Raw genomic sequence first — 59,889 nt, 5'->3', positions numbered from 1 at the left:
CTCTTGGGACCAAAATTTTCGTCTAAAAAAGTAAACATTTTGGCACGAAATTGTTTTTATCCCTAAAAGTGCTTTTATAAGTGACATTTTCAAAATTTTGTTAATTATATATATACCTCCATAGTTAGACCTGCAAAGTTCACCACTTCCGCAAGAAATCTCAGTGAATACTATTACTACTCCTTGAATTGAAATTAATGCATTAGTTGCTACAATAAGAAGACATTTTGTTTTGGACATTTTGTGTGATTGTAATCAAATACAAAATGAAGTTAAAATGTATTTGTTGTTGCTGCCCCCAAAGACTGCAGCAGCATATTTTTGAGTTGGTTTGCATAGTTTTTGTACTGATAAAGATTGACAATTTGGAATATATTTCTTGAAACAAATTGGTAAAACTGTCAATTAAATTTTTAATAAGCCACTGGGTGAGGTGATTAATAAATTATTGGAACGTAACACCAGATCACACAGCTCAAATCTAGGAAAGTTGATAACTTAGAAATCCTATGCATACATTCAGTTTGAGTATAAGACCAGTTAATAAAAACCACTAAACAAATGAAATGACACCCCATATATACACTGCTCTATACCCACCCACCAAAATTGACTATTGCTTGTGCTTGAAGAATCAATAGGCAAAGATCAAGGATTGGTTTAGCGTATGAGGCGCTTTCTTACCAAACATGACACTTCGATACGAGTCTTACCGTTGTGCTATGCAAATTTCCCGGTTCCTCTTCTCTATATCCTCCTAAATAAATTTTAAAATTAAAAATTAAAAAAAAAAAAACGCAAGTGGAGAAAAAACTAGCCTTTCTTCGTGAGTAAGTAGTTGAAGGGGAATTCCTTACTAGAAGAAATTGCTAGTATAGAATATGATGCAGAAATCATAAATGACTCCAAATCATCCCAACCTCTTGATACCACAATATATATATATATATATATATATAAAGAGACTACACGGGTGTAGTAAGGACTTTTTCACCCTTCCAATTAATGAAAGTTAAAATTATCGCACTTGTTAAAATGTGTTTTTTTTTTCTTTCTTTTTTTTCTTTTCTATGCAATTCTGGATTTTAAAATTGCATTATATAGAGCTTCATTTTGTGTTCACATAAAAATGAGATGTTCGCTTAGGTGGTATTTGATAAAATTGAAAATTGAAAACTGAAAATTTAGTGTTAAGAACTTAATACTGAATTTTTTAAACTAAAAAGTTATTTGATAATGAAAACTAAATGTTGATTTTTTTAAGCTGAAAAACTATTTGATAAAAATTTAAGTGCTAAACTAAAACAAATTGTTTGATATATATAATATTAAATTAAAATTTTATTATTTTTAAAATATATTTTATTATTTTATATTGTGATAGTGAGTTGGTGGTGGTGGTGGTGGAGGTGGAGGTGGAGCAACAATGGTGCCTATAATGCCAATGACAATGGTGGTGGAGGTTAGAGAGTGGTTGTGGTAATGGTGGAGGGATAATGTATTTAAGATAAAAAGGGAGTGCTGCTGGTGGTGTAATGATGGTGGTTATTGTGGTGATGGAATAATAATGGTGGTTATTGTAGTGGCAGAAGGGTTGTAGTAGCTGTAGTGGTAGTGGTGATAACAATAGCAACTGTGGTCATTGTAGTGAAATGATGTGGTGCTTAGAGTATCTCCAGTAAACATAGCTAAAATAGCTATCCAAAATTTCACTTTACTAATTTAGCTAGTCACTTTTTAAACATACACTGCAACAACGCTCTACTTTAACTATATTCTTTTAAAATATTCTTATTCTTTAACCCGGTCGTCCACCAGGACATCCCCAGGACGTCCTCCCGGTCGTTTGCTAAGACATCCCCAAATTGTGGTCATCTCCCAAGAGGACCAACTTGTATAATACTCTGTTGAAATGTTTTTTTTCATTGTGGTCATCCTCTAGGATGACCACCTTGTGTAATACTTTGGTGAAATGTTTTGGACATCCTCCTAGTCGTCCGCCAGGACATCCCTCGATCATCCAATTATCATAATTCTAATCTCTCGGTTTTATTTAGAATTATTTGATGCCTTAAAAGTACAGAAAGCATGCAAAGAAGTAGGCAACGAAAGCAAAGCAGCAAACAGGACAATAAAACCAAGGCTGGGCAACAAAGCAAGAAAAAAGCTTTGGGTGGTCGATCGGATTGACACCTGGAAGTTTTGCTCACTTTAGCGCCAATCTGATAACTGTAACTAGTTCAATTTACCGTATTTTTTCAAAAAAAAAAAAAAATTGGACGACAAAAAAAATAAACTATACATTTTTTCCTATGATAAACGCAATAAATTAAACTAGTTACAATTATTGGATCGAACTATTTTTTATTTTATTTTTTTGTGTAGATGAAATACACGAAGTACTCGACAAAATGAATGGTTTGAATTATCAAAACAGGACTCATGGGCTAGAACAACGCCTCAAATTTTAGACTGGAGGGGATCCTCCACGTATGCAAAAGAAATTAATATAAAGAAAAAGGAAAATAAAATGCATTATCAAAGTTAGTAAATAAACTTAGGGTTTAAAATGAAATAAAATATGGACTGGAGGGGATCCTCCACCTTTTAATATACAAAAGAAATTAATACACAGAAAAAGGAAAATAAAACGTTTTACCAAAGTTAGTAAATAAACTTAGGGTTTAACATGAAATAAAACTCAAGCGCTAGGAATATTTCTACGTTATGAAATAACACACAAATACCTATTTGCAATTAATAAAGGCTAGAAAAATATACTGTTCCATTGGACCTAATTGCAAAGTTTAGCAAAATTGGAAGATAAAATAGAATTAACTAGAAACTTAGAATTTAAAGTACAATGACTAAAACTTAGGGTCCCTACATGTTTCCACCAAAGAAAAAAAAAAAAAAAGGGAACACCCTTGAGAACAAAAAAGTAATAACAACATAGTTAGTAGGTGCGTTCAAAAAAAAAAATTAGTTAGTATAGGTTTCACCATTTAAACCATCCACAAAAATTTTGTATATTTCTTTGACAAATAATGCTATATGTATCAATTGGTGTACTAACTACTGTACCAATTGATGATGTGGCGTAATTTAAGAGGTTTTTGAAATTTGTAATGTGATTAATGGGTGTGGTCAATAATAATGTCATAAGTAATGTTGGTACACAGTTAGTACACTAATTGATGTATATAACACCACATTTCTTTCACAAAACACTGAGAAAAATAGAAAAAAAAAATTTCCAAGCTGAACAACAAAAGGAAGATAGCATTTAAAGTCACAACCGCAAGTTTGTAATAGAGTTAGGAAGTTGTCCACTCTAGAATAAAAATAAAAATAAAAATAAAAATTATAATTTCAATTGAGAAAATGAAACCATTCATTAGTTCCCATCTTGGAAATTTTGAACGGAAAATGAATATCACGTACTAATACAAATTACTAAAATAATTAATTTGTAGCTGTTAGAAACATTATGATGAAGCCAATCCATGATATGCCAACATTTCAAATGTTGATGTAACTAATTGATTTTAACAAAATAAATTACATCAGTCTTTGTGGTAACGATGAGATGGAGATCACACAACATATACTAACCCATAAAACAAAAAACTAGAAATGATTAAAATGTACTGTTTTCAACCATCCATAAAAGGAAGTCATTATTACCAAATACAAAGAGGAGGCTGAGACTACCATCGGCAATTTGGCACCTAAGAATAATGCAGATTCAATAGCAAATGAGAATGAAATTAATCCATTCAGTAGAGGTATATAGAATTATAGATAGAAGAGAAAAAGGAAATATTTGAAAGGAAAAGAAAACAGAATGACCTTAAAAACAGTGATGTGTATTGATACAGGTGGAAAATAGAAGCTGGAAATCTGAAGAAATGGACAATTTAGTTTGTTATGACAGTTAGGGTTAGTTAGCAAAGTAGTTAGTTTGTAATAGAAAGAGAGTATAAAGCTTCTTTTTGTTGGGATTGTATCAGAGGGATCAATGATTGTAATGAAGGGTTTTTTTTTTTTTTTAATTTTTATTCACAATCTCTCTGTTCTGCTTTTCTCTTTTCTCCTCTTTGAATTATTCTTCTTGTCTGCTGAACGTAGTTTACCTATTTTTTGTCTCTGTTTCGTACTGGAATATTTTTGGGCTTCATCATGTGTTTAATTTAATCGCTGTACTTGGAACCCTTAGTTGTGTTAACGATCCAAAAAGAAGAAGAAAAAAAAGTAAACCCTCAGTTGTGATAAAAATGTGAGACGATGTTGGTACTGAGATAATAAATAATAAAAATGGTGCAACGGAATGTGTTATTATTCGTTTTGTTTTTCTTTTTCTTTTTAACAAAAAAAAAAAAAAAAAAGGTTTGGTGGGGATATCATAACTTATGCAGGCCATGTAATCGATTGACGGCCAGGTTTAACTTAATCTAGATTTAACCCAACTCTCTCCACGTGTCTTAAGACTTTGCGAGTATATTGCAGTCTTTCGAAAAAAAAAATTACATTCCCAGTATGGAACCTAAACATCTTGCATGGAAGAAAAGCAAAGAACCGCTCGACCACCACCCCGGTGGTTTTATTTGTTTGTTTGTGTCTTGCAGTTTGCTGCTTATGTAGGGGATCGTGGATTTTGCCCAGGACCTTCCAGAAATTATACCAAGCAGAAAAACACACCCACACTCAAAGAGACACCATATTTAACGTGGTTCGGCCTCAATGCCTACATCCACGGGAGAGTAGCCGGTTATCACTATAATAATAGAGAGATTACAAAAAGATTACAATAGAGGAGGAGCTCACACTCTCCTCACTCACCCACTCATCCGTCTCCCTCGCTCACACCGAGAGAGACGGTCTCTCCACCTCACATCTCTCACTCTCTTTGGTTTGCTCTATCTCTCTCAATTAAACTCTCCCCTCAGCCTCCATTTATACACTAACAGAATGGTGGAGAGCTTGGTTGCCCTTGCATATGTCTAGCTCTTTCCCCTTTACAAAAGTGGTGATCCACCTTTGTGACTTGTCGGTTGGCAAGCTGTCTTATGTGTTGGCTTCACATGGAGCACATGGAAAAGAGATCACCCTCACATAGGATGATAGATATCCAACAAATCACCCCCTCAACCCATGTGAGGTGATCCACTGCACACACTGTTGCTAATCTTGTCATGCCTAAATTTCAGCATAGTCTGTTTCTCCTCACTGAGACGTTTGCACCCCCTGAAACTAGAGATAATACACCAGAGATACAAGAGGAGGAGGGAATCCTATATCCTCAACTCAACTCACACCACTCTCTAATTTGGGGAGAGAGCCTCTGCTCCTATCTCTCACAGATCTCTTCCACGCTTCCTGTCTTGGATGCCTTCACTTGCTATGTTTGAACTTGCGTAACCAAGATATCCGATACCCCCCTGATTGGATGTCCTGCACCCCCTGATTGAGATGCCCAGCACCCCCTGCCTGGGATGCCTTGCACTCCTTTGAGTGCTCTGTGACACTACAGGTTTTCCCTGAAATGCCACTATCCTGCCATGTATGTCTTTGCACGGCCAAAACTGGAGCAACAGAAACTCTTCATTTGTCTGGTCAACGTTCCTGGTTTTCTTTGCTTGGAGTTTCCTCTAAACCATCCTAAACTTATCAGCATTTGCCCTTTGCACTCCTGAACAACTTCCCAACATTTCCACACACTTGTTGTTCATGCCTTTTGCAATCCCTGATCTCCAGTTCAGCGATACGCGTTACCTGCGCATCTTTCATTTGTACTACCAGATTGACGGTTGAGAGTAGCTTTCTCTGCCAAAGCAACTTCAATAGATTTGTACAAGTAACCAACTATGCCACACTTAGCATAGTACCTGCACCCATACTCCTTGAGTGCTCATTATGGCTCTATCTCTCCTCTTGCGCTCGAGCTCGCCTGAGAGATCTACAACTACTCTATTTCATCAAGAGGTGCGTTCGCCGCCACTAGGGCTGCAAACGAACCAAGCCGTTCATGAACAAGCTCGAGTTTGGCTCGTTAAGGCTCGTTCGAACTCGGCTTGATTAATAAACGAGCCGAGCTCGAGCTTAAATTTTAAACTCGTTTAACAAACGAGCCGAGCCCAAGCTTAATAATACTCGGTTCGATAGGCTCACGAGCTCAAACATATATATATATATATATATATTATACAACATGTATATATTTATATAATATATAAATAAATATAAATATAATTAATAAAATATTAAACTTACAATTTTTTTTCTATTATATATGTGTCCATTTTTCCTATTATATAAGTGTCCATACATATATATATTGTAACTTCAACTTTGGAATCATTTGCTTCAGCTTTAGTTGACTAGAGAAGCAATGGGCAACCACGTGAGACTTTTATAAGCATTCACCTTTGAGCATACTTTTGTCATGGACCGATGTGGGACTCTTTTGGGCAATTCCTCACAGCAACAAAACGGCATCATTTTGCTGTATCATGTTTCAAACAATCTGTCCCACATCGTTTACACAATGTTGTTCAAGGCAAAGTGATATCTATTTATGTTATGTGTAGTAGTAGGCTGGCTTGAAGTCTTGTTTCAAGTGTTCCATGAATTTCACTTGGCTAACGAGCCATAACGAGCCGAGCTCAAGTTAGAAAAATTTTATGCGAGCCAAGCTCGAACATCTTGAAAATAAATCGAGCCGAGCTCGAACAATGATAAACTCGACTAGGCTCGGCTCGATTACACCCCTAGCCGCCATGGAATTAAAAATCGATACCACAACCTAGGTATCCAACCATTCAGTCAAAACTGAATGCCATCTGCTATACAAAACACAAGCGCTTTTCCAAAAAACACAGTAGATTTTATTGCTCAAAATCACATTGAGCCAATGTAAAGAACATGCAGAACCGATCGAGCTAGCTCTTCGATTTTCTGCAACTCAAGCTCCACCATAGTGCCAAGTTCCGATTTCCATAGGCGCTAAACAAGTTGTCCTTGACAACTCCAAATAAAACATGGCGAGCAACCCGCTTGAACCAATGTTGAGGAGACTAAACAAGAGAGACTTCAAATTCTCCGTCAAAGCAACTTCAAAAGCGGTACCAAAAAACATCATGTCTGATCAACCATCAAACACAATGCTGCTCTCTTCAAGCTCGAATTAATCAAGAGAGCCAAACAAATTCTCCAAGAATTGAGTCAAGTTCTCCACCAAACAAAACTGGACTGTGGACGCAGTTAGGCTCTAACCAGTTCAGAAGTATTGGAACAAACTTCAAATGAACTTACAAAGTACCAAGAGCCAAAAAAAAGTTCTGAAGTGTCGAGCAAACTCCAAATTCCTTCAACTGTAATTCCAACCGACAAACACAAGATGATGCACCATCTTCACAACTACCAAAAAATAGCCAAAAAAAGGCGTGTGCATCGTAAATGCACAACTCCAATAGTCCCCGCTGACTTCACCGTGTATGCAAATGATCTATCCCCTCCAAATCCAACGGCAGATTAAGAGATGGATCTCAACACTGAACGGCGCGTGGCGGCGCGTGTTGAGACTAGGACTCACACGCAGTCTTCAGGGGGCGCGTGATGGCGTGCCCAGGGTCCTCTCGGGCTCTGCTTTGCATTTCTGGACTCCTCTCGTCGAGACCTTGCTCCTGGTATGCTCAAAAGCTAATTTGGAGCAATTTGATTTCTGGACAGTTTCGAAAAACACACTGTTTTTGTTCTGAAAACGATTGACGAGGCTTTGATACCACTTGTAGGGGATCATGGATCCCGCCCAAGACCTTCCAGAAATTATACCAAACAGAAAAACAAACCCACACTCAAGAAGACACCATATTTAACGTGGTTCAGCCTCAATGCCTACGTCCACGGGAGAGTAGTCGGTTATCACTATAACAATGGAGAGATTACAGAAAGATTACAATAGAGGAGGAGCTCACACTCTCCTCACTCACCTACTCATTCGTATCCCTTGCTCACACCGAGAGAGATGGTCTCTCCGCCTCACATCTCTCACTCTCTTTGGTTTGCTCTATCTCTCTTAATTAAACTCTTCCCTCAGCCTCCATTTATACACTAACAGAATGGTGGAGAGCTTGGCTGTCCTTGCACATGGCCAGCTCCTTCTCCTTTACAAAAGTGGTCGTCCACCTTTGTGGCTTGTCAGTTGGCAAGCTGTCTTGTGCGTTGGCTTCACATGGAGCACATGGAGAAGAGATCACCCTTACATGGGGTGATAGATATCCAACAGCTTATACTAGTCGGCGGTGACCATCCATAGATACTCACTCTCTAGGCAGGAATTCGATGATGGGCCAATATTGGCCTTTCCCCAGCCCATTTCTCTGAATATTCCTACAATTTTATTTTCGCAATAAGGTGAATTTTTATTTTATACCCAATATAGAATAAAATGAATTTTGAATTGAAAATTTACCTATAAATCTTATTTTGAGAAATGGTGATAATTTAATCTCAAGGATTTTCTTATAGACCAATTAGTCCCAGTGATTTTGGAAACGTAGATTGAATATATTATTTAAAAATTAAATTTGCGGTTATACCCTTATTTCTGTTATGTTTTTTTCTCTTTTTTTCTTTTATACTAGAAAGGTAAGGTACATAATATGTGAGAATTAAATTTGGGTAAATTTTTGTATGAGAATCTTTTTTATTTAGAAAACATTTTAAAAGGAGTACAACAATGAATTAAAATATGGGATTCTTCAAACATTCTAAAAGGATATGGGATTCTTTAAACGTTTCAAAAGGAGTACAAAAACTCTTTAATAAGCTTTGGACAAATGTATAATTCAAACTGTAACACTCTAATGTAACACTCAAACGTAATACTCCAATGTAACACTTACAAAAAAAAAAAAATTCCTTAGCGTATTTTTTCAAATATAACACTCTCATATAATACTTCAAAAAAAAAAAAAAAAAAAAAACTCCTTAGTGTAACACTCTAATGTAACACACAAAAAAACTCCTTATTGTACTTTTTTCAAATGTAACACTCACTCTAAAAAAACTCTTTAGTGTAATACTTTAGTGTAACACATAAAAAAGCTCCTTAGTATACTTTTGTCAAACGTAACACTCTAATTTAACACTCCAAAAAAAGCAAATCATTTCAAAAGAAGTACAAAAATTCCTTAATAAGTTTTGGACAAATTAATAATTTCAAATTGTGAGGGTTACGTTTAGAAAAAGTACACTAATGAGTTTTTAGTATTTTGTGCTTGTTACATTGAAGTATGTTACATTGGAATGTTACGTTTGGGATTACATTGATTGGAGCGTTACGCCAGGGAAAAGTACACTAAGGAGTGTTTTTTTTTTTTTTTTTGGTGTTACATTAGAGTGTTATGTTTAGGAAAAATACACTAAAGAATTTCTTTTTTTAGTTTACATTGTAACGTTTAGAAAAAGTACATTAAGAAGTTTTTTAATGTGTTACATTAGAGTGTTACGTTTTTGTTCGCAATGTGAGATTTGTTCAAGAAAGAAGGTAAATCCAAAACTTCTATGTTGCGAATTGCCCAAATGTGTAATTTTATATTTAGAGAAACCCACTTTTATCCCTGAAAAATTAAATCCAAACATGTAAGTGACTACCCTTTTGTGTAATTTCTATTTTAATGGGACTAAACAGTTCACAAAATCACATTTTGGGATTTATTGATGCTTCACCTATTTTGAAAACACATTTTTTCAATTTTAAAATTGATTAGAATAGTATTAAAAATATGTCATAAAAAGTGTGTTTTCAAAACATATTTTTGATTAAGACTCTATTTGTTTTGATGTAAAATATTTTTGTCAAAATTATTTTACTCATTTTTTGTAATTTGGTTGAACAAAAAACAAGTAAAACATTTTTTAAGAAAAATATTTTTGTATTATTTTCTCAAAAATGACTTACCATTAAAAATTTCGTAAAATAATTTTTACAAAGTTGACTCTCACTCACTACGTTTTCAACACACTTAGCCTTTTTAAATAAATATATTAGCTCACTAAAAAGTCATAAATGACATTTTATTGATCAAAATTTATCTTTTCGACAATAAAGTATTTTTGTTTCAAGTGTCAACCAAAGGTTGAAAAACAAAAACAAAAGCATTTTTTTTGTGTAAAATATTTCAAATTGATATGGAGCCTAAGTCATGTTAAAAATTTTAATTAATCAAAAGTGGATTTTGTAAACACGATTTTACGAAAATTATAAATAACACTAAAAATATGTTTTTGTTTTTTATTTTCTAGCTAAAATATTTGTATGTGTAAAGCGGGTTTTGTAAACATGTTTTTACATTTAAATATTTTTTCTTTTCTTTTTATAATAAAAAAACTAACTTGAAAACATTAGTCATTTTCTAATATTTCAACAGAAGTGTATGGATTTAAAAAAAAGAAAAAAGACTGAAGTGCACTATTTAGCCGTTATTGTCAACCATTTTAAATGTCATTATTAGTCCCATTTGATAATGTTTGGCTTTTTTGTTTTAACTAATAAAAGGTCACATGCAGTGCACATGAATATTAATCTGGTATATATATTTTATAGGGCAAATTATAGAAATGGTTCCTATAGTTTACTCATGTTTTCACTTTGGTCCATGTACTTCTAATTGCATCAATTTTGCCCCTGTAGTTTGGTTTTTGGTTTGAAATAGTCCAATAATTAACGGTGGTTAGACATTTGGACGGAAAAGCGGCCAATATTGACTTTCTTGACTTTCTTGAGTATTTTTGGATCAATTCAATTTGTTCTCTAATATCATCACTCAAATTTAACTCATTTAATGATGTTTTATTTAATTTCATTATTTAATTATTATTATTTTTTAAAATAAATTTATTTAAAATTTTAATTAAAAAAATAACATATATTTTTATTGATATTTTATTTATTTAATTTTTAAAAATAAATTTATTTAATTGTGTAAAAAATAAAATAAAATAAAATTTTATTTAATCTAGCTAAAAATAATTAAAATATTAAAGACATGTTTAATATTGCTATTACTTAGTAAACAATTGAAAAATGGTAAAATAGTCTTTTGTACATTTATCTTTATCCAGTTCGTCCAACCAAAAATTAGATTTACTAAAAATAGACATTTCACATATTAGTTCTATTGGATACCAATCCCATGGAAATAATCTTCCCCTAGGATTGTTTAGTCCATCATATGAGGGATATGGAGTCCCTCATATAAATTATAAATTATAATTATAATTTTAATTCTAATATAATATAATATAATTTAATTATATTTTTAAATTAAATTAAATTTAAAATTTAATTTAATTATAATTAAATTATAATATATTTTTTAAATTAATTTAAATTTAATTTTATTTAAATTATATTTTTAATTTAATATAATTTAAAAAATATATTTTTTATTAATATATAAATTAAATTAAATAAAAAATAGAAAATAGAAATTATAAATTTAATTTAATTTAATTAAAAATAATAAATTAAACATTATGGCCTTATAAATTATAATTTATAATTTATAATTTATATGAGGGACTCCATATCCCTCACATGAGGGACTAAACAATCCTACGGGGGTGAGATTATTTCCATGGGATTGGTATATCATGGGATTAATGTGTGAAATGTCTATTTTTAGTGAATCTAATATTTGGTTGAACGAACTGGATAAAGATAAATGTGCAAAAGACTATTTTACCATTTTTCAATTATTTACTAAGTAATAGTAATATTAAACATATCTTTAATACTTTAATTATTTTTAGCTGATTAAATAAAAATTTGTTTTATTTATTTTTTACAAAATTAAATAAATTTATTTTTAAAAATTAAATAAATAAAATATCAATAAAATATATGTTATTTTTTAATTAAAATTTTAAATAAATTTATTTTAAAAAATAATAATAATTAAATAATGAAATTAAATAAAACATCTATTAAATGAGTTAAATTTGAGTGATGCTATTGGAGAACAAATTGAATTAATCCAAAAACACTCAAGAAAGTCAAAATTGTTCAAGAAAGTCAAAATTGGCCTGCTTTTCCGTCCAAATGTCTAACCACCGTTAACAATTGAACCGTTTCGAGCCAAAAACCAAACTGCATGGGCAAAATTAACGTAATTAGAAGTACAGGGACCAAAATGAAAACACGGGTAAACTATAGGGACCATTTCTGTAATTTGCCTATTTTATATTTCTCGTTGAAGATAAATACATTTCAATGCATATGATTCTCACTTTGTCTCGCAATATAAACAAGATGGTTGCAGATATAATCATAATAACAAGATTACAAACTCAAATTTTTTTGTCCATCATTTTTTCATAAATAGAAATCAATAATTCAAATTCATTTCACTCATGAATTGCACATTTCATCAATTTAATTTTGTACCACACAAACTCATTCTTGATAAATTATGGTTTCTAAGTATGGTTCCTAGCATTTTTGTAGTCACAATTGTTGCTACAATCTCCATCATGTTTTCTTTACATAAACATCTCATTACAAGTTGTGTTTTTTTTTTCCTTTTTTTAATTTTTAATTTTTTACCCAAGCCTTAGAACTTGTAGTTGTAGATGTGTTGTTCAAGCATCTAAACCTGAAATTTAGTTCATATAAATTATCTTTAAAAAATAAATAAAAAGGCTTTATAGTTGTAGTAGATAGTAGATTGCTTTTTTTTTTATAAAATTGGTATAAAAAACAAAGTGGGTTTCAATCCCACTAAAAAAGAAAAAAGAAACAAGAAAAAAAAAAAAGAAAAAAAAGAGAAGGAAATAAGTGGTAATTGTTAAGAATGCTTTCAATAGTGGGTTTCAATCCCACTAAGCAATTATGTGTTTTAGTAACTAGAGTTTTATTTGTGGTAGGATTTTTAAAGTATTGGTGGTAATATGCTTTTGATTTAATTTTGTTTGACAAAAAAATGTTTTTATTTTTAATTTTGGTTAGGTTAATCATGTCATACGATTGCAATGAATATTGTGCAGTTTGTTGTCACATTTTGTTGTCATGGGTAATTCTTTTGCCACATTATTTGCTCTTAGTACATATCATTTATTTATTTTTTGTTTTACTCATTTCACACACCAAAGGAGGAATGATTGATCAAATGAGATTTATCATCAATAGGCACTCCGCAAAGAGGAGGCAAAGAAGGAATCCAAATGAATGGATTGAAACTTGCAAATGCTAATAAGGCTCAGGGCCGGCTTTGACTTTTTAGGGGTGTAAGACGAACTTAGAAAATGAGATCTCGATTCTCATACAATTTTTAAAATATATATACATTGGTAAAATAGTTACAATCTTAAATTTATTTTTATTTTTTGCTTGTACCTTTTATAAATTTGTTGCATATAGTACACATAATTATTGACGTAAATCATAATTATTGAGATAAATTTTGAATATTTTCGATTGTTAACACTATTAATTTATTCACACTTTTTCCTAACGTAGTAAATTAAATTGTAAAATTTGATTAACTTTAACTTAAAAAAAAATTATTTCTCCAGAAACAATCATAATTTGTATAGTCAAATAATATTCTATAAATAATTCATACATTTGGCTAATAACCATCCATTATTTTTAGATAATTCACCTATTCAATTGTTTGTTTAAAATTTCATTTTTAAACTAGAGCAAATTGTGACAATAGTCCCTGTATTTTGGTCCTTACGTCATTTTGGTCTTTGTAATTTCAATTGACTTGATTTTAATATTGAATTTATGATTTGCTCTTAGCATTTTTTTTTATGAAAAATATGCATATAAGTGACATGTGTCATATTTTTTAGAGTAAAATTATAAATTTACTAACCTCAGTGATTTAACCTTAACTAATTCAGTGATTATTTTCAGTCAAAAACACTAACGATATTATCAATTGGACCAAATTGACACAAAATTTAAAACTAAGAGTCAAAATTATACCAATTGAAAGTGTAGGGACCAAAATAACGCAAAGGGTAAATGTAACACCCTCAAAATATTATAATTGAACCCAACATTTATGACATCAATAGACATAAGAGAATAAAATATATTTCATTTATTAGAGTATTCATTACAAAAGTATTACATGTTGACAACAAAAGTAAATGCCCCACGGGCTTACAACTTTCCAAGTCAACACTTGGGTTCAACAAAAGAAGAGTTCTAACTCTTTATACAAAATAAGTCTTTGGCTTGATTTACATGTAATACAGAAAAGATAACACAAAAAGATCTTTCAGTCTCTAAGCCTCCCAAGCTACGTCCTTGGAGGTGACATACCATCTGTACCTAAAAATGATGTCCCATAAAGGGTGAGTCAAAGCCCAGTAGAGATATACTAAACCAAATATGAGAAATAACTAAAACATTAGCATTCGATAAACGGCTAACACTTGTAAACCAACTCACAACATATTCCGGTTCCATGGCAAATACATCCATGTTTCATTCCTCTTTCCTTTACTTATCAAATTCAAATTCATAAACATGGCTCATTATCTAGCCAAATAGTTAAATGAGACTACAACTCATATCAAAACACTTCCATTACCCACAATTCAAATGAGACTACAACTCATATCAAAACACTTCCAATACTTCAATTATCTACGTTATGCAAACGTAATTAGAATTTCGAGACTTTCACTCTGGACACTTGTAACAACCCTCGTCACTGTTTACCGAATAACCACTGATTACCGTTAAACTGAAACTGATTATGACTGATAAGTGAACTGAATAAACTGAGACTAATTGTGATTGATAACTGAAGTAATTGAACTGATTGAAATACTGAACTGACTGACTGAAATCTGAAACTGATTGATTGACTGTATCTGTTTAAATGCACTATCTATCTGTTTGACTGTCCGATTATCTGTTCATGGTTTTATGGTTAAATTGCAAATTGAGGGCCTTATCGGCGGCCAAACCGGAAACCGATTAGTGTTTTATGATCATCGTGATTTATGTGATTTTATGGTGTAATTACCTGAAAACTTATTAGGTATGATTAAATTAGATTAAAATGAAGTTAAATTGCACAACTTAGATTTAATTACAACCTTGCCCTATTAGTGGCCACTACCTTACACACTTTGAGACTTGTATACACATTGAATCAACACAATTCATCAGCCTTTCTCCTTGTTATTGCCGACCATAGAGAGAGAGAAACTAGAAGAGTTGATTTCAACTTGTTTCATTGTGAATTGGCTTGAATCTTGGTAGAATTGAAGGTTGATAGCAACATTGACCCATAATCCAAGACCTAAGGCAGATCATTGACCTTCTTCATTGTGTAATTGAACTTATTCTTGCATAATTCTTGGGTCTTTAGTGATTTAAGGCATGAATTGGTTCAATAGTGTTGAATTGAAGCTTAATCTTTGCATGCATGGCATACTCTTGCATTTTTGAAGTTGTTCTTCATGGATTTTTACATGCATGTCCATGTTAATGCTTAGGACCATGTTTTCATCTTGTTTTTGGAACAATTGGCTCCTTAGAGCATCAAATTGAAGCTTTGAAATGGTTTTAATTCATGCATGTTTGCATGTTCTCCATATTCATGAAAATTGGTTTGAATTGGATTTATTTGAACCACCCTTGGGCTTTGATTTTACAATTGAGCTTTAGAATCATGTTAAAGAATGAGTTTTGATGTGTTTTCCAGAAAATTGGCCCAAGAGGATCGAAATTTATGGTTTTAAAACTTGGATTTGAGCTTGAGGTTCAAATCTGAAATTTCCAGAATTTGGACTACGCTCGAGCGGGGTGACTGGCGCTCGAGCGTGGAAATCGTCCTCCCAGCATTTTGTTCTGTTTTGAAGTCCGCTCGAGCGGAATAATTGACGCTCGAGCGGGACATTGTGTCTCATGCTCGAGCGGGTGTCGAGCGCCCAATCGAGCGTGATTTTCACCTATCCAGCACTTTTGACTGTTTTGCAGAACGCTCGAGCGGGTAAGTCTACGCTCGAGCGGAAACCTTTGTCTGCATGTCCGCTCGAGCGGAGTAACCTACGCTCGAGCGTGACCCCTATTTTCTGAAAATTCTAAAAATGCTTTTAAAGTGCATCTTTGCATCCTCATCTCATCCTAGGCATTATTAGGCCTAGTTTAAGGCATCTTAATGAGGATACAGATGTAGAACCACACCGAGGCAAATTAGGGATTAAGTTGTTATCTTTCTCGACTGTGTAGCTTAGTGTGTGTTCAATCTGTAAACTGTGTAGAGTTGGCGACTGGGGACGCGCTCTAGCTTTACTGTAGCCCAGAACTCTGTGAGTAACAACTGTGTAAAGATATGTTCAAAATGATTATCTTCTGAACAATTGAACTGTACTTCTTTCTGAACTGATACTGTTAATTGAATGAATGTATGTCCTATATTCTGAACTGTATTGTGGCATCCTTAGCAACTACTGTTTACTGTTACTGTTATAGAGATCTCTGTCGGTTCCCTTGTTGGAACCACTACTGTTTACTGATTGATATGGCCATCGTTTATTGTCCGGTCTTTTAAGACCTACTGTTTACTGTACTGTTATGCTAATGGATGTACCACATATGACTGTATCGACTGAACGACTGAAATACTGATTTAATGAACTGTTTTCATTACTGTAAGGACATTCATTCTTAACCCCTTTACGCATTGTGTTATTCACTGGGCTTTAGCTCACTGCTCATATATATATGTAGGTGTACAGGCACCAGACCGTGGCTAGAAGCGTCGGGGTTAAACTCCAGTTTTGTCAAGCCAACCTATGTGCCTCAATGCGAGGTTCCGAGCCTGTCAAGCTTTGGCTTAGGGGTGTTTTTTATTTCCCCCTTCGGTCTCTGTAACTGTTTTGTTTACTGTACGGTACTGTTTAATAGGGATTCGGTCCCTAAACTGAACGATTGTATATATGTACATACTGTTTTGTCTGACTGTATATATTTGAATGAAAAGTCTTTTTGCATACAGATTGTCACAGCTCATTAGACAATGTTTAATTACTGTATTGGCTTCCGCCAGCCCCTGTACTCTGTATTACTGTATTACGGTTAAGCATGCCTTCGGTAATCTCGGATTACTGGCCGGTTACGGTGCTAAACCCATAGGGGCGGGTTTGGGTAGTGACAACACTCCGGCCAACTTAGTTATCAATGGAGTTCATCCCCTATCTCCTCCCAAATAGGTTTGGGAGTACATCCCATATCTCCTCTCAAACCATGGAGTACATCCCCTATCTCCTTCCAAACAATATGCATATACAATGTATTTAAACACTTATCATATACAATGATCAATCAATACACATATTTGATGTATTATTCCAACCGTCATATTCAATAACATATTCCAAGTGATTAGTTTCAGTTTTCCCTAATCAACATACAGTGTCTACAACAATCAAGACTATCCTCTACTGACAGCCCAAAACGGTTATCTCCAAACAGATATTAAATTTATCAAACAGATAAAATCTCAACATTTTCATGGGTGAGTGATTCATTTATCCAACTACACCATTCAATTCCATAATTTTCCAATTTCATGATTTTCAACTCAATTTCATAATTCCATATTTTCCCCCATAGTAATTATGCAAATTAATTTATCATATTAATTATGACATTTTCCCCTTTTCTCAAACATTGATCCTAAGACCAAATTCCACTAATTTGACTCACAAACTCATATTCCCAAGGCCTTATATGCACATGGAGCTTTAAAACACAAAACCCCTCTTTATATAATTTCAATATAAACCCTAACTTTCCCAAATTAACCATAACCCACCATTTTATACAAAATGACTAAAATCTATGTTAAAGCTCATAAGAATGAGTAGGGTATCCCTACCTCAAATGAAGAGATCAAATGGAGAAGATGGAGAAAACTCAAGATGCTCCAAACCCAAAGATTTTCGAATCAAAATGTAGCCCACACCAAGTTCTACCTTTTATACAAAGAGGCTAGGGTAGGGGACCACTAGAACTAGATGGATTTATAGAGAGAAGGTATGTAGAGAGAGAAGAGCAGCCAGATCTAGGGTTTGTGTAAAAGAAATGGTGAAAAAGTGAAGAAGAAGATGCTGCTGCAAACTGATATATTCGAGGCTCGCTCGAGTGAAGGAATGGTCGCTTGAGCGACCAGATACAAAGAAACCTCGCTCGAGCGTAGAAAGCCTCGCTCGAGCCAACAATACAAAGCTTCAGGTCTGCAACCCAGAAGCACGCTCGAGCAAAATAATGCTCGCTTGAGCGAAGAAACCCAAAACATAGTCCTCGCTCACTCGAGCGAAGGAAAGCTCGCTCGAGCCAAGAAATGCAACCTTCAGGTCCAAAACTAGACGCAGACGCAAGCTCGAGCGCAAGACTTCTCGCTCGAGCCACCAGACATACCACTCAACTCTCGCTCGAGCGAAGGAACCCTGGCTCGAGCGAAGGAACTAAAACACAAAGCTCGCTCGAGCGATAAAAGCCTCGCTCGAGCGAAGACATCAAAATCTAGGCAGCAACCATTTGTTTCAAAACACACCCAACTTGTTACAAACTTGCCCAATACATTCTAGAACTCAAATATAAGGAATTAAAGGACGGAAAGAAACATATACAACAACAGACATCTTCGGAACTGGGTCCGGAATACAATAACCAATGGAGGAAAAACTGGGATCGCTATAGTAAAATATAGGTTCAATTTGCCCTTTAAACTACTAATACTATAATGTAGTTTTTGGTTCACTGAAATCAAATTGAATTGAATGTATCAATCATTCCTTAATCATAAAATTACTTTTTCCTAAAAATGGTGGATGATGATTTCATTTGTAATCTTTTTTTGTAAATCAAACGTGAAAATGGAGATTATGATGAAACGATTACTCTATTCAACTTTATTTTAATAAACCAAACATAACTTAAGACCGAAATAATTAACCAAATAAAACTTAAGATCGAAATTATTTCGGAGCCCTATTTTTAGATAGAATTTGGGGGCCTGAGGCGACGGCCTTACCTGTCTTACCTCAGAGTTGGCCCTGTCAAGGCTATCATAGAGGATCTTACAATTATCTCTGACACCTTAAGCTTTCGAATTATTCGGACTCTATGATTCCCAATTTGAACGAGGATTAGAACTTCACGTGTGTACTAAATTGTATCAGTTTTTCCATAATTTAGTATTGTGTGAAGTTAAGTGTTCCACAGTGAGATTGTGGGAGTTTGTGTTTCAATTATCTTTGTAATTGTCAAACTCTGTACTTGTAATTTTTGTTATGTTGACTATTAGTCCTTATAACTAATTTTTAGTTTATTTAGCTTGTATATGAAAATTAAGTTTAAAAGGTCAATTATTAAGGCCTTGTTTGGTTTGTATTTGAGAAATATGTTTTGAGATAAAAAGTACGAAAATTTGTTTGGTTTGATTTTTTTTCAAAAGATGTTTTGAAAAATTATTTTGAGAGAGAATTTTGGAAAAAGTGATTGATTTGATGTGTATGAGAGAGAGATTTGTTTGAAAAATTTGTAAATTAAACAAGTTTTGGGAAAAAAAGTTTGGAAAAATTTGTTTGGTTTGATTACTTTTGAAAACTTATTTGTAGAGAATTTTTCTTAAAATTTTTTGAGAAACACAAACCAAACAAGGCCTAAGTTTGGGGGACGAAACAATATAATTGTTCTAGTTTTACAATCGGTAAATAATTTTTTTTACCGATTTTCTAAAAAAATTAAAAAAATACTAAACAAGATCAATAATGACATTTCAATTGGTTGACAATAATAGCTAATGATCCATTTATCAAGTACGCTTCAATTTTTTTTTAGTCCATACACTTAAGTTGAAATATTAAAAAATGACTAATATTTTTATGTTATTTTTTTTAAAAAAGAGTGTAAAAACGTGATTACACCTTTTAATGTTTTCAAAAAGAATAAACGTAAAAACGTGTTTTGTAAACATATTTTATAAAAAATAAAAAGCAAGATTAAAAACCCCGTTTTATACATACAAAATATTTTAACTAGAAAATAAAAATATTTAAGCTAAAACTAAAAATTAAAAGATATTTTTATGTGATTTATAATTTTTGTATTCACTTTTGCTTAATTAAGTTTTTTAACATGACTTATTGAAAAATGTATTTTGAAAACACGCTTCTCATGAGATATTTTTGTTATTATTTCCATCAACTTTTTAAAAAAAAAAACGTGTTTTAAAAAATGTGTTTTCAAAACCCAATTTACCCTATGTTGGGAATAAATTAAAAACCCACCCTATTGTGGAAATAAAGTTGTAGAAATACCTTACTCAGGAAAATGGGCTGGATTAAATATATGATAGGATCACCTAATATTTTTTTTATTTTTTTTTTGAATCTATGAAAGTTAATTGTTAATTGTTAGATTAACACCTATAGAAGTTAACCCTACCATTTGCCAAGCACCAAGTGCTTGCCTCCTTAACTCAACTCCTCCCATGAAGAATTTAACCCATGACTTCCCCCTAGGGATTAAGACCTCATTCGGAAACAGGTTTTTTTAGTAACTTTTTGACTTTTTACCAAGAATATAATGTAAAAAAAAACTAGTATGTTTGGAATGACTTTTTGATTTTTTACGAAAAGATGTGCAAAAAGTAGAGAGAAAAGAGAATTTTTGACCTTTTAGTATAGGTTGTTGACTTTTTGATTTTTTTAGTGATTTTTGACTTTTTTTACTAAAATCACCACTTGTCAAACGAGGCCTAAGCCCTTAAGAAAGTTATGTTGGCCAATCAAGCTAGGCTTAGTTGGTTAATATTATAATCATTGTTGATCAACACAAACAATACACAGCTTTTTGAGAATGTATTACTTTAAGAATTCTAATGATTTTAATCCATACAAATTGTGACAATCATCTTGGTGATATAAACAAAAAGTTGTTGTTTTTTGGTTTAGAATTTAGTAGAAAGATAAAAATCACAAGAGTGAGAAGCCGGACTCTCCCTCTTTTCCTAGGAAAATTATTCAGTAATTTTATTTTTTCAGTCAATTCTGTTAAATAAAAAATTTTAACAACAAAATATTTGTAATTTTTCAAACTATAGAGATAATTCATATTTTAAATAAACTTCAAGAATGTATTTATAATTTGTCATTTTTTTTATTCATTAATTTCTCTATATTTCAATAGACAGTCCAGCATGACTATGGATAGAAACTAAAAAGGAATTGTTAGAGTCAATCAATCTAAATGCCTATACAAATGTAGTTTGTAAAGTTTAAGCATTATTGATCAACACTACACGTGATTGGTGGATGTGGTTAGAAACAGATACCAAAAGGGAAAATTATTCAGTAGTCTTATAGCACAACGCTATTTGTCCTATCATATGTGGTGCTCTGCGCCAATTAAATCTGGACACAAATTCAGATTTCAGTTTGTTCGCCACGCCACCATACAAAGTTGATTCCCACCCTTGAGTTAACGAAAAAGCAAAGTTGTTAACGGAGAAGAGTTAAACATCTACCAAACTCTCTGTCTTTCAACAGTTTTCCTTTATTTTTTATTTGTGTTGCTAATTTCTAACAGGTTTGTTTTTCAGGAAGAAATCATTTTTACTTTTGCTAATGGATATGGGATTTTGAAGTCACATCATTTCGGATTTCCACAGCTGGAACAAAATTTTATTAAATGACCAGTTTCTCAAGCATATATCCATCAACAAGGAGATCAGTTTCAACCTTCATCCTGAAGGCGCAACAGGGATGACCTTCCAATTTCAATAATGGATTTCTTTGCTGCTACAAACAGTATGGATTTCTTAGGCTTGCCAATATTCATGCCTTATGTAATGCCATATTTTTTTATTCGTGCCTTTCGAAATGTCATATTGGCTAAATGCTTTGTAAATTTAAATTACTCCCTTTATTATGGTTAATAGCAAAATGTTGATCAAATTTAAAGCTGTTTTTCCTGCTCTTTTCAACTGTGAATCAAGTTCAAATGGAAATCTATGAAATGCAATTAGTTTATTGTAGGACTCAGGTTTTGTCTATTATAGGCCTCGTTTGAGAAGTTAGCTATTTTAGTAAGCTATTTTAATTTTTAGTTAATTTAGTAGGCTAAAATTTTTGTGTTTAGAAAGAGAGTTGAAATTTTATTTTTGTAGTTAAAAGTAATGTTTGTGAGAGAAAAAGTGAAATGATTATAGGCTTAATGTGATAGTTTGTCTTATTAACTATTTTAACTTATTTTGTCTTTTTGTAGATTTTAATTAGCCAAAAAAAAAGCCAATTAGAGAATGCATGTTCCTTGCAAATCTAATAATAACATATGTGGTTTTTGCTCAGTGTTTGACTTGAGAAGTGTTGCACAACTGCTTGTCTAATTGGAAATAAAGAAAGAAAGAAATGAAAAAATAAATAAATAAATAAAAATAAAAATAAAAAATTTGGGCACTCACACTTACCTACCCACAAGCAACAATGAATGAACCTTGATTTACTAGATTTATTGCTATGGCATAGGTCCACTAATGTGATCTAGATGAGCTCAAAATAAATTTTGAACTGCCTATAAAATTTGTATTAGATATTACAGTAGTATTGTTCAAAAAAAGATATTACACTAGTAAAAAAAATTGTATTAACTTCAACTACAATCTTGGATTTTATAACAAATTTAAGTTATAATTGAATCATTAATTCGGTTGCTATTCCTAATACCAGCATGTGCATGTATATGTTGGTTATTTGCAAATAACCTTTAAAAAGCACAATCAAAGAGTCAATATTCTTGATGATTTTCTGAACAGACTGACAGAAAATGAGCACAAGATTTACAAATGAAAACGAAAGGTTGGCCTTTTTGTCAATATAACCAGGACAAACAACTTTAACATCCAAGGCACTGAGAAGCTTCTTTGAAATGTATCTATTGCATTGCAGCCATTTCCTGTCTTCATAATGATTTCCTCTCGTTTAGCGTCAATCGTCACTCCACTCTTCTATTTGCTTATGAATCTAAGCCACCTTGTTTTTCATTTTTTTTCTTTTTTTCTACAGAACATGTTATGCAACAAAAAAATAATTAAAATCCAGAATTTAATCTATAAAGCAAAAACAAAAATTGGATTGTGACAAAAATATGTGATGGAGTGTGTTTTCTTACACACAAGAACGTTTGAAAGATAGAGAAACAGAGCTAGTAAACTACGGTGGTGGTCTATGCCCAAAAAAAAAAAAAAACTACTGTGGTGGTTGATGGTGGAAGCAGTGTGCCGCTGGTGGTGAGGGCTAGTGTTTTGAATAATTTCTCCTATTGGTATCTGTTCCTAACCACATCCACCAATTATATGTAGTGTTGACAAAAAATCCTTAAACTTTACAAACTACATTTACATAGGCATTAAGATTGATAAAGCCTCTCCACCCACTCCTTTTAGTGTTGACCAACCATGCTTAAACTTTACAAACTACATATTTATATGGGCATTAAGATTGATTGAGACTCTCTAACAACTCCTTTTTATTTTCTATCGATAGTCATGCTAGAATGCCCATTGAAATACAGATAAATGAATAAAAACAATGGTAAAATGGCAAATTATAAATACATTCTTGAAGTTTACTTAAAATATGAATTATCTTTACAGTTTGTAAAATTACAAATATTCTATTATCAGAATTTTTTATTTAACAGAATTAATTGAAAAAATAAAATTCCTGAGCTCCTATACAATAATAAAATTACTCTTATCCAAATTATTAATTAAGATAAATTTATGACATCATTAAAAATTATTTATTGTCTTGATGATTTATTAATAAAAGGAATTATTTGTTATGAAATTGAAACTTCAAGGAGTGGGATGTAATTTTCAAAATTATAGAGGACAAATCATATTTTAAGTAAATTTCATGTGTATTTATAATTTGCCCTATAAAAAATAAAATAAAATAAAAGTAGCAAACAACTTAACTGGAAAATGGGCCAATGAGATGAGATGCCATTATTTGACTCCCTTATTTTTATTTTTATTTATTTATTTTTTTAATGATTTCAAGTAGATCAGGGAGGACTCTGCTTCATACACTTCTTTCATCACGTTCTCATTTGCTTTTGACAACTTACAATCTTCAACTACTACTCATTTGCAGAGCTTCTTCAAACTGTTCGTTTTCATCTCTGTATTCTTCATTCTAACTCAGTTTATAACCTTTCACATCATCTAAAGTTGTTTGAATTTTGCGGATGTTCTTTAGCCTGTTTTTGATATCTGTATTGTTTTGTTTCTTGCCTTTCTTATCCCCTTTACCAACCAAAGTTGTTCCAAGTTGGCAGAGGTTCTTCAACCTGTTTTTGATATCTGTATTGCTTCGTTTCGACTCAATTTCTTACCTTTCATATCCTTTACCCACCAAAGTTGTTCCAAATTTGCAGAGCTTCTTCAACGTGCTTTTGATAGCAATATTGCTTTGTTTCTTACTTTTCCTTCTTTCACAATAAAATACATGGATGCATTAACGATCATTATCTCTCCATTCGTACAAGCTATGGTTGATAAATTGGCCTCCTCTTTTTTAATCAACTTAGTGAGCAGAGAGGACATTGACACTGGCATCCAGAATTTGAAGGAGACATTTGAGGATATAGAGATTCTGTTGGCTGATGCAGAGAACCAACAGATATACAAGAAGTATATCAAGAAGTGGCTAGAAGAGGTGCACCATTTGGCTTATGATGCAGATGACATATTAGACGAGTTTGCCACTGAAGCTCTCGAAAGGAAGCTAATGGCAGAGGAGAAGATGATGGAAAGAAGACCAGCTATGTTTCGACGACTTTCTATTGTTCCGTTCAATTCGAAAAATGGGTCTAAGCTAAAAAAGATTACTAGTCAATTGCAAGAAATTGCTGTGAAAGGAAAAGAATTTGGTTTAGATAAAAAAAAACTTGTTGGGAAGATGTCTACAAACATATGTCCAATATCACCAAGTACATGTTTGAGGGAGCCTCACATTCATGGCAGAGATGAAGACATCAAGAAAATTGTCGAATTGCTACTTGAGGATGCACCTACTGCAAAAAAGTTTGATGTAACTCCTATTGTAGGCATGGGTGGGATTGGCAAGACTACACTAGCTCAGCACATCTACAATTACAACCAAGTGGAAAAGCATTTCAATCTGAAAGCATGGGTTTTGTGTTTCTGATGACTTTGACGTTCTGAGAATAACAAAGTTAATTCTCGAGTCGTTCACTCATCGTTCATGTAATTTGGGCAGCTTAAATGATGTTCAAGTTCAACTTAAACACACACTGGAAGAAAAAAGTTTTTGCTTGTCCTAGATGATGTGTGGGATTATGGATATGATGGGTGGAATTTGCTACGATCGCCATTTGGAGCTGGAGCACCTGGAATTAAAATTATTGTGACAACACAAAACACAAATGTTGCATTACAAACATCAATTGAATATTACAAGTTGAAGAAATTATCAAATGATAGTTGTTGTTTAATCTTTTACCAACATGCATTTGAGAATAGAGATATCATGGAATACCCAGAATTGGAATCAATTGGAAAGAAAATTGTTGTGAATAGGTGCTGAGGTTTGCCAGTGGCAGCCAAGGCCCTTGGCAGCTTACTACGTTGTAAACAGGAAGAACATGAATGGAAAGAGATACTAAACAGAAATATATGGAATGAGGAAAGTGGCGTTCTCCCAGCATTGAAATTGAGTTACCTTCATCTCCCTTCTCATTTAAAGGGGTGCTTTTCCTACCGCGCAATTATCCCAGAGGACTGCGAATTTGGGAAGGAGGAATTAGTCTTGCTATGGATGGCTGAAGGTTTAATTGAATAATCAAATGGTCAAGAGCAAATGGAAGACTTAGGTCACAAGAATTTTCAAGAATTGGTATCAAGGTCATATTTTCAATCCTCAAGTGATTACGATTTCCTATTCATTATGCATGACCTCATCAATGATTTAGCTCAATGGTTTTTCAGTATTTGTTCCCCCTTTCAAATTTCCAAGATGAGAACTATTGAGTGGTTCCATTTTTGTATTGAAATGCTAATTTTTATTTTTATTTTTGTTCGAGAGAGGACAACTATTGAGTGACTCATTTACTTAAACAAAGTTTTGATTCTGTGTTCAGTTTAGTAGATGTTCGCAGCGCAAAATGCTAGTTTGGACCTTGGAACATAATACCTGCCAAAGTAAAATAAAAAAACTATGGAGTCAAGTATAAAATTGTCTAGGGAAAAAAGATAGAAATACATATATCATGTATGTGGACATACATAATATATCTACACCATACATATTGTCAAAGCCTTAAACTCATTTATCTAATCTAATTTCATTCCATTACTGTCGTATAGGCTGAGAATATTATTCCTCATTCTATGGCTATCAACTTGTGGGATGATTCTTCTGCAAAATAGAGATTGATATAATGCTGAAGGGCCTCATGTTCATTATGGTTATACGGCGAGCTAAATCACTCTCAAGCTGAAGTTAGAGCAGTTTGTTTAACTCTCTAAAACCAGACTGAGTCTTTTAATTTTAGGACTCATTTCTCAACACTTGAGAATGTGTTACTATTCGAATTTTCAAAAATTTGAAGAATCTGCTTGATATTCCCATGTCTCATCCAAAAACTAAAGAATTTGGAAAGTTTTTCTCAATTCAATGCCAGGCATCAAAGTAACAACAGGAGGACAATGATCTGAACCTATAGGGGGCAAGAAATCATCTTCGATTTCTTTGAGAGTATCTTCATCCCAAGGGGGGATACAAAACAGGACTTCATATTATTATCCAGAAATTCAACTCTGCAAGTAATAATTGTTCAGAGGTTTGCAACTTTGAAACTTTTAAGTTGTGTTTGGATAAAGGATTTAAGGAGGTATTTGTGGAAGGGAAGTAAAAGAAAACAGTGTAAGAGTATCTCTTTCTTTCTCATTTTATTCTCATTTACGAATTTCCAAACATCTCTCTGTTTATTGTTTTCAAATCAGGTATGGGTATTCTTGACAGGTCTTTTAGTTGTAAGCTTGGTTCATTAATTAGCATCATTTAATTAAACTATTTCCTAAGCATTTCTATAATGTGTTCTCAATTTGGAAAGCATTTATTAATATGCATCATTCCCCTTCTAATCTGCCTTAAAGCTAATCATTTTGTTCACATTGTTTAATTAACCTATAGGTCCTAATAAATATCATCAATGTGACAAAATGAGAGGCCTACCTAATAGCACCTTGCATTTGACAATCCCTTTTCTTTGAAATTTCTTCGAAAACAGTGTCGGAGCATTCCCCAATGTCCATCTTTTCCTCGATTTCAATTTTTTATTTTTATTTTATTTTCTAAGTAATAATGACCCACTCTTCCTTTTCAGGATTTTCATTTGTTGATTTCACTTTCCACTGCTTTTCATTTTATTTCCCACAAAGCATTTCATTTCGTTATGTCCAAACAATTTGCATTTAGTGTATCCAATGGGTTTCCAAGGATATTTGATTGATTTAACCCAAGTATCAACACTGGAAAACTACAACTTTATTTTCTCTGGAAACATAAAATAAAACCCACCTCAATTGCAGATTCTCGGAAAGATCCACATATAGTGGCAACCTATGAATCTGTTTTGGAAATTTATTTTGTTTCTTCTGTTAATTCTGCTGGTGAGATACTTATAGCTTTGAGCAACTCTCAATATTTGGATTCTAATAATCTCCACAAAATCTATATGCTATGACTAATTTCTTCCCTTGATCCGAACTTGCCCATATCTGGTCATCACCACAACAAATTTACGTTTTAGAGAGAAAAAAATTAGGGACAAATTATCTTAGTTGCCAAAAGTGCCATTGTTGTATTTTTAGCAACGAAATTGAAAATTTCATAATGAATTACTATGCTTTTGGAACCAAAATTTTCGTCACAAAAATAAACCTTTTCGTACGAATTTATTTTTGTCCCTGAATATACTTTTATAAGTGACATTTTAAAAAGTTTATCGCTAAATGTTCTTTCTTTTTTTTACTTTTCAAGACAGTATTTTCAAAAAAAATTATGATCATATATACCTTTATAGTTTGACCAGCAAAGTTCACCACTTCCATGAGAGATCTCAGTGAATACTATTACTACTCCTTGATTTGAAATTAATGCATCAAGTACTAAAGTTAATTCTGAATAAAGAGGCAATTTGTTTGGCTTGGAGTGTAATCGAATACTAAATGAAAAAAAGTTGACAATTTCAGATGTATTTTTTGAAACAAAATGGTAAAACCGTTAATTAAATTTTTAATAAGCCGCTAGGTGAGGTGACTAATAAATTTTTGAAATAGAACACTCAAACCACAAAGCTCAAATCTAGGAAGGTTGCCAACTTTTAATGATGTGTTTGGTTAATAGATTTGAAGATAGATTTGAAAAAGGAGAGGGAAAAGGTGCGTGAAACTCAATAAAATATAGGTATATTTTATTGACATTTCACCTACTTTTTTCCTTTTCTTTTCCCTATCCTTTCCGAAATCCATGAACCAAACACAACTAAATGTTTAATTTTTCAGAAATTTGATTATTATAGAGGCACATGTGATGGAATATAGATGGTTAGTGAGCCTATGCTTTATCATACTCTTACATCTGTACCTATCCCATAAAAGAACTAGAAAATGATTTTAAAAACAAAAATAAAAAAAGACTAGAAGCCAAGAAGTCCAAGGAGAATAAAAATTCAGCAATATTAAACATTATTCATAAAAGGCCGGCCTCTCTGTCTCTCTCTATTCCTATCTCTTCCTGATCACATCCACCAATTATACAGAGAAATTAATAAAAAAGTAGGTAGCAAACAAACTGGTGAAATGGCCAATGAGATGAGACTCCATTATTGTTGATTTCTAATTTCTTCATAACCCTTCTTTCACCACTTATTTGCTTTTGGTCAAAACTTACAATCTTCAGCTACTGCACATTTGCAGAGCTTCTTCAAACTGTTTGTTTGTTTTATCTCTGTATTGCTTTGTTTTTGAAGAGTTTCTGGCTTTTCATATCCTTCATAATTCCAAAGTTGTTTGAAGTTTGCTTCGTTTCAGCATGTTTTTGATCTCTGTATGCTTCGTTTCTTACCTTTCATATCTTTTATTTGCCAAAGTTGTTCCAAGCTTGTAGAGGTTCTGCCTGTTCTTGATCTGTGTATTGCTTCATTTTGACTCAATTTCTTACCTTTACCACCAAAGTCTGTTTATCTGTATTTTGCCGTAAACCTGTTCTTCAATTTCTTACCTTTCCTTCTTTCAGAACAAACGCCATGGATGTATTTGGGATCTTTATCTCTCCATTCATACAAGCTATGGTTGATAAATTGTCCTCTTATTTTAGCAACTTAGTGAGCACAGTGGACGTTGGCACTGGCATCCACAATCTGAAGAAGGCATTAGAGGATTTAGAGACTCTGTTGGCTGATGCAGAGAACAAACAGATATACCACAAGGGTATCAAAAAGTGGCTTGAAGAGGTTTACCATTTGGCTTACGATGCAGATGACATATTGGATGATTTTGCCACTGACGATCTCGAAAGGAAGCTAATGGCAGAAAGGAAGCTAATGGCAGACGAGACAACGATCAAAAGAAGACCAGCTAAGTTTCCACGCCTCTCCGATATTGTTCCATTCAATTTAAAAAATGGGTCAAAGCTAATTGAGATTACTAGTCAATTACAAGAAGTTGCTACAAAAGGAAAAGAACTTGGTTTAGATAACAGACTTGTTGGGAGGATGTCTACAGATTTACAGCAGAGATCACAAACTACATGTTTGAAGGAGCCTCACATTCATGGCAGAGATGAAGACATCAAGCAAATTATCGAATTGCTGCTTGCGGATGCTCCTGCTGGAAACTTTTTTGATGTAATTCCTATTGTAGGAATGGGTGGGATTGGCAAGACTACACTAGCTCAGCACATTTACAATGATGACCGAGTGGAAAATTGTTTCAATCTAAAAGCATGGGTATGTGTATCTGATGACTTCGAAGTTACGAGGATAACAAAGGCAATTCTCGAGTCGTTCACTCACGGTTCATGTAATTTTAGTAACTTAAATGAGGTTCAAGTTCAACTTAGCAAAACGGTGGCAGGGGAAAAGTTTTTGCTTGTCCTAGATGACGTGTGGGACTATGGACGTGATGGGTGGAATTTGTTACGATCCCCATTTGGAGCTGGAGCACCTGGAAGTAAAATCATTGTGACAACGCGAGACAGAGGTGTTGCAAAGCAGATGGGAATGGATAAATATCACAATTTGCACAACTTATCATATGGCGATTGTTGGTTAATCTTTTCCCAACATGCATTTCAGAACAGAAATATTGAGGAATACAAAGAATTGGAATCAATTGGTAAGAAAATTGTTGAGAACAGGTGCAGAGGCTTACCTTTGGCAGCGAGGGCTCTTGGCAGCTTATTGTGCTGTAAACAAGAAGAACGTGAATGGAAAGAGATACTAAACAGCAATATATGGAATGAGGAAAGTGGCATTCTCACAGCATTGAAATTGAGCTACCTTCATCTCCCTGTCCAGTTGAAGAGGTGCTTTTCCTACTGTGCAATTATCCCAAAGGACTACGGATTCACGGAGGAGGAATTAGTCTTGCTATGGATGGCTGAAGGTTTAATTGAGCAACCAAAAGGTGGAGACCAAATGGAAGATTTAGGCCGCAAGTATTTTCACGAATTGGTGTCAAGATCATTTTTTCAACCATTAAGTGGTAACAAATCCCTATTCATAATGCATGACCTCATCAATGATTTGGCTCAAGATGTCGCAGGGGACAAATGTTTTAGGTTGGAAAATAATTTAGAAGGTGGCAGGCAGAGCAAGATTTCTGTCAAAGCTCGACAAGCATCTTATGTTGGTAGCTACATTGATGGAATCAAAAAATTTAAAGTTTTTGATGATGCCAAATGCTTACGAACATTCTTACAGCTTTTTCCACTGAGTTTCCATGCAACGAGGTACTTGTTTCATGATTTGTTGCCAAAGTTAAAATGCTTACGTGAGTTGCGTTTACATTATAATAGCATGGATGAACTACCAGATTCCATTGGAGATCTAAAGCATTTGAGGTACCTTGATGTATCCTGTTCTGGGATTACAAGGTTACCTGACACGGTAGTAACTCTCTACAATTTACAAGTCTTGTTTATGAAATTTTGTCGTCGACTTCGGAAGTTGCCTCCAAACATAGGGAGGCTAGTGAACTTGCGCCATTTTGACATGACTGGAGTGCATATTCCATCATCAGAAGAGATGTCGCTACATATAGGTAAATTAACTAATCTCCAAACATTGTCAAATTTTATGATGGGTAAAGATTGTGGGCGTAAAATAGAAGAGTTGAAAAACCTATCGCACATTCGAGGGGCAATACATATATCAAGACTGGAGAATGTCAGTGGTGTTAAGGATGCAAGGGAGGCCAATTTTATGTCTAAGGAGGAGTTAAAAGAGTTATCACTAGAATGGGGTAAATCTCACCGTTCACAGAATGACATAGTTGAGAGGGATGTGCTAGATGTGATGAGACCTTTCAAATTGTTGGAACGACTCACCATCAGATGGTATGGCAGTACAAAATTTCCAAACTGGGTTGGAGATGTTTCGTTCTCCAAAATGGTGTTCGTGCAATTAAAAGGTAGCAAATGTTGTAGATCTTTGCCACCACTTGGACAACTACCCTTGCTTAAAGACCTTTGCATTGAAGGAATGAGTGCAATAAAGCGCTTGGGTTGTGAGTTCTATGGGCAGCAGTGTGGTGCCAAACCTTTCCCCTCTCTAGAGAGACTGAGCTTTGAGTTTATGCCAGAATGGGAGGAATGGTCTGCTTTTGAAACAGAGGGAGTTCAGCCGTTCAGTCATCTCAGTGAGCTTTCCATAAAAAATTGTCCCAAACTTGTTGGAAGATTACCAAATGATCTTCCTTGTCTCAATTCTCTCAAAATTGATGGTTGTCCGCAGTTGTTGATTGATGTTTCGAGCCTCGTTCAGCCATCACTTGCATCCTTGTCAATGAATAATGTTATTCTCCCAAGAGAAAGCCATGTTACAGTTCTCAACTCCCTCTGTGATCCAAGCACAACTGATGAAGAGTTACTGGCTAATGAAATGTCTAACCATTTGACTTCAATAACTGCCTTGAGCATTTCTGATATTGAAAAACTGGCATTCCTACCGACATGGTTTACTCAAGATTTGATGGGACTCGAGAAATTGGACATTAGTAACTGCCAAGAACTCATAACATTGTGGCGCAATAAGGTGAGAATACAAGTATGTCTCCCTTCCCTCTGCCATTTGAAGATTTCTCATTGCCCTAAAGTCGTTTGCTTGTTTGAAGAAGAGCAAGAAAAAGGAGAAGGTTGGAAAAGGCAGCAACATGAGGGGCTGCCTTGCATGACGAGACTCGAGTATTTAACAATTGAAGAGTGTGGAATGCTGAAGAAATTGCCACAAGATCTGCACACATACACATCTCTTGGGGTGCTTAGAATCCACCATTGTGCAAGTCTTATCTCTTTTCCAATGAAAGGTTTGCCATCTATGCTGAGAGAACTTAGGGTTTCAAATTGTGATGCTTTGGAGTCGCTACCCGAGTTGATGACACTCAATAATCTGCAAGAGTTGCTGGTTTCTGAATGTGCATCACTCACATATTTATTGTCAAGAGGTGGGCTACCATCCACACTAAAACAACTTGGGATTGAGTTGTGTGAAAATCTGGAGTCACTTTTTGTAGCGGAAGGGATCAAAATTGACTGTCCATCTCTTGAAACTATTTGTATCGAATTTTGTGGGAGTCTCAAATCTTTACCTGAAGCCAATAATCTCAGGAATCTCAGTGAATTGCAGATAAACTATTGTTATAATCTGGAGCCCCTGTCACTTGGTGGTCATGATAAGAACAACAACAACATGAACCAGCTCAGTTCGCTTCAAAAGCTGTGTTTATATAAATGCAGAGCAGGAATGGTCTCCTACTTTGTCAAGGAAGGGAGTTTCCCCACCAACATCACTTCACTTGAAATCGGGAATTTGAGAGGGGACGACGTCGGTCAACTTCCACTTCCGTTAAAGTGGGGTTTGTACAAACTCTCTTCTCTTACAACACTCCAACTTCAAGGCCGAGATTGGCCGTGGAGAGATACGGTGTCCTTTCCAGAAGAAGGGATGTTCCTGCCCACCTCTCTTCTCAATTTGACCATCCTCCACTTCCCAAATCTGGAAAGACTCTCTTATGAGGAGTTTCAAAACCTCACCTCTCTCCAAACACTTGAAATCTGGGGTTGCCCTAGGCTCGCGTCCTTTCCAAAGGAAGGGTTGCCTCCCTCTCTTTTGCTTCTATCAATCTATAACTGCCCTGAGCTTGCGACCTTTCCAGAACAAGGATTGCCTCCCTCGCTTTTGTCACTGGACATCGGGCGATGTAATCCAATACTGAAACAGAAGTGTGAAAAGGGGAAAGAATATTGGCCCATCATCCAATACATTCCCAATGTAGATCTTAGGTAGCCTACTGCAAGGTACAAACGAACAGACAAAATCTGTCATACCATTTTTATTTTGTATTTATTTTTTCATTATCAATATCATCTTAGATTTTCATCACAATTGAGAGTTACTATCTACTTCTTTTAAATCGCAAGAGGGAAAATTTAATTAGCTCAATGCATAAATTTTATGACAATTATATTCTAAATAAAAATGACTATAATAAACATCCAGCAACACCTATAATATTATATAGAAAAATTTCTTGTACATATCTTTTAAGAATAAGAAAATCTCAATGTAGACCTTTTGACTTAAAAAAATTAAATCATAATTTTTCCATTAAGACCGATGGGTCTTGGCAATGAACTTCTGTCGATTGTTATTTTTATTCTTATTATATTCGTCTTATTATTGGAAGTTAGAAGGTAGGAAAAACTAGTTTAAACCAATTTGACTAGCAACTAGGATGCCTCTTTTTTTTTTTTTTTTTTATTATTTATCTAGGGCAAGGTAGTCTGCCCTCGAGTGTCTCCCTTTTGAAATCTAATTTGGTCTCTGCAACAAACAATGGATTTGTGATGCTCTGATTTTGAATGGGTAGCAACACTAAGGGAGGTGCTACCATGCTTCAAAAAAAGAGAGCACATAGACCGAAATAACCTACCTTTTATGCCAATAGAGTGCACATAGATCCGAAAATTATAAGTGCAATAATAAATATAATAAGAAAATGGAAAGATGTCTTACATTCAACACTATTTTGGAGGATTTACAATGCTCTTCAATGGAGATTTAATGGAGGTCTTTTGTGATGCCCCAAAATTTGCGGACATCATAATAAGGTTTAAAATTTAAAATCAATTTTCTTAATTAAGAATTTCTAATCATTGTTACCACCAAGTTTGTCATCTTCCATTAATTAACAAAAATAGAAATTAAAGGCTGTGTTTGGAGAAGCTCTCCAAACACATTTCTACCCATTATTTGGAGTGTGTTGTTTGTTTACAATTTTCAAAAATTAATTCCACACTCACTTTTGAAAACTCTTTCCAACGTGGGAAAATTTGGGCTAACCAGTCGTCCTCCCGAACGTCCAGTCATCCTCCCGGACACCTGGTCGATTGACCAGAATAGTGCTATTTTTTTATTTTTTTATTTTTTTTTAACAATTGGCACCTGGTATTTTTTATATTTTAAATAAAAAAAAATTTGGAATTTTTTAAATTTTTTTATAAGTTTTGAATATAATTTTGATTTGAGTTGTGTGTTTGGTTATAAGTTGTAAGTTTTTGTATCAAATATCACATGTCACATCAAAAATTTCTCACTCAATTTAAAACTCATTCACCAAATAAAATTTCCACACTCAAATCATAATTCCAAAACTCACAAACTCAAAATACAACTCTATTCTCATATCATAGTTAGAAAACTCTACCAAACACTACCAAAAGTTCTTAAATTACAACTCCAATCAAACTTAAAACTTAGTCTTAGTACATTCATGAAAGAAAAACACAAATATAAAAAAGAAACCTAGAGAAAAACTAGAAAACTCAAAAAAATGGTTCATGGGACATGGGCACACTTCAACAATCTCATTGGCCACTAGGACCACATCCAGGATTTGCCGTCCATGCACGAAGGCCCCTTTTGAAGGAGAAATGGTTTTCCCAAGGACAGCCCTTTTTAAGGAGCATCTTTCCCAAAATTTTGTAAAGTAGCGTAACCAAACTAACGGGCCTGAAATCTCCAATCTTAACCTACTTCTCTTTCTTGGGAATGAGACAAATGAAGGATGCATTGGTGCATAAGTTAACCTCCCCCACTCTCAAAAAACTGACCAAACACTTTCATAAGATCCCTTTTCACGATCTGTCAACAATCTTGAAACACTACCATTGAGAAACCATCCGGGCCTAGAGCCTTATCTCTCTCGCATTCAAACACAGCCTACTGCACCTCACATTCTTCAAAGGGTCTCTTGAGCCAACTGACTTTCAAGGTATCCACAGGAGCCCAAAAAATACCTTTGATCCCTAGACGGTCCACTCCTCCATTAGAATAGAGAATTGAGTGAAAATAGAAAATCCCATTAACGATTTGCTCTTTCCTTATTCACAAACCAATCCTTGCCCAATTTCCAAATTTTTAATGAAATTCTTCTTCCTTTTCCCCGACGCAACCCTATGAAAAAATCTTGAATCGATGTCGCCGTCTTTTGCCCATTTCAACTTAGCTCTGTCCCCAAAAAATCTGCTCCCAAAAAACAAGCTCTTCCAACTTTAATTTGAGCAATGATCTCTCATCTCTCGAAGTCCTAGATAAACCCTCCCTAGACTCCTTTGCATCCAAATCTTCAATACCTCAAACTAACTCTGCTTTCTACTCATTTAGATCACCAACAACTTACGATTCCGAATCGTTAAATTCTCCTTGACCCCTCTCAACTTTCACATAAACTTGAAACCCTCCCCACCCATGGACTCTTCCATTCTCCCACCACTCCTTGAAATCAGTTTTAAAAGAGCGATTTTTCAGCCATATGTTCTCGAATCTAAAGGAGGTTGGACCCCATTTAAAGGGACAACTCTCAAAAATCACCTAGCAATGGTCTGAAATTGTTGGCTCCATCCACTACCCACATGGTAAGGAGCCCACCATCCACATGGTGTGGGTGGCACCATGTGGTAAAAGAAGCTGGTGGAGGGCAACACCAACTCACTAAAGGAAGATAGTGAGCGTGGCACCACCTTGGCCAATTATGGCTATCACTTCACCTACTCCTCCTCTCTCGGTTATAAATTGAGATGAGTGAGGAGGGGTTGTATAGATCAGAAATTGGAGAGTGAGAGCTGTGAGTTGAGTGAGTTTCATCTCCTCCTCTGTATTTGTATTTTGCTCCATTTTAGTGAAAATTCTCATTTCTGTCCGTGGATGTAGGCATTGTGCCGAACCACGTAAATATTGTGTTCTCTGTGTGTGTGAGATAATATTTTCTGGGTGTGTTTGATCCTAACAAAGTGGTATCAGAGCTGGTTGAGTCTCTTTCGGAAAAACAGAGTGCATTTTTCAGAAATGCCCAGAAATCAAAGTGGTCGAAATCCACTTTTGATCACACCAGCTTAAAGCCCTCGACAAGACGATCACAGAGGCGAAAACCACGTCGAAAACGGAGATCGGACGGACACACACGCGCCACACGCGCTTTGTGACGCCGTTCCCACGCGCCCCCACCCTCACACGCGCCTTACGCGCTTCCAGAGGAAGAAGAAGCGTGATTTCACGCGCATACACGCGCCGCACGCGCGCGTGCCAGCCGACGTCATCAGCTAAGCCGAGCCGAATCTGAGCCGTTGACCAAGCCTTCCAGCCGCTGACCAAGCCGATCGAAGCCGAGCTGTTAAGCCGAGCCGGGACGAAGCCAAAGCCGCTGACCGAGCCGTTGACTGAGCCGCTGACGTCAGCCCGACGCCAGCCGAATCGGAGAAATAATCTGGTGCTTCTCAGCCGTACCAGATTCTGCCGATCTAAGCCATTCAATCCGTTTTGGCTTGATCTAAGCCATTTGAGGTCCGATTTGGGTGATCCAATAGTGCTTTCCAACTATTTGGAATATTTCGGACACATCCATACGGTCAGATTTTGCAAATAAGCTTTCAAAAAATTTGTTGTCTTTCTTTTGACAACCCGAAGTGTTTTTCCGGCTAATTTGACCAGTCCGGACTCCACAGCAAAACCTGTTTTTCAGCCAGAGATCATTTTTGTATGATGGAGGAATTAACATCGACTTTAGGTTCCATGATAAAGTTAAATGCTTCCAATTATGCCATTTGGAAGCCCAGAATGGAAGAGGTCTTGTATTGCCGAGATTTGTTTGACCCCATTGAGCTTAATGGAGTTAAACCACCAACGGAAAAAAACGAAGACTGGAAGCGGAAGAACCGAAAGACCATTGGCCAGATCAGACAATGGATTGATCACAGTGTCTTCCACCATGTCGCCCAGGAGACTGATGCCTATGCTCTCTGGACAAAGTTAGAAGGCATGTACCAGTCGAAGACTGCTCGGAACAAAGCCCTCCTGATGAGAAGACTTGTGAATTTGAAGTTGAAAGGCGGTATCTCTGTTGCTGAACACACCAGTGAATTTCAAAATTTGGTGAACCAACTAACAACTGTCAAAATGGAGTTAGATGATGAGATGCAGGCCCTATTGCTGCTCAGTTCTTTGCCAGACAGTTGGGAGACATTGGTGGTGTCCCTCAGCAACTCTGCCCCAGAAGGGAAACTGACTATGAGCATGGTTACAGATGCTTTATTTAGTGAAGAGGCAAGAAAGAAAGAAATGGGTGGAGATCAATCTCATGCCCTCATTACAGAAAATAAAAGCAGAGATAGAGGCAGGGGCAGGAGAAGAAGCAAAAGTAGAGGACACAGCAGAGGAAGATCTCAAGACAGAGGGAAATCCAGAGAAGGTACGAGCCGGCCAAAGTTCAAATGTTACCATTGTGGCCAGGAGGGTCACATAAAGAAGTATTGCTATGCCTTGAAGGGAGAACAACAACAAGGCAATAGACAGCCAAAGACCGAAGATGGGACCACTGCAGTTACTATCTCAGAGGATATTGCATTATTCTCTGTTGAAAAAGAAGAATGCCTCCATATGTCAGACAACGACATCGAGTGGGTGGTAGATACAGCAGCTTCCTACCACGCTACATCCCAGAAGGAGTTCTTCAGTACGTACCCAGCTGGAGATTTTGGTACAGTGAAAATGGGTAACTCCAGTTTTTCAAAAATTGTGGGAATTGGTGATGTTCATATCCAAACCAAAGTTGGGTGCACGATGGTGTTGAAAGATGTCAGGCATGTTCCCGATTTACGCCTGAATCTTATTTCAGGGATAGCCTTAGATCGACAAGGCTATGAGAACTACTTTGGCAAAGGCATATGGAAGTTGAAAAAGGGATCTCTCGTGGTAGCCAAAGGACAGGCAATTGGCATACTATACAAGACTTATGTGGAGGTGAATTCAAATAGCCTCAACGCAGCAGAAGATGAGACGTCACCAAATTTGTGGCACAAAAGGCTGGGTCACATGAGTGAGAAAGGGTTACAGATTTTGGCAAAGAAGTCACTTATTCCCTTTGCCAAAGATACAAAATTAAATCCTTGTGACAACTGTTTGTTTGGGAAGCATCATAGAGTCGCTTTCCATTCATCATCCAGAAGACAATCAGAGTTGTTGAGCAGAGTATACTCTGATGTTTGCGGTCCCATTGAAGTGGAATCTTTGGGTGGTAGAAAATACTTTCTGACGTTCATTGATGATGCATCACGGAAGGTATGGGTTTATGTCTTAAAGACCAAAGCTGAGGTGTTCCAGCATTTTCAGACATTCCATGCTATGGTGGAAAGGGAGACTGGAAAGAAGCTGAAATGTCTCCGAACAGACAATGGAGGCGAGTACACGTCAAAGGAATTTAAAGCCTACTGTGCTACTCACGGCATCCGGCATGAGAAGACTGTTCCTGGAACCCCACAACACAATGGTGTAGCCGAGAGAATGAACCGAACCATTGTGGAGAAGGTCAGATGTATTCTTAAAATGGCAAAGCTACCAAAGCCATTTTGGGGAGAAGCTGTTCTTGTTGCTTGCTATTTGATCAACAGATCGCCATTAGTTCCACTGAATTTTCAGATTCCAGAAGAAGTATGGTCTGGAAGGGAGATCTCTTTACTCTCACTTGAGAGTGTTTGGGTGCAAAGCATTTGCACATGTATCCAAGGAGCACAGACAGAAGCTGGATGACAAAGCCACTCCATGCATCTTTATTGGCTATGGAGATGAAGAATTTGGATACAGATTGTGGGATCCGAAACACAAAAAGGTCATTCGAAGCCGAGATGTGGTGTTTCAAGAAGGCCAGACCTTTGAAGACTTTGGGCAACCAGCCAAACCCAAAGTTGATGATGTTTCAGAAATTATTCCAAACCCTGCACCATCACAGCATGCCACTGATGAAGAAGAGTTACCGCAGCATGCAGTCAATGATGTAGAGTTGCAGGATGGATTTCTAGAAGAAGAAGATCCAGAAGCAGAGGGTGTTGAGTAGGGGGAGCCACAACCCCCTCTACCAGAGACTGTTGGTCCACAGTTACGAAGATCAACAAGAGAATTTAAGCCGTCAACCAAATACCCTACTTCTAAGTATATTTTGCTTACTGATGAGGGGGAGCCAGAAAGTTTTCAAGAAGCTCAAAATCATAAGGAGAAGAGTAGCTGGCAGCAAGCTATGCAAGAAGAGATGCAATCCTTGCAGAAGAATTAGACTTATGATTTGGTGAAACTTCCCCAGGGTCGAAAAGCATTGCAGAACAAATGGGTGTTCAAGTTGAAGAAAGATGGCAGCGGAAAGCTAGTCAAGTATAAGGCTCGAGTGGTTGTCAAAGGTTTTGGGCAGAAGAAAGGTATTGATTTTGATGAAATCTTCTCGCCAGTTGTGAAAATGACATCCATTCGAGTAGTTTTGGGACTAGCAGCTAGTTTGAATTTGGAACTTGAACAAATGGATGTGAAGACAGCATTTCTCCATGGTGATCTGAAGGAAGAAATTTACATGGAGCAGCCAGAAGGTTTTGAAGTCAAAGGGAAAGAAAACTTAGTCTGCAGATTGAAGAAGAGTCTCTACGGCCTCAAACAAGCGCCGAGACAGTGGTACAAGAAGTTTGACTCATTCATGGTAGGTCATGAGCACAAGAGAACTGCTGCAGACCAGTGTGTTTATGTCAGGACATTTCCCGGTGGAAACTTTATCATACTTCTGCTCTATGTTGATGACATGTTGATCGTTGGACAAGATGCCACAACAATCAGATCACTGAAGAAGGAGTTATTACAATCCTTTGACATGAAGGACCTAGGCCCTGCACAGCAAATTTTGGGCATGAATATTGTGCGTGACAGGAAAGCCAAGAAGTTGTGGCTGTCACAGGAGAAGTACGTTGAACGAGTGATTGAGAAGTTCAACATGAAAGATGCCAAGCCAGTCAGTACTCCGCTGGCTAATCATTTCAAGCTGAGCAAGAATTCTTGTCCCTCCTCTACGAAGGAAAGACAAGAGATGGAGGCGATTCCCTACTCATCCGCTGTAGGGAGTTTGATGTATGCAATGGTGTCCACCCGACCAGATATTGCTCATGCGGTTGGAGTTGTAAGCAGATTCCTTTCCAATCCAAGAGAAGAGCATTGGGAAGCAATCAAGTGGATTCTGAGGTACCTCAAGGGTACAGCAAAAATGTGTTTGTGCTTTAGAGATGCTAAACCAGCCTTGGAAGGCTATACTGATTCAGATATGGCAGGCGATCTTGATGGTAGGAAATCTACATCAGGATTTCTGTTCACCTTCGCAGGGGGAGCTGTGTCTTGGCAATCCAAGCTGCAGAAGTGTGTTGCTTTATCCACAACTGAGGCAGAGTATATTGCCGCAGCGGAAGCCAGGAAAGAAATGTTGTGGTTGAAACGGTTTCTCCAAGAGTTGGGATTAAAGCAAGAAAAGTTCACGGTACATTGTGATGGTCAGAGTGCCATAGACCTGAGCAAGAATTCGATGTACCATTTTCGCACAAAGCACATTGATGTTCGGTATCATTGGATACGCGAAGTGATGGACAAGCAGTTATTGGAACTGATCAAGATCCACACAGATAAGAATCCTTCTGACATGATGACCAAGGGTGTCACCAGAGACAAACTGGAAGTTTGCAAGCATCTGATCGGGATGGACTTCAAGTGAGAAGTCAGTTGTCCATGTGGGCGTGGAGGGGGAGAATTGTTGGCTCCATCCACTACCCACATGGTAAGGAGCCCACCATCCACATGGTGTGGGTGGCACCATGTGGTAAAAGAAGCTGGTGGAGGGCAACACCAACTCACTAAAGGAAGATAGTGAGGGTGGCACCACCTTGGCCAATTATGGCTATCATTTCACCTACTCCTCCTCTCTTGGTTATAAATTGAGATGAGTGAGGAGGGGTTGTATAGATCAGAAATTGGAGAGTGAGAGCTGTGAGTTGAGTGAGTTTCATCTCCCCCTCTATATTTGTATTTTGCTCCATTTTAGTGAAAATTCTCATTTTTGTCCGTGAATGTAGCCATTGGGCCGAACCACGTAAATATTGTGTTCTCTGTGTGTGTGAGATAATATTTTCTGGGTGTGTTTGATCCTAACAGAAACAACTCTTGGGACAACCTCTTGCCTTAAATCAAGAAACAACTCCTCACAACGCAAAGTATGAAGAAATCTATCCAACCTACGGTAAACACTATTCTCCTGAAGATTAGACCAAGTAAACCGAGCACTACTCAAGGGTAGATCAATCAACTCACACTCCCTTATAAAGGAATCGAAATCCCACATACTTCTATTTGTGGAAACCCCATTGAGCTTTTTCGAAATCAGCCTAACCAAACAGCCTCCTCAATATATATTATACATATATATATGTTGCAATCCATGTTGTAGAAGCTAAATAGACATCCTTAGAATCAAAACCACAACTAGGAGAGCTTCTACATGTGCTCATATGCATTTTATACCAGGTAATAGGTAGGAGGAATAAGTGGTTGATTGTTCTTACAAAAAGCTCAAAAGATGTGTCAAAGCGAATTATGGGTGAACAAAAACTGATAAAAAAAATTTTATTCACCCAAAAAAAACTGATAAAAAATTAGAAGGTAGCATCATTAAGGAGCAAAAAATTACCTCCCAGTCTGTACAAATAGGAAGAATACGCTTCAAGTTACTACACTGGGCTGCATATACTGCTGTTTCATATTTCCCACCATCTTGCTCTGCAATTCTCTTCAATACAAGAAGGCATAGAAGAAAGGAAATCACTTAATTGATCGACCATTTTTTAATGGAGAAATGGCAGCATCTTATTAAGCTACGAATATTGAGAATCTCCAAACAAGAAGAGCAGAAAACAATTTACAATAACGTCAATTGTCTACCAATCTTACAAGAGAAAGTGAACAAGATTTGATTTATCAATCAATGGGAGTTGCCGAAGAGAAAAATTAGAACCACAAAATATTGAGAAAAAGGGAGCACAAGGAATGTGTGCGACATTTATAGAAATCATTGTAACTGCATAAGAAAGTTCGCTCACAGAAAGTACTTTGATTAAATATTTTTTCCCGTACCTCTGATACACAATAGGTAGCCCATTTCCAAAGGCGCCATTGGTGACCAATGCCACTTTCAAGTTCAATAGCTTGAAGAGTTCTATTCTTTCCATTTTTTACCAGGGCTTCAACTGATGGACATAGGTCCAACCCTCCAAATGGGTATAGAGTTGCAGCTCTCCATGGCTGCCCAAAGGGAATTTAATATCACAATGGGGCAGGAAGTTTACAACTACAACCCCAAAAAAATTTTGCATACCTGTCCAGCAGACCGGCAAAGATCACAGGCCTCCTCTAGTCTGCCAGCCCTTAACAAACTCCAGATATCTTCCAGAAGAGATTCATCTTGTTTCTGTTGATTAAAAAAAAAAGTTTACATAATTCTAACAAATAAAAAATAAATAGACAAATAATATATTTCAAAAAATGTTAAAAATCTTCTAGATCTACTAGTTTCAGCAAAATTGAATCCAACAAGATGAACGGCATAGGATGCAGATACAATGCGTGGTTGCAAAGCTGAACAGATGTGAAAAGGACTTTAATATATTGAAATGTAATCAAAATTATATTCAAAATGTACTACAACAGACCACAAGCAGTTCATGGGTGAAATAAAATTATATATATTGAGACAACTGTTCATCGAAAAGTACTTTATCATCAGGTAGTTGTTCAGCATGTTCACGCGTTGGAGCATCAAAATCCAAGTGACGAACAGTTTTTGGTTTTGAGACACCTTTCTTTAGAGCACGTTGGGTATGACGCCAGACCCCAGAGCTGGGGAGATAAGTACCAACATGAGAACCTCTCACCTGCGAAGACAACCAACAGTTATGCCAACCATACCACAGAACTCCTAATACAATTTCAGTCAAATTATTGTGAAGTTTAAACTATCAGGGAAGAACCAAGGAAATCAAACAATTATTGTTAAATACAATCTTCTTCAAAGAAGATAAATGACTAAATGGCTGCCAAATGGTTCTTTGGTGTTCTGTCTAGATATTGATAATAGGACCCAACATAGCTTAATCATGGCTTGATCCTTCTGCTTCGGGCCAACCACATGTTCAAATATGAAAACTGGAAGTCAACCGGGCTGAAAAAAACAATGCGAATGAGAGCCACAAAATTGTCATCCCATAATCTATGTTTTCATTAAGACCTCTCCATTTTCATTTTGCATGACCAGAAAGCTTAGTCAACATTTGCTTACCCATCCCACAACTGGTGGTATTAATGAAATCTCCAGCATCCATCCATACCAATCAATCATCCATTTCAGCCTCCTCAGTTTTAATTAAAGCTCGCCCTTATGAGTGTGTTATTCCGTCACTTCCTGGATCTTGTCCATCAATAAAGCACACCCATTGTCCTACTTGACTTTCTTTCCAATTCGATACATATGCTTGATCCCACACAACAATATTTGTACTTTCATCATGAAATTAATTTATGGATATTTCCTTACATCTACGCTGTTTTTTATCTAACAATTGATAGATAAAATCAGCAGTCTTAGTAATTTGTTGGACAGTGGCTATCCATTATCATTACACCCTCACCACCTGCCCCCAGTTCTACAAAATCCTTTTACCAACTCTAGTTTTGCTTCTCATATATACCCATTGAACTCTAAAGCATCTCAACTTAAATCAAGGCAATCAAGCTCTAAACTATCACAGTCGGTACTAGTCAAACTAGTGATCACAAATGGCATACAACATTGGATCTCTTCCCTGAAGTGGCCTGACCAATCCAACCATAATCAATCCAAAAGAAAACCTTCCCAATGCAACCTTAACCTATTGTAATTAAGAATCACTTCACACCCCCCATAACTCCATCAAAAGCCACAAAACAATATGAAGATGCTCATCTTTCCTTCAGTTGCATAACATATCAATAACTTCCATGGGTAACCAACATAATACTAAACCAAATAATATACTACTATTCTTGTCTCATTTCTTGAACTTTGCTCAGTCACCCTCTTAGTTTTACAGCACACCTCATAAATTTTTCACATAGTAGTTGATGCAGCATTTATATCCCTCTTTATTCCTTCTCTTTTCTCTCATCATATAAAATACCTCCTTTATTCCACATGCAGCTATCATCAATACTTTTACTTATCAAACACAATTAAATAAATACTCCCCAGTTGAATATAATTTGTTCCACTGTAATAGGTGCAAGCCTCAGTTTTGTTACGCTTCATCTTACAATGAGACTATTCTTACCTTCAAAGCCCTCAATTAAAACCCCAATGACTTTCCCATATCTGTAAATTGCTCCCAAAAATAAAATAAAATAAAAAATAGATACGGTTCCTAAAAACAGGGAAGTTAATAATTTCTGCTGTAATGTGTTCCCCTATGTGGTTTATTGGGTAAATAATGAGTGTAAAGTTGTCACTGTTCCAGATCCTTTAATTTCTTCATGACACAAGCATTTGATCCTCACCCATGATGCATGTAATGTAAACCATCTCTAGTTTCCAAATGACTTATTCTAGTAAGTACATGCATGTCTTGATCACCACACACCGAAGTTGTAAACTTACAATATGGATCATCAAGTGAATTTATATATATATCTTAGACTTACTAGTCACCATTTAAATATAATTATCAACTGAAGTTCTCCCTTTTCCAGGACCATATCATGCTTCGTAACCTTCCCACCAAACTGCCTTATGAACTACAATGTATTAAAACAAAATTTTGCTTTCAGAATACAATTTACAATTGCTCCTGTTCAACCCTCCAGGGGCCCATCATCAATACTCTCCTAACACAACCAGGCAACTCATTTTGCAAGTCACTGATTCTTCTACCAAATCACATTCTCCTTTTACTAATACAAAATAAAAGTTTTAAATCTTTTGCTTTCAAATTTCAGCACATAAAACCTATTGCATATTTTATCTTCTTTGCCACCCAATATCTTGATATTATATTTGATTTATTATCGTGCACTGAAATCTCTCCAGGAAAAAAGTCTTTGATCACTAAGTTGTCTGCTAATTTGGGAGAAGGCACAGCACTCCAAGCCTTACACCTCATTGATGTGCATGTTAAAGAAAAAAGATGTTAACTTTCACTTCCTAAATCATTTGTTTACAAAAATAGATCTCAAATAAACTAAAAATAACAATGGCTGATTATGGTATCAATTCAATAGTTGCCACCTTCAACTATGCTAATTTCTCTAATCGAAAAAGGAAAAAATAATTCAAGTATATGGTGGATAATGGTATCAATTCACAATAGTTGGCAACTTCAGACTATCTGTTGAAATGCAACAAGAAAGGCATTCAAAATCAAAATTAAATTTTAAAAAGTAAAGAAACAACAAACCATGGATAAGCATTAGACCGTCAAAACAGGAGAAAGTAGCAGACTCATCACCTCATTATCCAAATCAAGGACTTTGGAGGCTAATCCTTCAAGCCACTGAACAATCCGGAGGCCTAATTGTGCTGTATGATCTGCAACAACAAACTGGCAAGCCTCCAAATGCGAAGTTGTTGGGGACTGTCATAAGGCATTAGATGAAACTCACAATATAAGAGCAAGAAAACATAATGGAAAACTAGAGAGTTAACAATAGTAGATGCGTCACCAGCATCATATCTTCTGGGAGTTCTTCATTTCCTGCAAGAAGATGAAAAACATAATTTTCACAAACAAGCCAACATAAACATGCAGGAGCCAACAAGAATACCTTGTCTAAACAGTCAAGTACATTAAGTAACTTCAATATGCATCATTATTCCTAACCAGGAAACTATGTGAGCAAATATGTAACTAAAGTTTGAACATTCTAATATGAATGTTGGGATAGCCAATCATCTAATTTAAGAATTAATTTGGAGGAAGTTACAAGATGAGAAATGTATATAAAAGAATGACCAATTTCACCATCAAACAGAAATTTGTTTAATAAGGCAAATGATAACACTTTGTAAAGCTTTCTAAGTATTCAATTAGACATGGCATCAGGTATGACATGCACCAACAATCAGGAATAAAAATCTTCCAAGATTTCTAATACTAGCTGATTCATGATCCAATGTTGTAGCATATACCAATGTTGTCTCATCAAGATCATTACACCATGAACCAACAAGATACTTAGAAGTCCGCATAACCAGCCGAATTGAAACAATGGATTAAAAGGTGAGGTGCAGAGAGGAGTGGTCAAATATTACATTGACCAAGAGAGAAGAATTAATCGTAAATGTCTAAGAGAACGGTCAGATCACTTATATGCTCATATTCAGCAGGGATGTAACTGACAAATATAAACTTCAAGTGTGCTTTAATCTAATAACATGGAACTACTTTAAAATAATTTTTGAATGTCACAATGTTATTTCTTCTTAAGCACAACTAAATAATTTGATACCAACAGAGAATGGATAAATTACAGAAATACTTCACTCCTCAGTACATAAATCATTAAGTATGAACTTCCCAAACTTCAATGAGCATGCATTCAAGAAGTTTCAACATTGTTGTAGTGACACTGTAGAGTCCACTTTATCTATATAAAACATCAATTCTATGATAGGAACATTAATGGTAAAGATTTATTTCCTTTCCCATATAGGTACCACAAAAGAGACCAAGAAGCAGCCTCATCAAGTAAGAGTCGAGCCTTCTGCCTCATCAACTTGTCGTCCACAATTCTATGTCTTTCATTGGATCCATACCTACAGAAGTAGAGCACAGGGACACAGTAAAACAACCAACCAAGATGCTGAGCATTACCAAATTTAATATGAAAAAATCAAAACAAAATATTCATGATAACTGCATCCTAAGAACCTCATTCAGCATGATTCAAAGCCAGTATTTACACACAAAAAGGGTGCACTGTACAAAATATTTTAGGCAAAGACCTTTCTCATTGCTTCTTTCTTTATAAACTAGAAATGAGACTTCCTCCTCCCTTATTTGCCCACCTCCTATTTTCATCCTAATAAAGAAATGTTTCCCGTGCATGCACAGTAAAATACTACAATAATATTCACAATACTCAGCATGCTACAGTGGTACATGTGCACACATATTCCAAAAGAAGACTCTTCAACAGAAATACAAATATATGAGAAGTGTGAGACCCACCTTATTGACTCCGATACATTGCGGCAAGATCTCTCAAATTGCAATATCAGATCAGGGATAGGCATCAACCCTGTGATACACAAAATGTCAACTGTAAGATACACAAGGGAATCATAAATGTTATTCATAATAAGTTTTGTGGCAGAAGAAACTTGAGCACAGAAAGGAAATTCTGAACACCAGTGTAGCAATTTAAAATGTGCAACAAGATAAAACATTCATTCAACTTTCAAAGAAGCAAATCAATAATCTTTGTAAGCTTCTCAAGTTTACCATCTTAGGTCCAAAATCCTCCAAAACATTCTCCAGGAGTTATGGAATGGAAATATTTATTAGGTTAGCACCAAACAGTCACTAGATCAGCATCCAACATGAGTCAGAATAACATAAGCACATCAAAAATTTAAGATTTGGCAATATGTAAAATAACAATTTAACTAGAGGATAGCAAAGTTGACTCAAAATGAACTACAAAGCTTTGAGGTCAAAATCAAATTTCATTTCTACATAAGATCATAAGCATCAAGCAATTTGAAAAGTTTCCATGCCAATTTTAGCAAATAATTAAATGTTTATCCGCGAAACAACGAAAAACCAAGTAGCATTGCACTATTTCATCATCATGCAATCCTAAATGGATGTATACCATAATGAATGACACAAACAGAAAAACTCCACATATATATATATATATATTTAAAAGGGGTGAACTTGGATTTACACATAATTAAACACAAAAACATAGAGGCATCACATATACAAAAGCATAATCAAATAGTTCATGAAACTCCAAAAGATTAATGCACTTGATGAATTGCCCTCTTTGATGTCAATGAATCCACAATAATTAAAGTTCAATTTTGTTTTTAAAATGATCCACACAGCTCCAAAATTGATAAACATTAATTAGATTCAATAAAACATCTTGTGATCTCACACCTACAAAAACTGGCATAGGTTAGATGAATAAATGCAACTTAAACACATCCTTCGAACCTGGTCAAAATCTATAACCATTGATGCAAGAGACCAATCCATATGCAAAAACAGTGAGAAAATTGTGATTTTAATTAAGAAATTTTACTTCCAACACCTTGGAGAGCAGAATCAAGTAGAGAAGCAAATAAAGTAAAAGTTGTATCTCCACCATCTGACAATGCATCATCCTCATGCTTGCAAGATTTTAATGAATAACTTCCAGGTCGATGTATCGAATCAGCAGCAACATCTGCCTCAGATACACCACGACTGCCAGCCAATGATTTTCTCCACAAACCAGATTGTGTCTTTGCAGGTGTTCCTTCTAATTGATCAGCATCAAAGCTCTCAACCTCTTGTTTGATATCTTCAAGAAAAAGTGCAGCGTTTGGCCGCCTTTCAATGCTCTGCCCATCATACAAAATCCTGGTTCCACTGAACTTAGAAACTGAATTGTCGTGACTGGAAGTTGAGTGCCTTTTCCTACACATTGCATAATCATTTAGTGCAGGTATGCACAAGCGAAATACAGTAAATTCTGTAATTCGTTAAAGCAGTGCTGGTAAAAACGCACTTAAAGTGCAATAACAGAAGAGCGTTTAGTAGGTAAAACGAAGCATATTTACAACACTACACTAAAAACATTCTATTTGATAAGCTTAAATCGAGCTTTTTTTTTATATTTTAACATATATAATTTATTAGCTCTACCTTTAGATTACAATGATAATGGTCGTATGCTTAATGAGAATGATCATTATACACTTGAGGATCGTATTGCGTTGCTTATGTTAGGCATGGACCACTAGTGTTTTTCGATTTTGACTTTTAGATATATTTTTATTCAACCACATACTTCATTTTGATCATGACTATCAAGTATCATTATTGTAAATATTTTGTAATTGTGATTATTTGGTAAAGCACATGAGAAATTATATAAAAAGATTTGCTTAAATGGTATATGATTAGTTGGACACTTTGTTATATTATCCACCAATAATTGTTTTCAAATTTAAAGATATTGGCAAGTGATGCAAAGTATAAGTGTTGGACAATCTTCACTGTATTTAAAAGATTTAATTCTATTGTGTACAAAACAACAATTAGAATTTAAAGAAATAAAGAAAAGGAGAGAATTTGTTTGATTACAAAAAACAAACTCGAAATAATAAATAAATAAATAAATAACAGATTTTATTTTGTTACAAAAACAAAATTTAAATCTGATTTTAATAAATAAAAAACAACACTGAAAATAAATTAAATAACTTACTTGATTTAATTTCTTCGAATTATTTTCTGATCAAGTCCAATGTTTGACACTGTGTCCTTAAGACAGATTCGTCCTCTCCACGGTGCTTTCAGAATTTGGACGTCTATCTCCCAGGATGAAATGATCTACCACAAACAATAGCAGCACTACAAATTGTTTGCCTTACGAACACACTAACTGTTTACACTCTTTCTTTCAGAAATAAAATGCAACAAAATGAAGAATAGAATAAACATAAGTGAAATACGAAATTTCTGAATTTAAAAACATCAAATGAGGGTGATCCTATTTATAGATGTAAAGGTGGCTCTTGGTTTTAAATTGAACAGGTATGAAACTTGTTGGTTTTGAATTCAAACAGATTTGAATCTGTTAATAATTCAAACAGATGGCAAAAAATGGGAAGGGCCCTGTTTGGGTGTGCACTAATTCCAAACTAGTTTATTTCTGTTTGAAAACGGGAAGGGCTCTGTTTGGATGTACAGAAAATCCAAATCAGTTTAATTTGAATTCTGGATTTTATTTTACCAAAAATAAAATTAAATTCAAATGTTTTTGGCCCAAAAAGATTAGTATTGGGCTAAACAAACCCAACCACACACCACGCACCCACGCCCAAGCCCAGGCCCAACCCAGCCCACCCGACCGGACGGACGGCGGGCCGCGCGCGCGTGTGTGGTGATTTTTGGGTCCAATGGGTCTAGCCCATAACCTCTCCCTCTAAAACACTTGGGTACCCCTTGGGGCACACCCCAAGTATCTAACCCAAGCCTTATAAACCCTTTCAAAACTTCCCACCAAATCAATGTGGGACAAGCCAATTTACAACCTTAAGGAATTTCCACCAAAACTCCATTTCCATGGAGCACACTTTGGCTTCAATTTCCCATTCACTCGGTAATGGTTTTGAGCAACCAAATATACCACGTGAATCACAACGCGGCATAGAACGCGTTACCACTTTGACCCGAGTAAATCGACGCTCGGGGCCCACCTAAAAAATAGACCAAACTTGAGAAAAAATTCTGGTTTTACCTAGAATTTTTCTACCATTTCCAACAATCCCCCACATGAATGGAATTTGATGACAACGGAAATGCAACAATATGCAGACTTTTACGAAAGAGTATAAGTCGAAAATATCTTGCATCAGGATAGGTAGTTTTCGGCCTTGAACCTTCCCTAGTGATAACCTATCGGACTTACTGGCTAACCAATGGACGCAATGCCTTGAATTGTTCAGCCGTTTGTGTAAGCCAAGACAATAGATTTCACACAAAATATCTTCTAACACATCGTGGTTCTCACTGTTATGTTCATTTTGGCCTTGAACGCGCCTGGTTTTCATAAGTGTTTCTAGAGAATTTTAGCCTCTTCATTCTCATAGAACCGGCCCCAGTTCAACACTCATATAGGTGATTCTTATTGTGAGTATCTCCTTATACTCATCTTGATTTTATGCCTTAATCAAGATATAAGTAATCATTAAAAACAAAGCTTATCCTTATACCCCTGCAGACAACATATGTTGCAGATATCACTCTCACCATAGGAATGGGTAGGGAATTTTTAATCCCTTGGTGATTTCTGGTGAGCCATACATAACTTAGTTGTCCCTTTGAACTTAGTTCTTGGGATCTCCAGTCATATAAGTAGGGTTACCATTATGACGACTCTTATGTAATAGGCTTTAATCCCATCCCCTTTGATGAACTATACACTAGCTCTTTTGTCAAACCTTTTGTTAACGGATCCGCAATGTTCTCTTTAGATTTTATATAATCTATTGAGATTATTCCGTTTGACAACAATTGCCTTACGGTATTATGTCGACGACGAATATGTCGTGACTTACCGTTATACATGTGATTCTGTGCCCTGCCTATTGCAGATTGACTATCACAATAAATGCAAATAGCTGGCACAGGTTTTGGCCACATTGGAATGTCTTCTAAGAAGTGACAAAGTCATTCTGCTTCTTCACCTGCTTTGTCTAAAGCAATGAACTCGGATTCCATTGTGGATCGTGCGATGCAAGTTTGTTTCGTGGACTTCCAAGAAACAGCAGCGCCTCCTAGAGTAAAGACATATCCACTAGTGGATTTTGAATCTTTAGTATCCGATATCCAATTGGCATCACAATAACCTTCGAGTACTGCTGGATATCGAGTAAAGTTCAAACCATGATCACGAGTAAATCTTAGATATCTAAGAACTCGAATGATCGCTTTCCAATGGTCTTCTCCAGGGTTACTAGTGTACCTACTCAATTTACTGATAGCATAAGCTATATCAGGACGAGTACAATTCATTAGGTACATTAGGCTTCCAATGATTTGGGAGTATTTTAACTGAGAAACTGCATCACCTTTATTTTTCGATAAATAAAGACTGATGTCTACAGATGTTCTAGCTAAATTCAAATCATCCTTGATAAATTTATCAAGAATTTTCTCAATATAATGAGATTGAGATAATGCATATCCGTCAGATGTTTTAGTAATTTTCATTCCTAATATAACATCTGCGACCCCCATATCTTTCATATCAAATCTTTTGTTAAGCATCTGCTTAGTTGATTTGATCATGTTTTGACTGCTTCCAATGATAAACATGTCATCCACATAAAGACAAACTATGACATATCCTTGGTCAGTGTTTTTAACATAGACGCATGTGTCACATTCGTTTATCTTAAACCCATTAGTAAGCATTGCATGATCAAATTTTTCATGCCATTGCTTAGGTGCTTGTTTTAATCCATAAAGGGATTTTACAAGTCGACAAACTTTCTTTTCTTGCCCTGATACTACAAACCCTTCGGGTTGTTCCATATGGATCTCTTCATTTAGATCACCGTTTAAGAAAGCTGTCTTAACATCCATTTGATGTATTTCTAAATTAAACAACGCTGCTATAGCAATAAGCATGCGAATGGATGTTATTCTTGTCACAGGGGAATATGTGTCAAAATAATCCAGACCTTCATTTTGTCTGTAACCTTTAACTACAAGTCTTGCTTTATACTTGTCAATTGAACTATCTGCTTTCATTTTTCTCTTGAATATCCATTTATATCCAAGAGGTTTAGAACCTGGTGGAAGATCCACCAATTCCCAAGTATGATTTTGCATAATGGATTCAATTTCATTATTAACAGCCTCTTTCCACAAAGGTGCTTCAGGACCTGTCATTGCTGCCTTAAAGCTTTGAGGTTCATTTTCTAACAAGTATGTCAGAAAATCTGGACCAAAGGATTTAAATGTTCTCGCTCTCTTACTTCGTCTTGGTTCATTAGTTAAATCCTGTTGGTCGAGACCATTACTAGTCTCTTGTGTTTGATTGTCATTAGTCTCTTGACTTTGTGTACAATCATAAGTTCTTTTCTGTGAGCTTAATTCCTGTCCTTTCTTGTAAGGAAAGACATGTTCAAAAAACACAGCATTCCTTAACTTTATAATAGTGTTCACATTTATATCAGGTATTTCTGATTTATAAGTCAGAAACCGATATGCACTACTATTCGGAGCATAACCAATAAACACACAATCTACTATTTTTGGTCCAATCTTAGTCTTTTTAGGAACAGGTACTTCAACTTTTGCCAAACACCCCCACACTTTTAAGTATTTGTAGGAAGGTGGTCGACCTTTCCACAATTCATAAGGAATGCTTTTGGTTTTCTTGTGGGGTATTCTATTAAGAACATAATTAGCAGAAAATATTGCTTCCCCCCGCAAGTTCTGTGGTAAGCCTGAACTTAGTAACATGGCATTCATCATTTCTTATCTATGATGTGCTTGAATCATAAATTTCAAATCCAAAAATCCAAAATAATTATGACTACACAAATCAGAATTAATGTTTTGACAAAATCATATCCTCATAAAAATTTTGCCTAAGAAACGAACAATTCAAAAACCCAATTGATTGTATACATTCTTGCAACTCATTCACGGAAAAAGTGTCACTGTCATAAAAGATATTTGTGACAGAAGAAAATTAAATTATCTCAACTAATGCAAGAGATACACCCCCATATTAATAAAATGGTTCATGGTTTAACAAATTCTACTACACAAGTAAAATAATTATTAATGACATTTCATGTCACATAATTCAATAATCAACATAAAAGATTTCTTAAATTACTTCCCAATTAAACGGACCGATATAATTACATACATCGTCATGTTTAAATTTCTCTGGTGTTTAAACACCCATTCAAATTGATTAGAAATATTCAAATTAACCTGCTTATGTCCAAAGTCGACATAACAATTTATCATTCCAAATCACTTGAAATTATTGTTAACAAATAACTTGAGTTGATATCATACATGCATATCAAACGCATCAACTAAAAATAATGAATTAACAAAATAAATTAATCATTCACGATCCCATCACTTGCATCATGAAATAAAAAGATTCTCAACTCATAAATAAAATCCAACGCATTTAAACTTTAAATTTCAAAATGAATACATACCTTCATTTAATAAGTTTGATTTGTACATAAATAAACAAATTAAATATGCATTAAAATGTTCTGAATATATATATATATATATTCCGACTCAAGTGCAGAAACAATTCAAGACTATGTATCCACATTGTACTAAAAATAAAATTAGTTTGTAAAACTAATATTTTACTCTAGAAACAAATTCTTCCATGTATACTCACGATGAACTATGATAAAGTCAAAAGAATTAACACCTTTTCACAAAGGGTTCAAAAATAAGTGGTCTACCAAACGAAACCATAAGTCACTTATAAAATTAACAGATTGTGACCGAGTCACAAAGTTACATGATTGATTAACAAAATTAATTTCTAGTTACTAAAACCAGAAAATAAATTACAATACAAAATAATTTTATTTTTCTTGTTACTAAAACTAGTAAAATAAAATACCGAAATAATATCTGATTACAAAAATCAGAAAACCAAACCACAAATTAATTTTCTAGTTACTTAAACCAGAAAATAAATTATAACACAAAATCATTTTATTTTTCTTGTTACTAAAACTAGAAAATACTGTAATTTTATTTTCCTTATTACTGAAACTAAAAAATAAAATACCACAAAACTATCTGATTACAAAAATCAGAACAAACACAAAATAATTTTCTAATTACCAAAATCAGAAAATAAATTAAACCACAAAATAATTTTATATTCTTTGTTACTAAAACTAGAAAATAATATAATTTTATTTTCCTTGTTACTAAAACTAGAAAAATAAAATACCAAAATAATTTTCTGTAATACCAAATAATATTCTGCAATTGTTAATGATACCAGTATATTACTACTAGTTGTCAAAGAAAAGAGACAGTATATTACTACTATCTGTCAAATAGCATAAATCACTATTTGTTTTTCCAACCAGAATATTAGTTTGAAAACACAGAAAATTAAATACAATGAAGATACCAAAAACGGGATCTGTCTTAAGATTGTTGGACAATCTTCACTGTATTTAAAAGATTTAATTCTATTGTGTACAAAACAACAACTAGAATTTAAAGAAATAAAGAAAAAGAGAGAATTTGTTTGATTACAAAAAACAAACTCGAAATAATAAATAAATAAATAAATAACAGATTTTATTTTGTTACAAAAACAAAATTTAAATCTGATTTTAATAAATAAAAAACAACAATGAAAATAAATTAAATAACTTACTTGATTTAATTTCTTCGAATTATTTTCTGATCAAGTCCAGTGTTTGACATTGTGTCCTTAAGACAGATTCGTCCTCTCCACGGTGCTTTCAGAATTTGGACGTCTATCTCCCAGGATGAAATGATCTACCACAAACAATAGCAGCACTACAAATTGTTTGCCTTACGAACACAATAAGTGTTTACACTCTTTCTTTCAGAAATAAAATGCAACAAAATGAAGAATAGAATAAACATAAGTGAAATACGAAATTTCTGAATTTAAAAACATCAAATGAGGGTGATCCTATTTATAGATGTAAAGGTGACTCTTGATTTTAAATTGAACAGGTATGAAACCTGTTGGTTTTGAATTCAAACAGATTTGAATCTGTTAATAATTCAAACAGATGGCAAAAAATGGGAAGGGCCCTGTTTGGGTGTGCACTAATTCCAAACTAGTTTATTTCTGTTTGAAAACGGGAAGGGCTCTGTTTGGATGTACAGAAAATCCAAATCAGTTTAATTTGAATTCTGGATTTTATTTTACCAAAAATAAAATTAAATTCAAATGTTTTTGGCCCAAAAAGATTAGTATTGGGCTAAACAAGCCCAACCACACACCACGCACCCGCGCCCAAGCCCAAGCCCAAGCCCAAGCCCAGCCCAGCCCGCCCGCCCGGACGGCGGCGCGCGCGTGAGGTTTTTTTTGGGTCCAATGGGTCTAGCCCATAACCTCTCCCTCTAAAACACTTGGGTACCCCTTGGGGCACACCCCAAGTATCTAACCCAAGCCTTATAAACCCTTTCAAAACTTCCCACCAAATCAATGTGGGACAAGTCAATTTACAACCTCAAGGAATTTCCACCAAAACTCCATTTCCATGGAGCACACTTTGGCTTCAATTTCCCATTCACTCGGTAATGGTTTTGAGCAACCAAATATACCACGTGAATCACAACGCGGCATAGAATGCGTTACCACTTTGACCCGAGTAAATCGACGCTCGGGCCCATCTAAAAAATAGGCCAAACTTGAGAAAAAATTCTGGTTTTACCTAGAATTTTTCTACCATTTCCAACAATAAGAAGCTCAAGGAAGCGTAAATTCAAAGAAGTGATGATATTTGAAAGTTTGCATGATTTCAAAGAAAAACCAATAGGAACCATATATAATCATGTCTCTAGTATTATTAGAGTGTTATTTTATTATTATTTTTAAGTTTCCTAGAATTTTTAGCATAGGGGTATTTTGGTAATTTTTATATTTGCTAACATGGGCTGTAGGGGTTACCCATGGGTTGTCTTGTGGATCAAGTTATTTAATTAGTTTTAATTTATGTTTCTTATTTGGCTTTAAATTAGTTTTGGAAGTCAATATATTTTTAGTAGTTTTCTTTTTTAGTTCTAGTTGGAATAGGAAATCTCTAGAGCTTATATAAAGTCGTGTAATGCTTCTAAGTCAACAGAGTTGATATTAGAGAATTTCAGGAGCTTTGAAGCTTTCTTATGGATTGTGTGATGCAATCAAAACCTATGTACTAAGAAGCACAAACACGGACACGCGACACGACACATACTATACAAGCATGCGGGCATACCAACTTTCAAAATATTTAGGACACGCGGGGGACACACACGAAATATATAATTTAATATATTTATTATACGTCACATATATGAATATGTCATTCAAAGATAATAAAAAATGCAATATAACACTTATTTTATAAATTTACTTTGTTTTTTCTTTTATTATTGTATCCTAAGTTATTTAGTTCAGTATTTTAAAAGGCGCGCTTAGGCTCGCACCTAAGCGCAAGGCGCAATGAGGTGCAACCTTGCGCTTCGAACAGATCGAGGCAAGGCGCAACACGCGAGGCTCAGCTGAGGCGAGGGCTTTTTTTGAGGCGCAAGGTGTGGGCTTCATGGGCTTTACCCATTTTTCTACTCCAATTGTTGATTAAGTGCTTTTTTTGTGGACATACCCACAGGGATTCAAAACTATTCAATATAAAATGACCAAATGTAGTCAAAAGAGCAAAAAGTGATAAAAGATTGAATGTTATACTTTATATCTTTTGTTGGATATTATATTTCTAATTTTTAGAAGATTGAATGTTATGTTTAGAAATTATCGAAAATGGTTATGATTTTTTAAATATTATATATATATATATATATATTTGTTATGTTTAAAAATTTGCCTATTTTATAATTTTGCTTTTCTTCTACTACTTGAGCTTCGCTTTGGTGAGGCACGCGCTTCGCCTCGCGCCTCGCGCATAGGCTATAGCAGACCGTATCGCCTCGGTGCGCCTAGAGCCTTTTAAAACACTGATTTAGTTCAAACTTATAATTAGTTTCATATGTGTCTAATTGGTGGACACTTGTGTTTAAGCAATGGACACATGTGTCCTCCAAGTGTTCGAACAGTGTCTGAATCAAAAAATCTTTTAAAAAAATAGGACACGTTTTGACAACAGTCGGACACATGTCGGAAAGTATCCAACGAGTGTCAGTGTCGGTGTCCGTTAAAAGGCTAAATATATTGCTATTTGACTTTTGAACTTTTTATTATATTATGAATCATTATCATTATATATTATTTTCTTTGAGCTTTGCACCTAGGCTTCAAGAGGCCTTTGCATTCAAGTGTGCATAACGCTTTCACCAATTCATTTTTCACCAACGCTGCTTGAGAGCACAATGCACTAATACTACGGGGGGAAAAAAGTGTAGAATGGAAAACAAATGTTTTCAAGCTACTGTGACTTGTGACAAAAAAATAAAACCGTGCATTTCCCCATGTTTTCCTAGTGAGTTAAACCCAGCAAGTTGACATTTACAAGGATATAAAGAATGTCACAGATTTTTGCCAATGTACAGTGTAACAAGGTAACGTAACAAATATCTCTATAGCCCTACCAAAAAAAGTATTGAATAGCAGGAAAGGGGGCTCTATACTACAAGTCATGAACTTGAAATAGAAACAGATTACTTACTGATCTGGGTAAAAGACACTTGCAACATCAAGCCTACATGTATGTATCTCCTTAAAACACTCAATTAAATAATGAATATTTACAGTGGTTGTAAAATATGAAATATAACTAAAGTGAAATGGCTATCCCAATTTGGTGTTGGTTACCAACAGTGTCCAATTATATGAGTGTAACTCCACTAGCAGCTGTAAACATGGTATTTGTATATAAATGTGGTTAGACCAAATTGATGGAAATAAATGTGAACAACCCAAATGATTCTGGTTGAAATTGGGCATTTTAAATAAAAATGAAAGATACAAACTACAAAGGGCTTGTTATGATAATGAAGCAGAAATAGAGGGAAAAACGTGACTAGTACTGAAATGGAAAGCGTATGGTATGGTAAATAGAATACCCATAACGACGATAGCGCTCTCTGGTGCTGAGATCTTCGGGGTCGAAGTAGCTGGGAGAAGTCTCCATATCAACCTCCATCGTTGCAAATATTGGTTCTGGAAATCCTTAAAACCCTAAATCACTTCAATTGTGTGTCCAGTCTGGCTTGGATCCAAGATAGAGAGATCCAAAGGGTTTAGTGTTTAGAGAGAGATAAAACCAGAGGGAATAGAGAGGCAGGGACGAAAAGGAGGGAAGCTAGACAAGAGCAAGGCTTGAGGAGAAAAACTGGTAATCCATGTCACAATAATGATATGGTGTAACCCACCAATCAAAATTCAATAATAGACTAGCTGGCATCCTTGTCACCAAACAGCCTCTGTTTGCCGTTTCCGTTTGCAGCTCTTCAATTTTTAAATCAATTCGCATTTTTCCTCTCACATGTTTTTAAATTTAGGCTCTCATACCATAAATTTAAATTTGAATTTATTTTTACCCAAAAAGTGTATGTGTGAAAATAGTGGGTGTGTTTGATTTATGTTTTGAGATAAATTTTTTTCAAAAAAATTGAGAAGAGAATTTAAAAAAAAAATTAGTTTGTTTGATTGTATATTTTGAAAATAGT

The 59,889-nt window shown here is 35.0% G+C and overlaps 1 protein-coding gene across 5 annotated transcripts; it reads right to left on the bottom strand.

The window, feature by feature from the left end:
• Nucleotides 1-22,831: 22,831 nt before the first annotated feature.
• On the bottom strand, nucleotides 22,832-59,553 carry LOC145820257 (nuclear pore complex protein NUP107-like). Of its 5 annotated transcripts, none has more exons than XM_082915368.1 (11): nucleotides 59,284-59,550; nucleotides 49,037-49,413; nucleotides 47,953-48,022; nucleotides 47,424-47,537; nucleotides 46,445-46,478; nucleotides 46,231-46,356; nucleotides 43,471-43,629; nucleotides 43,074-43,166; nucleotides 42,833-43,000; nucleotides 42,390-42,488; nucleotides 22,861-23,100 (listed from the first exon to the last, which is right to left on the bottom strand). In XM_082915368.1, exons 1-11 carry the CDS (start codon nucleotides 59,361-59,363, stop codon nucleotides 23,065-23,067), a joined length of 1,356 nt encoding a protein of 451 aa, XP_082771494.1. In that variant the 5' UTR covers nucleotides 59,364-59,550; the 3' UTR covers nucleotides 22,861-23,064. The 5 variants fall into 5 exon arrangements, with proteins under 5 accessions (XP_082771498.1, XP_082771496.1, XP_082771497.1 ...); XM_082915369.1 differs by having other exon boundaries at nucleotides 22,886-23,100; nucleotides 49,046-49,413; nucleotides 59,284-59,549; XM_082915370.1 differs by lacking the exon at nucleotides 43,471-43,629 and having other exon boundaries at nucleotides 22,839-23,100; nucleotides 59,284-59,552.
• Nucleotides 59,554-59,889: the final 336 nt, after the last annotated feature.

The sequence above is a fragment of the Camellia sinensis genome, chromosome 2, assembly GCF_055761805.1.
Source record: "Camellia sinensis isolate YWXY chromosome 2, ASM5576180v1, whole genome shotgun sequence".
NCBI classification, from domain to species: Eukaryota; Viridiplantae; Streptophyta; class Magnoliopsida; order Ericales; family Theaceae; genus Camellia; species Camellia sinensis.
This window is presented reverse-complemented; position numbering and strand designations above follow the sequence as displayed.

Coding starts and splice junctions, on each gene's coding strand:
- LOC145820257 (XM_082915368.1), bottom strand. CDS start 59,363: ATGGAGGTTGATATGGAGACTTCTCCCAGCTACTTCGACCCCGAAGAT. Junction 49,414..59,283: donor GAGCGCTATCGTCGTTATGG/GTATTCTATTTA, acceptor TGCAATGTGTAG/GAAAAGGCACTCAACTTCCA. Junction 43,167..43,470: donor AACAACTACCTGATGATAAA/GTACTTTTCGAT, acceptor TTTAATCAACAG/AAACAAGATGAATCTCTTCT.